The sequence below is a fragment of the Hyaloscypha bicolor genome (genome assembly GCF_002865645.1).
Source record: "Hyaloscypha bicolor E unplaced genomic scaffold K444scaffold_206, whole genome shotgun sequence".
NCBI classification, from domain to species: Eukaryota; Fungi; Ascomycota; class Leotiomycetes; order Helotiales; family Hyaloscyphaceae; genus Hyaloscypha; species Hyaloscypha bicolor.
This window is the reverse complement of record NW_020194708.1, coordinates 129905-183041: the sequence shown is the minus strand read 5'-3', so window position 1 is coordinate 183041 and position 53137 is coordinate 129905. Positions and strand designations below refer to the sequence as shown.

Genomic DNA, 53137 nt, shown 5'->3' with positions numbered 1-53137 from the left:
TATAAAAGCTATATATATATATAAAATTTTCCTATATAGTATTTAATAAGTACTAGAATATTAATTAGACTAATATTTAATTTTAGTGCTTTATATAATTATATATGATATTATAATATATGAGATATAAATTATAATTTTAGTATAATTTTACGGCCTGTATTTAGAGTTATAAAAAACGGTTTTATAATTAGGGAAAGTTTTTTATATATTTTTCAGGTATAATAATTAATAATTAATATAAAATTATAAATTCCTGTAGCCTTTTTTATAAAAAGAATTAGAAATATAAAAGGAAATTAGCTTAATTTAATAAAGCCTTATTAGAGGTTTTCTTTAAAGAAATATTAAATTTTTTATAGCTTATAAATTAATTATTAATAAAGCAGGAATACTTTAAGCTTTCTGGGTTTTTGGAATTATTAATCTAAATCTTATAATTATAGAACTAATATAAAAGTAAAATATTTAATACTTTTTTTAAGAGAATATTTATAAAATCCTTAAATTCTTTTAATAAAACTTTTACTAGCTGTTATAACTCTATTTCTCTTAGTTATTATTTATCCGAAAAAAATTTATTCTTTTATTATAATTCTAGCTCTTTATTAATTTCGAAAAATAATATTATAAAAAAAAATCTTCTTTTTCTATAAGTTTATTTAGAAAATAGCTAATAAAATGCTTATAATATTAATTATAAGCCTTAAATAACTCTTATAGCTTTTCTTTAGATAATATAGCTTTAATATTTCTGTTTTTAGTTTAGAAAAACCTTTATATTTTCTAAAGCTATTTATATTTCTTTATAGAATTAAGCTTAATTCTCTTATTATATAAGGCTTTTTAAGCCGGACTTATATAACCAAAGGTTTTTTTTTATAATTTAAAGTCTTTTAGATTTATTTAGATTTTTTTAGTATTAGTTATTTTTTTTAGAGTTTAAATTCTTATAAATAATAATTAGAACCTTATTTTAATTCTTTTTTCTAGGCTAATTATTTAGCTAAATTAATCTTCTATTTTTATATTTAATTAAGATACTAGTATTTATAAACTATTATTATTTCAAAATTATATTATATTTACTTAGTTTTATAACTAATATAAGTATTAGAACTTTTTATTTATTAATTAAAAATATAAGCTTAATATAATAAATAATAAATATAGCCTATTTATTATTAAATTCTCTTATATTATAAAGTAATATTTATTAAATAAATTTAAATTTAGGAAATATTTAATTATTCTCATAAATTTAGAATTAATAAAAATATATCTATTTACTTTAGTATTAATAAAAGAAAGAGTCTTAATATCTAATTTATTATTATTAATTATATAAAAAAATATAACTATATTATTTTTAAATAATTAACTCAAATTGATTTCTATTATATTAATATAATATAACCCTAAAAAAAAGACTTTTTTTAAAGGTTATTATTTTCTTACTTTATATTTTTAGACGAATTACTTATAATAAATACTATTAGCTTAGTTACTAAATTTTATTTTATATATTCTATTTTAGGCTTTAGATAATTTCTAGATATATAATTAAATCTATTATAATTATAATCTTTGAAATTAGAGAAACCGGGCTTTAAAATAATAGATTTATTTATTATTAAAGTTTTTAAAATAGGCTTTATATAAAAAACACTTTCTGAGTTTGGTTTATTTATATTTTTATTAGCTTTTTTAAATATTTAATTTTTCTTTTTATAATAAGCTCGAATTTACTAGTTATTTATAATATAATATTATATAAACTTTATAATATAAATAGCCGGGTTATTATAATATATAGCTATAGTCTTTTAGAGCTTCTAGATAAGCTTATTATTTAGATTATTTTTAAGGTTTTATAGATTAATATTTCCGTTTATTATATATTTCAGAAATATAATATAAAACTCTTAAAAAATTTAGTTCTTTTTTATAAATAGTTTCTTAAATACTTATTAAATATTATATTTCTTATTTAGATTACTATATAGCTTTTTTTTTAAATAAATATATAATTCTCTAATAGTCTTATATATATATTAACTATTCTAGTTTAAATAAAAGAAAATTAATATAAAAATATAATTATTTATATAGCCAGATATATAAATAATCTTAAGGTTCTTTATTTAATAAATATTAAAATTACTATAAAGCTTATTCTTAATCTAAACTAACTAATTATTAAAAGTAATATTATTTTTAGTTATATTTTTAAAGATAAAAGAATTAGGAAATTTAATTAAATATTTATTTTTTAGAATAAAACAGCTAATTATTCTAGTAGGCTATATAATAAGTTTCTTAATAATAGCTTTATTCTTTTATAAGGCTTATTTAATTTCTTTTAGCTAATTATAATAATTCTTATTATAAGTAAGAATATTATATATTTTTAGAATTAGTTTAATAATTTCTTTATATAAAGCTTCTAGATTCCGAAATAATTCTTGAAAGTTTACTTTTAATAAAATAAATTTCTTTTTTTCTTCTATTTTTTAAAAGAAAGTATTTTTCTTATTATAAGTATTAATAGAATATTCGGATTTCTTAGAAAACTTAATAAGAGGCTCTAGTTTACGTTTTAGTAATATACTAGTAATATTTTATATTATAGCTTCTTTTATTTTATCTAATTATTCCGGGACTTGCTTTCTTATATTTTCTTTTAATAATAAGATTACTAGCCTATTTACTTATCTAGCTAATCTAGGGCTTTCTTATCTAGTTATTTTAGGGCTTTCTTTTATTCTAATATTAATTAACTAGTATATAAATAGCTATAATATATTATATTTATATTTATTAAAAACTAATTAGATAAGTATTATTTAAATTCTTTATAAGATTAAGAAATAAATAAGCTTTAAATTATATTATAAGTATAAGATCTGGAACCTAAAAAATATAATTAAATTATCTTTATTTTAATAATTTAAAGCTAAAAGAAAAAAGAATCTCAAAGAAGCCTCGGATCTAAATAATTATAAGCTATATATGGGCCTATATACTAGCTAAATAGAATTATAATATATAACCTTAACTTATATTTCCCGACTTTAAATACTTAACTAGTTCTAATCTAATTTTTATTAATAATATATATTATAATAATTATAATACTTTTTTAGATTTTAATATATATATTCTTATTATAAAATTATAATTAATCTATTATATAACTAATATATAATATATAATATGAGAAAGAAACTATAATAAAATAAAAACCTATATAAAATACACTAAAATATAAAATATAACTTAATAATAAAATAACAAAATTAAAAGTATAAATAGTAAAATATAAATAGTATATAATATATAAATACTTAATTAATTAAATATTAAAAAGGAATTATTTTCTAGAATTATAAAAAAACTAGCTTTTTTATCTAATTCTCTCAAATTATATATAAAAGGCTATGGCCTTTATTATATAACTAAAACCTTAAAACTACTAAAATAATATAATTTTTGAAAAGTATAGCTTATTATATTATATCTAATCCCTTATTATTTATACTTGTTTCCTATATACTAAAACTAATAGAAAAATCCTATTTAGAATTCGAAATAATAAAATAATTAGAATTCTTTTTTATTAGCTAATCTAATTTCTTCTTAATATACCTAAAATAAAATCTATTACCCTTAAATAATCTTATTCCGGATTCCCGAACTTATTTAAAAATAATTCGAATTTGTTTAGTTATATTCTTATATTAAATCCGATATAGTTTTTTATATTAATTAGTATCTGCCTTTAATTATTATTTCATTTCTGCTTTTATTACTAGATATTAAAAAAGCTTATTATAATAAATTATATTAATATATTCTAAATAAATAGTTTCTTTAAATTTCGTATTATTTATAATATTCTTAAATTAATCTTTAATAAAAGAGAAAAGCTCTAGATAAAAGGCTCTAATAACTTTATAAAAGATTTCATTTTTATATATTTTATTCTTAATAATAACTAGATTTATTAGAATTATAGTAAAAGACTTATTAAATAGCAAATTATTATTAAGCTATTCTTTAATTTTAATATTATTCGAGAATTATTACTTATTTATAATTCTAGACTTATAAATTATCTAGCTAAAAGCATTTATTTATTTAGTTAAATAAACTATATTCGAAGTTTTTTTATTTTTATTTTTAGTAAATATTCGCCTATTTCTTTAGTTATTTCTGGTTTAAATTCATTAGAAATAGAAAAGTAATTAATATTCTTAAAAAACGTTTTATTAAAGATAATAGCTCTTTTATAATTTATAAAAAAGATATAGCTAATATTCTAATACTTTTTATTAAAATAGAATTCGCTATTTAAAGCTTTAGTAATAGCCAGATTTTTATTATTACCTTTATATTAATTATAATTAATATTTCCAGAAATATAGTATTTAGCTAGCTAAAAATAAATAATTAGATAAATAGAATACTTATTTAATACCTTATAAAATCCGAGCCATATTAATAAATCTATTATTAAGAATTAAGAAACTGGAATAAAATAGCTATTATCTAGATTTCTATATTTTATTATATTATTTTTTTAGAAATAAAATTATAATATCTTTATTTCTTATATTAAAAGCTCTTAAATACTAATCTTTTTAATTTATTTTAGATAATCTTTCTTATAAATATAATTATTTATATTCAGATTAGTAATATTAGATTTAGGAATAAAAACTATAATATTAAATTAAAGCTATAGATTTAGGCAAAATTAATTAGAAATATAATATTTATATTTATATTTTTTAATTTTCTAGTTTTCTAAAAAGAAATCCCCGTATTTTCTTATTTATTTAAATAATAGAAATATATTTCTCGCTTTTAATAATTTTATAGATCTTAATAACTAGCTTGAGAATATCCTTAATAATATAAATGCCTCTTATATTAGTAGAAAAAATATTAGTAAACTACTAAATATATATTTTATAAAAAGCTTTAAGGAATTTATTAATAACTTTATAGTATTTTTATTTATAAATAGATCCCAAAATACTATTATATATTTCTTTAAAAATATACTTATTTTACTAAATAAGTATTAATTTCTATTTAGCTAATATTTTATAAATATATTTATTATTTTTAATTTCTCCGAATTTAATATTCTTGGTTTTCTGCTTTTTAATTCTAAATATAAATACAGGAATCTTTCTAAATAATATCTTTTTCTTTAGAATAGAGAATTCCTTTTTATTTTTATTTTTTTTATTTTCTTTTATTTTATTAGTTTTATATTTAGACTAGTATTCGGATTTTTATTATTTATTAGAAGTTTTAGGTTTAGCTTATTTTCTTTTCTTATTAGGTTCTTCTTAACTAATTATACTAGTTCTACTAGTTTTATTAATAGAATTATTATTAGGCTATATTAAATTAGTTCTATTCTTATTAGCTAGATCTAATTAAATTAAAACTAAAATTATAATAAAAGCCTATTCTTTAGGCTTATTTCAAAAAGTAAAAAAAGGCTTATTACTATAAAATTCTTTAATTAGGATTCCGGAAATATTAAAGATATATTATTTAGCTTTGAGATTATTAGCTAATAATAGCTTAAAAACCAATTCTCTAGATTTCGAAATAGCTTTAATATACTTAAATATTTTAATAATATCTAATTTAGTAAATATACTAGTATTTTAATATTTCTTATTTTTAATATATTTCAAAATAGCTTTATTAATTAACTAAATAGCTTTATATACTAAAGCTTTTATTTTAAAAAAGAAATATAATTTCTTATAAATATTTTTATTAAGATTATTATAAATATTATTAATATATTAGCTAAAGGCTTTACTATATTATATAATTTTATTTTAATTCTTGGTTTTAAAACTATTTACTATAGTTTTAATCTTATTAAGCTTTTTTTATTTGCTTTTAATAATACTTTTAATAATATTCTCGAATTTTCTATTATTAGCTTAGTAATTCTTTAGCTTTTTCTTAATTAATCCTAGTTTAGTTTTATTTCTAATAAAGGTTTTCTACTTTAAAAGCTTATTATATATATTATTTAGTTTATCTAGAATATTCGTATTAGATTTAGTAATTATAGCTATCTTTTCTAGTATTAATAGGCCTTTTATAATTACTCAAGTTCTTCTAATACTTTAAACTTTAATACTATTAATTTATATGCTTTTAATAATATTATAGCTTATAAGAACTAGCTATTATACTTTATTAGTTTAAGAAATCTATATTTAGTTATTTTATTATTCTTAAAAAAATTATATAAGTATTATTAGTATAATAGTTATAGGTTATAGAATCAAAAGTTCTCGAAATTATAAGAATTTCTTTTAAATACTTTCTAAAATAAAAAGTAAATTAGAATAGACTTGAATTATATAAAAATATTATATATATTCAAGTTTTTTTCTTCTTTTTAATACGAAAATAAAGCTAAAATAGTAATATATATAATAGGAAAAATAGATATAATAATTAGATATATTTATAGTAATATAATTATAAATTAAGAATAATTATAGAATTAAGCTTTTATTATAGAAAAAAATACAAATATATATATTTAAGAAAATATAATTTAGGAAATAATTAAGGCAAATTAAATTAAATAGTAATAATAGAAAAATAAGAAAGTAATATAATAGAAATATAAATATAATAATAATATCTGAAATATTAGAATATAAAAGAAAATAATAAAAATTTCATAATATAAGTATATTCCGATTCTTTATTTATTTAGAAATATTTCTATTAATTCAAAGAATAATATAAAAGAAAGAAACTAATATAAGAAATATATAAAAAATAAAATATATAAATATATAAAATAAATATTAATAAAGAAGAAGTCAGAATAATAGAATTAAGAAATAATTTAGAATAAGGTATTACTTTTTTTAAAACTAATTCGAATCTTTTCTAAAAGCTAATTATAACTATTTAATATTTATTAAAATTAATTTTACTTAATAAAAAACTATTTAGTTAATTAAAACTTTAAAATAATATCTATATTTATAAAAATAAAATTAAAGACTTTAAAAATTATAGAAAAAAGAATTATAAGATAATATAAATAAAGTTTATAATACTATTATTAAATTTAGAATAATTAATATAAAATATAAAAAAAATCAAATATTCTAAATTAGTATTAAGAATATAGAATTAAAGGTATGTTTTTAATTATTTAAATAATATTTAATAATAAGAAATAAATTAATAATAAAGATTAATAAATTATACTAGCTTTTTTAAAAAAGTAATTAGTTTCTAATAATAAAATAGTATTATAATTAGGGAATAAGTTCTATATAAAAGAAATTTTTTTAATATAAATATAGGAATATATAATATATTAACTAAATTTTAATATAGGTTTTAAATATAGCTATAATTATATAGAAAAAAAGATAAGTTTCCTAATATAAAATAGGCTTTAAATAAGTAAATCTAGTTTATTTAATATCTAAGAGATTTCTAGAATTATATATTATTAAATATCTTTAGAAATAACTATTAGATTTAATAAGATTTCTCTTTTCTCTTATAGGGTTTCTAGTTTAATTATTTTATTTATATATAATTTCTAATTAGGAAGTTTATTTAGATATTATAAATAAATTTATAATAGTAATTTAAATTAAAATCGAGATCTATAAGTATTATAATTAAGCTTTAGACTAATATAAGCTATAAGAATAACTAGTTAAAAAGGCAAATAAAGTTTTTAAAAGATTTCTAGTTTAATAAAAAGATATATAAAAAGCTTCTTTTTTTCTTTTCTTTTCTTTTCTATATATAGTAACTATTTATATTATAAGAACTTTTAAAAAAGTATTATACTTTAAAATTAAGAGTTTATAAAATAATCTCTTAATTCCCTATTTATTTTTGTATTAAAAGAAATACTTTATATTTAATTCCTAAAATCTAGTAATAGAATCTTATATTAAAAATACTATTTAATAATAATAATTAGATAATAGTAAGAACTAAATAATAGTAAAGCTTATCTAATTTCTAGAATAGTAATCTAATAATAATATTTTCTAAAGGCTATAAATAATAATTAGAAGAAAAAAATAAAAAGTATATAAAGAATTAAAAATAATAAGTTTTATTTCAGGTTAAAAAAAGCTTCTATTATTAGATATTTCTTTCTAGTTTTTTATAAAAAAGATATATTTTACTTTTTTTAATTCTAGTAATTCTAGAATATATATAATAATATTAATAGCTTTCTCAATTTCCTAAATACTATTTTACTTATAGTATTCTATAACTATTTCTATTTTTAATTTTATATTTATCTTAAAATATTTATTTATAGATATATACTTATTATTATTTTTATTTTTAGAAGAATACTAGAATCTATTTCTTTTAATAAACTACTTGAATTAATTCCTAATATATATTTTTCGGAATATAGTACTATTAAATTCTTTTAATATATAATATTCTTTTAGTTAATTTATATATCTTATTTTATACGGGCTAAGCTAGTAATATAATAGCTTTATATTTCTTAACTTATTTTAATTTATTAATTTAATATTATATATAAAAACCAGATTCTTTTTAGAAATAGGTTATAAATAAATCTAATAAATAATATTAAATTATTCTTTTTCCTTTTAATATCTTTTATTATTTTTTATTCTAGCTTCTTTAATATTTTTATTTCTTATTTACATTTGCTTTATATATATTTCTAAAAGCATTTCTTTATTATAAACTTTATTTTATTTAAGTATTCTCTAGATTAGAAAACGTATTTTTATAAATAATATAGCTTTTCTATTATAAACTATATAAAAGAAAATAAATCTAATTAGTTTATATATAATAATTTAATTAGTAAATAGTATATATAATAGTAAATCTATTTAAGATTTCTTTTTACTTATTATAAATATAATAAGTATTTAAATAATTAATTAATATTCTCTTTTAATTATATTATTTTCTTTAGAATTATAGACCAAAATAATAATTCTATTAATTCCTAGTTTATTAAATTTCTAAATTACTATTTCTTAAATTCCGATCTATTCTTTACTTTAAGCTATTTAAATAAACTATATTTATAAATAGTTTCTTTCTAAATAAATTTAGTAATCTTTTTATAAATTAGATTCTTTAAAAATCTGGCTTTAATTTATTTTAAGAAATTATTTCTAGTAATAACTAATAAGTTATATCCTTTATAATTAGGTAGTTTAATTATATTAATTCTAATATAATAAAAAAGAAATATAGCTTTTATTAGATATAGAATTTTTTTTAATTTTTTTTTATTCTTATATTAATAAACTTTATAAATACTAATATATTATTATATATAGTTATAGTAATTTTTCTAGTAATAATAGCTAGCTATTAAGTAAAAAGTATTCTTTTTTCTAGTATATCTAATTTTATTATATAGCTTTTTAATAATAATCTTTCTTTATTTTTAATTATTAATAATAAGCCAAAATAAATATATTTTAGATACAACTTTCTATAATAATTAATCTCTTATATTATAATTCAAAGCCTTTTTATTTAATTTTCGAAACTTAGTTCTTAATATTCTTTTTAGTCTAGAAAGTATTATAAGATATTATATAATATTCTAATATTATTTAAAATAGCTATTATTTAGGAAATCTAATAAAAATATTAGATTATTAAATAAAGTATAGGAATTAGTATTATTTATTTACTATTTTGCTAAAGATTATATATAAAAGGCTATAGCCTTTATTATATAACTTCCGGATATTATTATTTTTTAATACTACTAATTTGCTTCTAGATATAATAAGACTTTAATTATTAATCTCTAGTAACTAGATTGCATTATTTAAATATTTAGTAAAGGTTTTGGGAATCTGATTTCTTAAAATAATATTATATAACTAAACGGGAATAATTTCTTTTAATTAAACTTTCTATCTAATAAATACTATTCTAATAATATTAAGCTCTATTACTAGCTATTTATTAATATTCTTATTATTTTTAGTATTATCTTCTTATTATAGGTATTTCAATAATTTATTAATAATACTATAGTTAATTCCTTTAATATACTTGATTTTAAAATTAAATAGTTAAATTTATACTAGCTAGTAAATAACTAGAGTTTTAGAAAAATTTGTAGCCGCTTTATTTAGCTATATAATAAATATATTAGTATTTATTTCAAGGATAAAATAAATTCTATATAGCTAGAATTATACTTTTTATAAATATTTTATTAGTTTTCTATATTTTCTTTTAATAATATTATATTTTTATTTAATATTATTATATTTTTATTTAATATTATTATATTTTTATTTAATATTATTATATTTTTATTTAATATTATTATATTTTTCAGACTTATATTATATAACTCTCTTTTTTCTTCTATTATTATATTAGCTAAGAGTTCTGCCGTATTTATTTAGGCTAGTATTTATTACTAATATAATTATTTCCTAACTTTCTAATAAATTATAATATAACTTATAAAATATTAAAATAATAATAAGCTTTTTTTAAAGAATTTATATAGCTTATACTTATTTATTATTCTATTTCTATATTATATCTTTTCTTATTAAGTAGTAAATAAATTTAGTAATAATTATAAAGCTTTTAATCTAAATATAATAATAAATAATAATTCTAATAAATGCTTTATCTTTAATTATACTATTATAATATTTTTATTTTAAGATCTTAGTAATTCCTAAGCTCGAGGAACTTCTTTTGAATATTCTATAAATAAAGCTAATAATAATTATATTATTATAATAGAACTATAATTTTTCTCTAATATTAGTTCCGGCTTATTTAATTTTATTTTAAGTTATATTTAGGTTTTATAAATATTTAAATATAAAATACTAAATACTAGATAAAATAAGCTATTTATTATAATTTATATAAGGTCTCTTAATTCTAATATTATTAATAAATAATATAGTAATTTTAGGAAATAAATTCTCTAAAATAGTTATAATAATTTATATAAATTATATAATAGAATTAGTAATTTCCTGAAATAATATAGTTATTTCTAATAGTTTTAAAAGTATTATAAATATAATTAAATCTTTATTATAAATATCTAATATAAGTTAATTATATCCGGAAAAGAAATTAATTAGAGAAATATAAATATATCTATTAAATTTCTTTAAGATCTTATTAGTAAATAGAAATATATTAGTATTTTTTAAGATTACTAAATTCATTTTTATAATAGTATTAATTAGTCTATAAGTTCTAATAACCTTTTTTATAACCAAGAACTATAGATTCTAATAAGATCTATTATATTTTTTAAGAACTTTATAGTCTAGATATTCTAATAGTATTTTTACTATTACTAGTATTAGAGCTTTGAAATATAGGAAATTCTTTTCTTACTAGGCCTTATATTTAATAATATTAATTAGAATAAATATACTAATATTTTTATAAACTTTCTCTATTTCTTTCTAATTAAATATAATAGTACTTTTTTAGTTAATTATTAATTTTCGGAATATAACTAGTTTCTTTTCCTAAAGCTAGTTACTAATATCTAATTATTTAAAACATTCCGGAATAAGCTATAAATCTCTTAAAATAGCTAATATTTTTAATAAAAAATAGTTTTTATATTTTCTAATATACTTTTATAAATATTCTCTAGTCCTAAATCTTTTAAACTAGTCCGGATATTTACTAGTTAAATCTTTTTATTTTTTATTTTATATATTCCTATAACCAGAAATAGATTATAGTTATTATCTTTTTTTTTAAGAACTATAACTATTTTCTCTAGTACTTTTTTTATCTAATTTCCGGAGTTTATAATCTTTTTATTTAGCTCTTTTCTATTTAAATATAAAGAATATCTTTTTATCTAATATTTTAATATACTTTTCTTAAGCTTTTATATATTTTAAAATTCTTTTTAGTTTTAGATTCCAGATTTTATAGTTTTGAAAATATATTTCTTTATTATTAAAAAATACTATTTTTTTTTTTTAGAAATATTTTCGTTTAATATCCTTTTTATTTCTTTTTCTATTAAATCCGGAACTACTTTTAATAATACTTTAACTAGAGTCTTTTTTAGTTTAGTTTTTCTAAAAATATTATTAATTTCCTAAATTCCTAAACCTAAAATAAAAGAATTAGTAAGAAATTCCGGTATTTTCCTATTTCCCCTAATATTATTATTAGTTATAATATTAGACTCTATTTTTCCTTTTTATTTTTAGTTTCCTATTCTATATTACTTAATTTCTTAACTTTAAAAACTTGATATTCTTAAATTATTACTTTTTTTTATTTCTTAATATTTTTTAAAAATAGAATAATTATAATAATATAAATATTCTAGTTATTTTTAGAGTTAATAAACCTTTTATCTTATAAATTATTACTCTTATATATAATATTTATTTTTATTTTTATTAAAAATAATTAATTAAATAAGATTTTTAGAGTTTTTTTAACTAGAAAAAATGTATTTTTATATTCTATTCTATTTATAACTTTAGCTCTAAACTTTATTATTTCTGCAAATTCCAATTCAGTTCTAATAATAGTAAATATTTAATAATTTATAGTATTATATATTATTTTATTAATATTTCTAAAAATCTTTTTAGAAAAAATATTAATTTTAGCTCTAGTATTAACTATTTCTTTATATTTAATATTCTCTTAAGATCCTTGAAATATAAATCAGAGATATAAAGATTATATAATATATTTATAAGCTAGTAATATTCGAATATTAATTCTATTAGTATTAGATATCTAAACTAGTATTTCTAATTCCTTAAATATTTTATCTATTATATAAGCTATAGCTACTAGCTTTATAAATTTCCTAATATATCTAATTATATTTAATATAATAATATTTCCTATTTATAAGATAATAAACTAGGAAATATTATCTCTAATTTATTAATTCTAAAATATAATAACTAGATCTAGTATTTTTACAATATTAATAAGTATTCTTATTTCTTTCTAAATCTTTAGAAGTAAAATAGTTACTTTTTTTAATAATTTTATTAGAGTATTATTAATTTTAGGAATTTTATATTTATTATATTTAAGAGTATATTAGGTTCCTAATTCGTTTTATTTATTTCCGGAAATATTAATATCTATATTCTTAATTAGACTATTTCCTTATTTATTACTTTTTAGAATAGTATTCTTTTAGTTTCTTATATAAAATAGCTTTTCTTTTATTCTGGCTTGTTTTTAGAGAATCTCTTTAGCTATTTCTATTTCTTTTCTCTTTTTTCTTAATAAGGAACTTATTATAGTATTAATAGAAATACTATTTATAGCTAAATCTTAGTACTATTTATTAATTCCAGAACTTAAAATATTAGTAATTCTAATATAATTTCCTTTAAGGCAAAGCGGCTATTTAGATTCTTTAGATATAACTTACTTGCTTCTTATAATAACTAGTATTATATAATTAGTTTTAGCTAAAGGAGTTAGTTTTAGCTAAGGTTCTAAGCTATAATTCAAACCAAGCTCGCTTCTAAAGCTCGGCGTTTTAGTAGTCTTAGCTATACCTACTTATCTACTACTATACCTTACTCTTTTCTCCTTAGCTTTAAATTCTTAAAATATAGGAAATTATTAATCTTTAAGCCTTATTTCATTACTCTATTCCCGCTATTATATTATTTAAAGCTCCTATATTCTCAGTAGCAGATATTAGTATTATAAAGCTTATAACCTTCTATTTATCCGTTATTATTCTATCTGATTAATAGAGTACCGCTCCTAATACCCTCTATCTATCTGGCTTGGTAGAGTACTATACTGTTCCCAAGTACTCATTCTGTCTGTCCGGCCTACTAGAGGATATTCCTATTTTTATGATTTTTTAGTACTAACTTTACCGATATTCCCTTGAGAATGGACCCTATCCTCCAATCCCAGGTTTAATACGAGTTCGATAGCCTATACTCGGAAATCGCTATTCTGCAAGTAGCTCTTGCGAAAACCCAAGCTTCCCGGCCCTGTCCAAAGCTCCCTGATCCTGAGAAGTTTACTAGAAGCACCTATAAATTCGATACTTAGTTACCTTCTATTAAAGTAAAGCTAGCTATTAATAGTACGGTAATTAGAGATACTATAGCTCAATTCTACTATGTTTACCTAAATCTTGATTCGTCTGTCTAATCCATGGTTTTGCTATAGCTTTCTTATACGAAGTATACTTAATTATAGGACTACTAAACGATCCTGGATTAGGTTTTACGGGTATATAATAATCCAAACAAGTAATCGGAGGCTAAAGACAAGCTCTATGCCCTCCGCCATGGCAATGATTCTTTACTGGCCTATATTACCAAGTTTGAACGCATCCTATATAAAGCGAATAGTTAAAGCTAGCCAGATATTAATAAAATATCCAGCTTTCGCAATCGCCTTAACTCCGCAATTCGCTCTCGTTTGGCCTAATAGCTTGTTCTTCCTAGGGTTTATGCCGATTTCCTGTATACGGTTCAGTAGCTCTCGTTAAAAATAGCCGCTCTGCCGTACCAGACTACTCCCAGAATTGCTAGCGATCCCATGGATGTTAGTAAACTGACAATTAGTACTATTACGTTAATCCCAGTACCTATCCGCCAGGACTATCGAAAATCTGGCCAGTGCTTTAGATGCGGTTCCTACGGCCACTAGGTAAAGAACTGTATCTGGCTACCTAAAGGCACTTCCTCTGGTTCTGGTTCTGGCGAACGGGTTATAATTACTATAGTAAACGATAATTACTCTGGTATAGAGAGTAATAACGATTCTGGAGAGGGTTGCGAGCTTCTACTGGGGCTAGATTGGACAAAGCTAATTGCTAGGAAATAGGGTCCTTTTCCTTTATTCTATTATTTTTACTATACTCGCTTTAGCTTTCCCTTTGTTCTCCTATACTCTCATGGATTCTGATACTCGGGACGAGCTTTTTGGAAGGGGGGGTAATATAACGGCTAGTATTACATGATTGGTTTTAGCCAAAGGGGTTGGTTTTAGCTAAGGTTCCAAGCTATAGTTCAAACCAAGCTCGCTTCTAAAGCTCGGCGTTTCAGTGGTCTTGGCCATACCTACTTATCCACTGCCATACCTCACTCTTTCCTCCTTAGCTTTAAATTCTCAAGATATAGGAAATCATTAATCTTTGAACCTCGTTCTATTACTCTATTCCTGCTATTATACTTCTATATATAAATCCCGGTTAGCTAGTTCTCTTATTTCTTTTTTGCTTAGTAAACTAGATATTTCTTATTATTCTCTAGATATTCTTGGGTTATATTTTCAAGTTATAATTAAATTCTCTTCCTCGGACTTGAGAAATAATTTAGTTAAACTACTAGTATTTACTAGTAAGGAAAAAGAAAATACTTTCTTATTTAGGCTTAAATAGCTCTTTATACTACCTTCTATTAAATTAATAAATACATTTATAATTTATAAACTCTTTTATTAATAAATAATAGAATCAAGAAATATAGATATATTTTAGATTAATATTATTATTCTTATTTCTATTATAGTATTTATAGCAAATTTGTTTTCTCGGTTCTAGGTCTATATTATAAGCTATATTAACTTAAATAGTATTTTCTAATTATATTTAAAACTAACTTTTTCTAGAATATAATTACCTAAACCCTTAGCCTATTTTAGCTTAATTACTATAACTATTATAGTATTTTCTATAACTTTTACTATAATTTCCTATATATTTTTCCTAAAAACCCGAATTATATTTACTAAACTATTAATACTATTATTTCTATTATAATTAGCTATACTAAGTTATTTCTATAGGTTCTTTTAAGTTATAATAGTAATAGATAGTTTTTTTAAACTCTTTATTAGCTAGTTAATATTATTTCCCTTAGATTTACTACTTTTAATAGGATTTATATAATTAACTATAGGTTGGGTTCTTTTTTTATTTATATTTATAATAGCTTTAGAAAATATAATAAAAAGAACTAATAGAAAGTAATTATTTTCTGGTTTAGAAATTATATTATAAACTATTATATTCAAGTATTCTTATCTAAATCTAAATATATCTAGATTATTAGTAATATTAAAATAGTATTTCTTTTGTTTATACTAATAGAATATTATTATTTTCTTATATATCTTATTATATTTATAAATAAAAACATTTATAGGCTTAAAGTTTATATTTTTAAAAATATAATCTTTTATTAGAATAAATAATTCCCTTATAAATTCTCGATATTAAGTAATTTTATTTATTTTTTTCCTCTTTAGTAACTTCTTTAGTATTTTATTAAATATATTAATATAAGACTTGAATAAGATCTCTCTATCCTAGACTTATATAATAATCTAATTAAGAAAATCACAGCTAATTTTAAGTATTTCCCAGTTATACTTTCGGAATTCCTTTAATAAGGCCTTAAAGAACTTGGTTTCCTAGTAATTTCCTGGGTTATTAATATAGTATTCTAATATAGCTTTAATCTAGTTCTTATAAATAAGAGAAATATAATAGATAATTTTCTTTCTTTTAATATTATTAGAAATATAATAGTTTTTATATATATTTATATACTATTTCAAGAATATGGAAATATTACTTTCCTAAAACTATAATATTCTAAAAGCTCTTATAAATAGTAGGTTTAAACCCGGTATTAATATATATTTATTCTTAGTTATATTAATCTCAATAATTTCTTCTATAATTAATTATAATATTTCTATATTTGAGGCTTTTACTAACGAGATTTCTAAAAGACTAACTTCCCGTTTAAGTATATCTTTTGGTTTAAAAACCGGGATTTAGGAGAAACCGGTTAATAATAATAGATATAGTCTAGATTTAAGTTTTAGTATTAATAGTAATAAAGTAATAGCTTTTCTAATCTTATTTCTATTACTTATATTTTCTTTTCTATTCTATTAGCTTAATATCTATAATATTTTCTCTTACTTTTACTAAACTAGATATATCTAATAATACTATTAATAAATATAATAAAAATAATAATAATAAAAACAATTTTTCTAATTTCGCTCTTTTCTCTAATTTCTCTGAATTTTTCTTATTATCTCTATTTAGTAACCTCTCTTTTTTCTAGAGGCTTCTCTAATTTATCTATATGATTTTTTATTTCCGATTTTCTTTTAATTCTTTCCGATTTCTATTTATTATCTTATTTGAAATTAAGGGCATTTCCTAATTCGGGCACTTTCTTTAGACTTAGAAATAAGCTTTATTATTAAAATTAAAGCTACTTTAATTCCGGCTTTTACTATAACTAAAAATAATATATAAATTAATAGTATAACTTTATTTCTATATACTAAAGTCTGTTTCTAACTAAGGTCTAACTTATATTATTTTAATATAATATTTCTTATTCTATTTTCTCTATATCTTTTCTTTCTATAATTAGCCTTTATTCTTATTATTCCTATATATTATACCGGTAATTATATCTTGCGGCCAACCCGTATCCAAGTTACTAGGTATATCGGAAATTAATATAAGATACTGAAATTAATACTTATATATTCTTAATATTTCGGCCTTAGGCTCAAGGTATTATAATAGCTCTTTTCTCTCCAAACTTACTAAGCTAATAATTCGCCTTATAGAAACCCCTCAGAACTTTATAAGAGTATTACCTTAACTATAAAGTTTTGATTCTCCCTATAATACTTACTATAAAATATATGAAAGAGAAACTATAATAAGACAAAAACCCATATAAAGTATACTAGAGTATAAAACGTAACTTAATAGTAAAATAATAAGATTAAAAGTATAAATAGTAAAGTATAAATAGTATATAGTAAAGCTCAATTAATTGAATATTAAGGAGGGATTATTCTCTAGGACTACAGAAAAACCAGCTTTCTTATGTGATTCCCTCAAGTCACGTGCAAAAGTCCGCGGCCTTTGCCATGTAACCAAAACCTCAAAACCGCCAAAATAATATGATTTTTGGAGAGTACGGCTTGCCGTACCACAATAGCTATAAGCTTTTAAAAACCTAATAATATATAATTGTTTTAGTACCTAATTTATAGCTGTTTGCCCGTTATTTAATATCGAGTTATTAACTATACGATTTTGGTAAGGGAGCTTCTCGCTAACGTGTGTTTTTCAAAACCGCCTTGCTTACGTGCCCGCTTTTCAGGCATTTAACCTTTGCAGCCTTGGCGGGAGACAAACAGTATAGCACCTCCTCCGCCTCCCAAGCGAGACATCGCGTCCCTTCTCACTTCCGTCTCGATCTCCAAAGAGAATACAGACTGCTCTATCTGCACGAGGAAATACGGCACCATAAGCCAGGATGAAGATGACGACGAGAATAGTGAGATGCCCTGCAAGCTGCGTTGCTGCGGACACGTTGTTGGGAGGCAGTGTACGGAGATCGCGGCATAAAGTATCGGGAATGCAGGGCATTTGTGCTGAAAGTCCACTATAGAGCTCATTTCTGGCACACTCAACCGCTATAAGCCTCTATATTTCTAGGCTATTACCCTGAAAATACCCTATAAGCAGTCAACAAGGGGTGGTACACCTTTTAAAGCCTTCTCCCCTGTCGTTACAGGGGCTACCTCGCTAAAGAGCCCTATAATTGCTCTCCCTACAGCGTCCGAGCGCTATAGTTGCTCTGCCAGCAGCGCTAACACCCCTGAAGATCTTCCACAACCTTGCGAATGTCTCACAGGGTGCTTTCAGGGCGTATAGCCTAGAGTTACAGGGCCTTATAGCGGGCTCAGCCCCTACTATTACACGCTATAGTGGGTTTAGAGTCCCAACGCGCTGTATTCCCGATACTTTATGCCGCGATCTCCGTATCACGCGATGGCTTGCTGATAATGACACTTGTTCGTTTTGCCGGGGGGATCCTGCGAAAGAAAAGGGTCCTCAAGGGCGGATAGTTTTGAAACGGACATATCCCTCGAGTGCTAGCACACATTGACTCAAACTTGAAGTTTGAGAGGTTTGCGATGGCTCAACACCTCCTCGTGGTGCAGACTGGGTACCTTTACGTCTCCTTTTGAGACTAGAGAGCCAAGATTGAGTCCCTGGAGTAGTGAATGAAAGATTATTAACCCTTTGTAATCACTGATCCCCGGAATCTTTGCCCAGTGTATCGTATCGAATAGTGACCTCTGCTTAATCCATTACTGAACTTCTATGTATGGTTCGATAACTAATAAGCTTTTGTATATAACGTAGGTTGGTGGTGGGAAGGCAGTGCGTTGGAAAACACTATGGCTGCGGACATGTTAGAAGGATGACGTCTTTTTATGGGTTCACGATCAGCACTAGTAGACAGGAGGATCAGGCACAAATAAGTCTTTCATAGCTATTCTATGCATTTACTTTAGTAGACAACATTGCGAGGAGGGCATCCTCCGCTCCATTATCACCCGCGAAATCCAGTGGCGTTCTCCCATGGATGTCTTGAACGTCCATTTCAGCGCCACGCTCCCTTAGCAACCGGATAATATTGCCGTTTCTTGATGCCGCAGCCCAGTGCAATGCAGTTTGACCTTCCTCATTCCGCACATGAGGACTCACTCCCGCCTCAAGAAGCAAGGTCGCTACCTCCTCGTGTCCTTTGGATTCCCCACCGCTCATGGAAAGCCATTCCCGCGATGTGGGAAGGTTGTTCTCCGAGCTGTATTTGACCCCATGGATCACGACTGCTCGGTTCCCACTACAGGCGGCCCAGTGCAAAGCGGTCCACCCGTTTTGGGACTGACATCCGGCATCGACACGGTCGTCCGAGAACAGTATCTCGACGACGGACTGGTGCCCGCGACTGGCCGCCCAGTGAAGGGCGGACCGGCCATTGCGGGTTTGCTCAGCCGGGTTTGCTCCACTGCGTAGCAAATCCGCTATAACGTTAGAGTGGCCGTGCTTGGCAGCCCAATGAAGGGGTGTCCGCCCGTCGATCGTCTTCACGTTCGGATCCACCCCTTCTCGCAAGATGGCCCTCACCACGTCGCTGAAGCCGCCTCTTGCTGCCCAGTGCAGTGCCGTTCGGCCTGTGGCGTCTGTTGCGCCTGGGTTAAGTCCTTGCTCTAGCAGGAGCTGTACAATTTCTCGAGCTCCGAACCGAGCGGCCAGTTGAACAGGTAGGTTCGAGCAGGGATGCATGTCTGCAACTCGCTCACCGTTGTTTTCCTCACTATCTAGGATTTGCGCCACCAAGGCGACACGATGGTAATTCTGGAGAAATTTGAGTGCAAGTCCTTCCATGTCCCTGTCGTACCCGTCTTTGACATGGATGCCCCAATATTGCGCTGTGTATCTCAAAAGAGGGTATGAAGAGAGGAGTCCGGTGAGTTGGTCCCCAGACAGATTTACGCTGCACGCCATGTTTTCCAGCCCCAGGTAGGCAAGACACACCCTCGCTATCTCTCGCTTTGCAAGTGAAAACCACTGCTGGTAGGTGGCCTGGAAATACTCGTGCAGAGAGTAGTGTGCGAATCTGACAGCGCCGCTTTCAGTATCAAGGACAATAAGGCCGGCGCAGACGTCCACGACAAGGCTCCGAGACGGAATGTTCTCCTCACTTAAACTCAAAACGGATGATGAATCAACTGCGAGGACGTGTAGTAGCTCGTTGATAGATAGTGGTCGCCTCGTATGATAGATCCACGATAAGGCAGTCATTGCGATAGATTTTCTTTCGGGGGATTCAAGCTCGATCCTCCCCATGGATTCCTCATACGCTGTTTCGAGGCCACTCGGGAGTATTTTAAGAGCTCTTCTAACCTCAGATCGGCGGGTTAGGTGAGTTAGGCGGGTGCACTGCAACGTGGCGAGCAAGAACCTACATAGGTCAGCGGCCCGTATCAAGGGAGCCTCGGAGGTCGAATCACTTACATTCTGTCGGCTTGGTCCACTACCCGCTGCACAGCCTCCTCTCTCAAATCGTTCACTATGAACTCAGCAAGTTCATCGCTTGCACTAATTGTGTGCTCAACGTAGGACCTGATATCCGACGGATCACTCCTCACTTCAAGTTCAATGTATTCGCCGAATGTACGGCCTACATCAGCAACATGCGGGCGACTAATAATAAGTATTCTCGCGCCTGCTTCGGCAAGATTTTTAAGGAGGGACATGATCCCTCGTCTTTGTGACGCAGGACCATACTCGTCGAGAGCATCTAGCAGAATATAAACATGGCGCTTATCGAGACAGAGGTGGTGAAGCAGGCTCGTAATATCATCCAGCTTCAAATTGTCTCGACCATAACCGAGCGTTTTATACAGGTCTTCCAAAGCGAGTGGTATGGACGGCTCTGTCTCTACGAGTTGCCGAAGTAGCGAGGCTGCTACCGCGGTCCCGGCCTGCACGCAGGATGCTTGGTAGTCGCAGTAAAAATATGCGACGCAGGTGATCCGAGAGAGATAATCCGCTATGAGAGACCTGAAAGAGCGTTAGAATTCTGGGACTCTGTGGAGGTTAGCTGTAATACATTATTTGGGTTTTTCCAACACCTGCTGCATGTTGAAATCCAGGGGGTTAGCAAGCTAGTTGAAAGTGAATTTATACTCTTCTGCACTTACGATTTCCATAACACCAAAATACTCGTGTTTCGCTTCCAGTCCAACTTTGGAATTCAGGCGTGGCGAATATCCACTGTCCCGTGTTGGGATGATGCCCCGAAATCAGCTTCGTGTGTTTCCGCCTCGCAGCATCATCGGATATCCAGTCGAGAATTTTGAGCCTTTGTGCTTCTAAATCCAAGAAAGTGGGTCATCAGCATATCGATCGTTAATCTTCAACTAGGAACAGCTAACCTTTCTGCTCTGTGTCAATTTTGCATCTTATATTTCTGACTTCCTCTAAGGTCATCAACTGAAGTCTCCTAACACAATTTATAGTCAATGAAGCTGAGCAAGCACGGCACACTTATCGTCTTAGGATTTGGACTTACAGGCCACTGAGAACAACAGCAGCCTGAATGCATTGTCGGCACCGACCCAGGCTGCTAGCCCATTGAGCAGTCTCGTCATCCCGGAACGGCCATACGAGGCTCTTCAACGCCTCCGACGTTCTATTTCGCTGTGCGTCACGAAGCCTCTCGCAGAGTTGCTCCATCTCAGCGTGGAACTCGCCGAGTTCCCGGGGCAGGGGCATGCTGAGCGACTGTGATTGGAAGAGCAGCGCATCCTGGGCGTCAGCCAGCAGCTTTTTTAGGCACACTAGTTCTTCAAGATAAGATGTTGCTGCTGACGACAAACTGGTCACTCTTGAGATATATCCTTGCGTGGCCTGGGTGATCTGGACCGTCAGGCTAAGTAGCCCGGCGATCGCGGAGGCGGCATTCAAGGTGTTATCCATGGGTAAGATTGGGTAGGGACCAAGCCTTGGTCATTACAAACGAGTAAGGCACATCACCCAGGGGACAATTCGACAGTATCATCTTGTGGGGCAAGACTTGGGCAGGTAGACGAGGGGCGGGGACGGCAAGAGAAGAAAGATTTCCTGATGTATTGGGTTGCCTTCGCTCTCTCGCCCATCAATAAGGCAACTGACGCTAAGAGGAAAGGCAATACCCGTGGCCCGTGCTCAGTATGAAGCCTAATCTTAATAGGCCACAGATCTTAGTTTTCTGGCACTAATACTTTTCTAAGACATTCACCAAAAAAATTACTAAAATATACATTTAAAGCTATTTCTAATTATTAAAATAAAGGTTTCCTTATTACCTAAAAAAAAAAGGCTAGTATGGCGAGATTTGCAGGATGTCATCACGTGAAGCAAGTCATGTGACTCAAGCGTAGCAGGACAAAAGCGCGCCTTGCGGACAGCTTAGCCATCCTCCTCTTTAGCTAAAATGCATCGGCGTTTGCACTCTCCATTATTATGGTTGTGTTCTTCTCTAAATCAGTCAACTTGCAGCTTTACTTAGGCTCTGCTCTCTTGAAATTAACCCTGGCTCACTTGTTCGCTTACCTGCTTTTTCGACTTCGCAATAGCCATGGAAAAACGAGGTCTCATCGGCGGTATCGTAGGCGCATATAAGGGTCACCGGCTACTCAAATTAAGCAGCAGCAACTTATATCCATGCACGACAATAAACATTGCTGAGGGTAGCAAATTTTACTGTTTTAAGGATCTCTGCGTTTTGTAGCTTAACACCTATCAAGCAGGTATGGTATTCGATAACAAAAGTCTAAATATTCTCTCATAAACAACACTACAAGTGTACTTAGTGCTATGTATAAGAGGACCCTGCATAATCAAGGAGGGGGACAATCATTAAAGCGGCGCGACACTATGTCTGCTGAGTTCTCCAGCAGCAGCCGAATACAAGCAAGAACCCGCTCATAATCATCACTGTATCGCTCGAATTTGACCAAGTCGGAATGATTGCGGTCGATGGCTATGACGAAGCGTGAATCCATCTCCCATGGACGGCCATGAGTTGCGGAATCTTTATCAACCAGAACCATTAGATCTCCGTTCATTGCCAGTTTTCCATTTACCTGGCAAACGGAGTTAGCGAGTGAAAGAACACCAGATTTAAACGAGATGTACTAACCATCGTCGCTGTGGGTGTCACACGAGTCTCATAAAACGAAAATATTATGGAGTCGCGGAAATCAAACAGGGGCGGGAAAGACTCGGACTGTTGCTTGATAAACGGAGAACCGATACTGAGTGAGTTAATAAAGTCGCGGTTGGCCTGCGCCTCCATCATTGTGACCAATGATGTATTCTCCATTCCACAATTTGGGACGCCAAAGAACAAGGCGCCACGAGTTGACTTAAAGTTGCATTGATCTATTTCGTCACCTTTGCTCAGCAAGATTAAGAGCTAACTTAGTTTAGCAGTCAATGTTCTAGGGGAGTACACACATAAAAACTTGCCTGTTTGATCAAAATCCCACCCAAGCTGTGGCCGACGAAAATTATCGGCCGCATACACAACGTTGCCTTAAAAGGGTAAGTAGGTTTCGTTGACTTCTAATTCTCCTTTTCGAGCTACTTACTTGCCGTATGGCTCGCAGAGACATTCTTAGTTGACCCGCCAAATCCTGAATCGTCTGGAAAGACTGGCTATTTTCAAGGTGGGTATCATATCCGTAGATGAGGATCCTGGCTGGACCCAATTTTAGGGCTTCTTGAACGGACTTCTGCAAATCTGACGGAAGCGAGTCTTCTAGCCACATATGCATTCCACCCCGCTCTTTGAATGAGCCGTAAGCATGTCCACCCAAGCCAGGTATCGCAATAATACTGCAACCATCACATTCAGCGAACTGTGCTTTGTCTAAAGGCGGAGGTGTACGTAACTTACTCGGCAATACGTGCTGAGGTATATGTGGAGAGTAGTCCTAATTCCGAAAATCCATAGAAATGAGAGTCGAAAATAAGCTGAATGGGTTTTTCATGCAACTTTTTGGGCGTCGCTTCCTGGTTTGGCAGCTTAACTTGTATGAGCCATTCCATTTTTGTGTTGGGAGTCAGCACCTCGCCGTGAGAGTCGAGTGATACTATGGCCATTCTTTCGGGCCTGTAGGGATTTTGTGTATAGGAATGAACCCTTGCAGAATCTTCCCTTACTGCAATGGAAGCAGACACTATCCCAATGAAGAAAGGCCTACTCCAGAAAAGAGGAAGTCCGCGAACTCTATACACCTTTCTCGACGCAGAGCCGGCCTTGACCGCCGCAGTTGATTGCTTCAACGTCTTGCTCTGGTTATCGAGTGATTTGCTGAGAGCTAGTGAGGCGCCCGGAGAGGATATATCTGGGTCAGAGATGTACCTCAAGATCTCTTCATCGTTCATGGCGTGAAAATCTGACGCCGGCGGAGATTTTCCCTTGGCAGTCTGGCCGTCGAAAAGAAGTGGATCGTCGCGAGACCAGGGGAGGTTTCTCATTTTCAGGCCAAATCCTGTTGTTGCCTTAACGTCAACGACGGCGAGAAAGGGTCCTGGATACGTCACAATAACGGCTAGTCTGATCGGTTCAGAAATGCCAGTGACGCTGCCCTCAGCCTCGGTCACACTCCACAAAACTTCGTGTGCATCATGACTAGTCTTGCGAGACCACGTCCTCCCTCGAATCCAAAACTCTTGTATTGGCCAAGGCGATTGCCTTGCCGATTGGCTTGGATTTAAGGCGGAAGTAGAGGCGGATGGAGGGGCATGACTTCGATTGCCTTTGAGGGGATCTGTGAGTGAAGGTGTTTTTCGATTGTTCGTTGGGTGCCACGATTGCACGATAGGGGGCCCTACACTCGGCAGCCTGGTAGAAGAATGGCTTCGGGATTCAAAGCGTATCGAAATCTCGGAGCTCTGATATCTGCGAGACCTCTCCTTTGCGCGAAAGCTGAATTGCATCACCAGAAGGGCTGCCGGCTGGCTACCCCAAGATCCGTATGCCACTGAAAGGACACCTCCGATGAAGCCGAAGCCAAAAGCCTCGACATGCGTAATCTTGGTTCGCGTGCTGCTCTCGTCGAGATTATGCTGTGCCAGAGTGCTTGATTCGTCTTTCTCGAACTCTCGATCCCGGGTTTCCCAGCTCTTCAAAACTTCCTCGGCGGAAGTCTCGACATCCAGGGGCTGCTGGTCCATCTCCATCAAACAGGGCGTCTCTGCTAGGCACTATTTGAGAGAGGAATTGTCACTGAGATCCTCAAACGATGAGGTGGGATACGACAATCGATTTATTGAGCTTAGGTTGGAAGAGCTCTTTGGTGGCATGGACCCGTTGACGTCTACCCTTCAGCGGCTGCTGCTTTGTTGCCTTAGGAGAGTCCACTAGTCAACTGCTCACACTTCTCAACCACACAAACTCCAATTTACTCTCAACAATGACCAAAATCGGCCAAAACAAGCTTATATTCGTAACCAGTAATCCATTATATTCATTTCTTTTTTTTGGGGGAATTTCCTGAGCTCTTTCAAAACCTCCCTTTGTTTGGTGTTCCTATCCCTGTAAAATTGCGTGGTTGGCTATCAGAATTCTTCTACTAGTTAGGCTGCAGCATTAAAATAACTTCTTCAGACGATTCGCAACTACCTACCTTCAATTTCGAAGGCACTTTCTGAACATTCTTTCTGCGTTGTTTGTTCGAATTCTCCACTTTGCGCGATGGATGTCCATGATGTCGACGACGTTTTCCAATCCATGCACCCGGCTGATACGTGGGAGATGCTGTGCGACGTGGCCGGCGGCACCGAAGGCTTGGGCACCAACTTTAAATCGAGCCTTGTTAACAACCTGCTCATGATTACGGGGAATGATTCGGTCGAGCAGGACAGTCCAATTATTTGCGATAGATGCAAGAAGGTTAGTCTCCACGTCGTGTGATTGACCACTGTGGTAAACTTGAAGCGCGATATGACAACCACTTACTGACGATAATAGAAATTGTGTGGACTGCAATTTCATTGCTCACGGTGCCCTGATTTCGACGTGTGTGCTAGTTGTCTTGACAACGAGCTCAAGGGTCATCCTCGGGGGCATAACTTCCAACTTAGGCACCAACCCCCTTCCGCCATCCCGACGGATGGGAGTGACTTAGATGACCTTCAGCAGCTTGCGGAGAATGGTAACCAACGTCATAAGCCTCAAGCTCTCTACGTTGCTTGCCTCATTGATCAGATGAAATTTCTCAGCGAAGCTTCTAGAGACCGTTATATCAAGGCAGAGGTCGAACGTGCAACAAACTGGAAAAGGCTGTACTCGCTGTATAGTCGGTTTGAGAATTGTGTTTCGAAACTCGCTGCGAAAACCAGCGCTGATGGGATCCCTGTACCACCCGCAATGACTTCCTTCCAGGAGATGCTTGAAAAGAACTGGAATACGGGAAACGCGCAGGAGACGGCATTCATTACACATCAGGCTGATTTTGATCTGGCAGATTATTCCCATTATATTGACAAAAGGAGACTTGGCAACGTATTACAGAAATTCGTTGGAGAGTTCATGCTTGGTGGAGGGCCAGGCGAATCGGACCATTTTCTCTACTCTGGGTTTCCCTCAAACCACGAGCTGCCGTCCACTCCAATTGAAACAAAGGTTGGATAGCAGGATGAAAGCTTACTTTACTCAGATGGCTAACAGGATCCCAGGATGAAGTGGACGGATCCTTGGCGTTTAGTGCAATAACCGTAGAAGGCACCGCGCAATACCAGTGGGAATATCTTAGACCCAGAGACGAGGTTGTACCAAGCTCCATAAGTTTCTAACTCCCAAATGCTTGCTTAGCTGATCCGTGTTACTCTAGCTTGACCTGGGCAGAGATATGCGGAGCTTCCACCATCGGGTGGTCGACATGGTGTCCCTATTTGCGAAAAGGCCCGATCTCTGGAACCCCGTGAGTCGTGTTCTGCCTGCACTGGTTTTTTATTTAGACTTACGAGCATTAGGACAGACGATTCTCAATCAACATGTCAGAACATACTTGGCTTGCGGCCTCGGATGACCCACTGCAACGCGCACAACTGTGTCGTCGTGTCGGTCGGTTCAAGGAAGCGCTTACAGTTCTGTCTAACGATGATGCTATGCGTGCAGACACAATATTTGAGAGATTCCGTACCTTCGAGGAAATGGGTGACCTGCGTAACTGCATAGAATGTGTTGAAGTCTTCCACCAAATCTTACAGAATTCCGGCCAAGACACCAGCGGTCCTGAATACTTCCTCCTTCAACTCGCTGTTGCATATGTGGCGTGTTTTGTCAAAGGAGAGTGGGGAAACGCAATGGATCTAGCTCTTCTAGCCTACAACAAGTACCTCGCCAACAGGACTTCATACAATGTCATCATGGTAAGTTGTCTTAAATGAGGCACTCTAGAGCCAGCAAACTGACGTCCGGTAGGTCAGGATTGAAATATATTACCACAAGATTTGGATTGCTGTCAGTCGGGATCTCGGGAACACGACGGTTTATTGTGAGTCCTCAACAAGGTTAATGAAATTGCGAGAAGCGCTGCAGGACGCGATGCTTTTCCAAGAAGCATACGAGGTCCTACTCGTCGAGCTCGACCTTGTCAAGGAGCCTGAAAGACGTCCAAGAGTACCTTCGTATTGGCTAACTCGAAATTTTAACGATTACTTGGATGTTCCAGTGATCGTGTGCGAGCGAGTATGGTCTTATCTTGAGAAGATGTCCTCATCAGAGTTGGGTCGAGACTCACCCGTGATAGAGGAAGCCCACTGTCACCTCCGACTTGCGGAAGCATTCCGGAGTGCTGCATTTGCCACCAAAGATGTTGAAACTGAAATGTTTCTCTATCGGCAATCTGGGTTTCATCGAAAAGAGGCGCTCTTAGTATATGAAGCTTGCGGCAGCCAAATGGGGATATCGAACGTTTTATTGTTTGATGCAAAACGCAATGGCCAATTCGACTTAAAGGACGACATTTTAACTGAGTGTGATAGGATATGCTCATTGTTCAGAGATCTTAATTCTCTGAAAGGTTCGCAAGAAACACTGTTGTGGAAGGCTGAGTTTCTGCATACCCACTTTAGAGATCCGGTGACAGAGTCATACACCCACCTCGAGCAGGTTGCTCACAAAGCGGGCGACCTATATCAATGGCATTTCTGCCGTCTAAAGAAACTACAGTGGTGGATAACCTCCAGTACTCTCGTGGACAACTGTTTGTTGGTTTTTCGACCGCCTCGAGCCTTCGTCAGCGCCAAACTAGGTTCAATAGCATCGCTCAACTTGAGCAAGGCGTACACTGCTTTCGGGGACTACTTCCAGGCCGAAATTGCGGGCTTTTTCCACTTACTTCTAGTGTCCTGCTGTGATGATAATGATCACATATATGCATCACTCATGAACTTGTTGCAGATTCAGAACGACCTGGTCATCGAACTTCCACATCACGTTCGTCAGATGGCCTTTTCATCTTGGACTCAAGGCTGGCTTCAGATATTGGTGAATATAAATTCGCGAGCTGTTGAGCTAATAGCGATGGGTTGGAGATCTCGAACATATGATATCATGAAGATGCTAGAGTTGGCTCTTTTAATTCCACGCACCGGAGCCAGCTTCAATTCCGATCTGCAACCGCAGGAAATGGGACTCCCGCCAGCTTTACACGTTTATATTCCTGTACTTGATCTCGGGATGGGCCTGCTTGAGCTGCTGCCACTGTTCTTCTGGCCAATATTTCTTGACCAGTTTGGGTTGACGTTGGGCATGGTATTGGAAAGCAGCGGAAATTATTCGCTTGCACTGGACACATATCGGCAGAGTCTCATTGCAAATCACCCAGGAAGTAAAAATTGCGCGAACAAACTCAAATTACGAGTTGGTGGCCTACTGATGAAACTTGGCAATCTGGCACCAAATCGCTACAGATATGCAGAGGCGGTTGCCGTGAAGGCGTTTGCGCAAGCCGAGTCGTTTTCTTGGGCTAATCTCTCCACCGATGACGGCTTTAAGGACGCAGTCTGGGCAAGCATTTCTCTGGCTTCATGTGCCCTTTCCGCGCTGAGGAAAGCTTCCTCTGAAACTACCGATGACGAGGACAAGATGGCTGTAACACAGGCACGCACCAGCAGAATAATGGAGGTATGCACCTCAGCGGTGAGGCGAGCTATCGGCCAGTGGTAAGTGAAGACGTCTCCAAATCTTCAAGTTTAGGCATTATAGAATCAGTTCAGCTGTTTACGATCGAACCTAGGCAAGGAGTACGACGCGAGCTTGTAGCGAGGTTAAAGTCTGACACATTGCGTCATCAACGGAGTTACTTAACTGGGAGGCTGTCGAGCAAACTCTTTTCCACTCAGCTTGATGTAGGAATTACATTAGCAGAGATGGAAAATACCGCAGGCAAGGATTTATGGCTGGCCGTACAGCAGTGGAAAGCCATCTCTCTTTCAGATCTCCTAAGGGACTCACAAATCTACATGCCTGATCCTTCAGCACTTAATGAGCAGGGGAGAAGTTTAATTGAGGAGGAGAGAAATCTTGTTGACAAAATCCAGGCCGCTGAGCCATATGAACGTCCAGGACTGCGGCGGAAATTGCGTTCGCATTGGCTTCACATGTCTTCGCATACTGGACTCACCATGTTTTCAACAATGAGACTTGGCATGGGCGCCAATTTCAATCATTTGAAAGAAATTCAGCAAGTCTCTGATCAACTGTCACGGCGAAGTGACTCCGTAATCTTCATCGATTGGGTCCGCCACCGTGATAACATCATTCTCTTTGCTGTTAAATCAGCACAAACGTCACAAACGATGCATTATTGGGGTTTGCCACTGAGCTATTCCAATGTGGAAGACTGGGCCTGTCGAAAATTGCGAGAGTTACAAGACCGCGGCTGTATTTCAATCCAGAAAAAACTTGAAAGCGCCGAAGACCTCAAAGAATTGAGCCCTCTGATAGATCCTTTGTGGCAAATTATCAAAGACGACGAACTCCTGGTTCTATGTCCAACTGGAGTTCTAAATGAGATACCAATACACGCCATTCCATTCAGTGGAAGTGACGATCCTCTTCTTACAACCAATCCGATTGTTTACTCGTCCAGTCACGCAATCATGAAATCTTGCGTTGATGCTGCCTTCCAAAAGATGAATTCGGCCAGGGTGAGCACAAAATTTACTGCCTTTGGAAGATTCGGAGACGTCGATCAGGCGGAGGCTGATCTCATAAACGAGATGGTAATGGATCTGGCCGGACAGTTCCATGGCTTTCATGCGACGGGAAGCGGTTTGAAAAGGGAGACGTTTATGGAACACACATCCAGTGCCGACTTTATTCACTATCACGGCCACGCAAGTTGCGAGTCAGATACCTCGATACGCTCTCTCATTCTTGAACCGAACGCCGGGAATGGAGATAACGGAAGGCTCAAGGTGGATGATATCTTCCAGCTCCAGCTCCAGTCAGCACATGTCACTCTCCTTGCGTGTGCGTCTGGGGAGCAGCAGTTCTCCTTCAACGACGATCCATTCGGAATAGTAACTGCCTTTCTCTGTGCTGGGGCTACCTCCGTCGTTGGAACACTGTGGCCTACTGATTGCCGCGATGCTAGGGACTTCTCCGACATATTTTATGAGCAGATTAAGGGGGAGGAGAACTCCATCATAAACTTGGCGAAGGTGATGCAGAAAACTGTATTGACTCTACGTGAGGATTGGAGTTATGATGACCCGTATCACTGGGCGCAATTTATGCTCTGTAAGTAATTTTTATTTTTATTTTTATTTTTATTTTATCCTTTGGATAAAAAGCTGCATGGCCCCGTTATTGCGAAATACTATGACTAAGATGTTTTAGATGGATCCTGGTTTTGTCCAAACGTCTCAAAGTAGCTTTGATAGGAGACTAGTATCTGAGGCCACAGAAGCCTTGAAGGACTAAGGGATAGGGATCAGGGTCTGGAATCTGGGACCTCGAATCCGCTGTTCTGCCTGTCGATGTCTTCCGTCGGGCGGCGGCAGAAGTAGTCTGCCTGGTGCTCTTCAGAGATGATGTTTCGACGCCGGCTCTTGGCACTACCAATGGCGGTGGTGAGTCGCCGAACTTCTGCCTCCACGTCCATCCACTGAATGTCAAACAGCAACCGCACATTGATCCAGAAGCCATTATACACGGCCAAGTTCGGATCGTGTCGCATAACCTGGTCCCGAACGATTACCCTCCGGATCCTTAAACAACATGTAAAAGCAGCCATCTCCACCAAGCTCTTTCGGACTCCGGGCCTCGCCGCCACGATGCTCAACTCTCTGCTTAATCTATAAAAGCAGCAATTAGCAAAGCCGCGGAGTACTAGAAAGCGAGGTTAAAAACTTAATATTATATAATAATAGAATTAATATAATAATTAAAGGGTTAAATTTTAAAGAATTTTATATGTCCCGCTAGTATCGAAATGCGAAGAAATGCTATGTGTATCTCGTAGATGTATTGGCCCCTAATTACGACAGAGATGTTTAGCCAAGCCAAAGCAATGGGAAGCGGCTTTCCGGGATAGTAGGTGGTTTACTTGAGGCTGGACGCTTTAAGAACTTATTGCTCCAGTAATGGTCGAGTTTTTCTCTAAAGAAGGCAAATGATTAGATAATAAGCAGTTACTCGAAAAGTTAACCCAAGAGATTATTGGAATTCCAATTCAAGCTCTGCGAGGAAATTATAATATAATAGCATCCTTTACCTGAGTAATGTGGGAGGGAAACTGCGACAAGACAAAAACCCACATAAAGTACACCAGAGCGCAAAACGTGACTTGACAGCAAAACAACAAATCAAAAGCGTAAACAGTAAAGCATAAACAGTATGTAGTGTGCAAAAGCTCAATTAATTGAATACTCATGAAGGATTCTTCTCTAAGTCTACAGAAAAACCAGCTTTCTTATGTGATTTCCGCAAGTCACGTGCAAAAGGCCGCGGCCTTTGCCATGTGACCTAAACCTCAAAACCGCCAAAACAACATGATTTTCGACGAGTACGGCCTGCCGTACCACAGTAATTAATAAACGACTTAAATATACCCCGAGAGAATCTAAGGCTAGAGATAGCTTATTAAGCTATAAATGCAATAATAGTACTATTCGTATAATTAATCGGCTATAGGGGAGCTGCTTATATCTAATTATAACTAGAGATATATTATTTGAAGTTAATATATAACCTGTAGTATTTTTAGTAAATACGGCCTCGTCTAGAGCTATCTTTGTCTCTATAAGTAGCTCTAGAAGTAAAGTATATTCTTGCTAATCTTTATAGGAATAGTATTGAGTTCTATAAGATAGAAAGAGTATATTTATTTAATCTTGTCTTTATATTACTAAAGAATGCCTTTTCCGATCTTTGGCTTTACTATAGTATTATTACTTATAAGAGTATAAGAGAAGGAAGCATTCCGTCTTTATACTAATAAATTATACTCTTATTAATCTTTATAGTAATAATATGGAATCCTATAAGATAAAGAGAATATATTTACTTAATCTTGTTTTTATATTATTAAAGTATACTCTTACTAGCTATTAGTTATCCTATAGTATCCTTAATAACCTTAAAAGTATCTTCTTATACCTTTATAGTTATATTATTTAATTAATACTAGAAATAAGATTAAAGAAGCAGTTTTAAAAAAACAGGAGAACCAGAAAGTAATCTAGTAAATAAAAAGAAAATTAAGTAATATAGGAATTACTTTTATTAAATTAGTACTATTATTATTAGATATTATATATAAGCTTATTTAGGATCTTAATAACTTAATTTCTTAGCTTATATAAGGTAAGTACTTTATATATATATCTAGTATATAAACTATAATATACTAGTATATACTTAGTTCTAATATTTAATAATAGCCAGGTATTAATATAGGTATTTAGTATAAGGCTTAATTTAAATTAATAGAATAGCCTAGAAAACATTAAATACGAGTTTGGCTATAATATATATTATTAGGGCTTACTAATTAAGTTATATCTAGTTATATATAAATATAAAAGCCTAGATAATTATAATTTCTATTAGTAATATTTCTTTCTAATTTTTAATACTATAAAAATAGTATTCTCTAATAAGCCTAAACTATTTATTTCTTATTACTTTTAGAATAAATATAATCTTAGCCCCTTTAAATATAGCTATATAATTCTTTATCTTAGTAGCTTATAAAACTTATTTAAAGAACCCGTTTTTTATTAGATAGAATCTTTAATTCATTTTTATAGCTTTTTCAGATTTGGCTATATTTACTAAATATTCTATAATACTTGGGATTCCGAAAAGTTAATATTTATTAAGAATATGTATTTTATTATTATATATTATTATAATAGCTTTCTTAATATAGTAATACTAGTCTATATAGTTATATATTAAGGCTCTAAGAAATGCCTTAATTTAAGGCTTCCTATTCGGATATAAATCTGGTCTAATATAAGATATTTCATATATTTGCCTAATAAATATAGATTTTAAGTTATATATCCGCTTTCCAAAATTATTACTTCTTGAAATCTAATATATCTTACTAATTAATAACGGGTTTTATAAAAATTACTTCCTGAACTTATAGTATTTTTTTATTACTAGAAATTCGAATTTCTAGTTCTCTATAGTTTAAGCCTCTTATATATACTAAATCCTAATTTATCTTTAATTCCGAAATAATTAGTTAATTTTCTAAAGAAATATATATCTAGTTAGGTACTTATAATAGAAGTAAAAGATTAGAGATAATTATAGCTAATAATAGTATTTATAAGTTCTTTTAATAGAATAGCTTGTATTTTATAAAATTAATATAGATCTGTTTTATACTAAAAGAGTAATTTATAAGGCTTTGGAACTCTAGGCTATATATCTCTTTTACTAGATCTTAAAGTACGAAAATATAGTCTTATGGATTTATTACTTTAAGATAACGGGAATAATTAAGGATATAGATAAAAGAAGTATTATTACTTTAAAAAGTATACTTTTTAGTATTCTTAACCCTTATATCTAATAGTTTTATATTCTCTATATCTATAAGTTAAGTATTACTAGTTATATCTAATAGATTATTAGAGACCAGATTACTAAAGAAGCTAATAAAGTAAATAATAAATATAATCTTTCTTTATAAAATAACCTAATCCCTAATAATAAAGTATAGCTTTCTTATAATAATAGCCTCTTAAAATACCCAGACTCATATAAATTACGGAAAATAAAAGAATTCCTTATAGAGCCCTCAGATATTATTATTAAGATCTGGGTAATTTCTAGAATTAATATAGTTAAGCTAGTTAGAATTATAAAGATTATAATATAAAATATTAGAAATATAGAGTATTATTTTATAAAGGCTACTAAATGCCCTATAAGGTCTTACTTTAATCTCTTTATAGCTAGTTCTAGTTTCCTATAAGCCCTTATAAATTTACTAAAAGTATCCTAAAAGCTTAATATAAGCTTATATAACTTAATAGATACTAAATGCCCCCAAATACCTATAAATATAGGCAAGTTTACTAATTAGTAACGAGTAAAGAGAGATAATTAACCCTAATATATATCTTTTTATATATACTTTATTCTAAATTCTAATAAAGATTATAAAGATACTTTAGCTAGGAAACTTACCTAATCTCAATATAATTAAGAAAGCCTGGTTTTGAATAAAAAAGGAAACTACTAAGCAGGAACTTACTAGTAATAGAAAGAAGCTAAAAGTAAGATAAGAGAAATATTAGGAAAACCTTTCCTAGAGTAAGATTTAAGAGTAAATTATAGTAATTCCTAATTATATAAAGGAGATAAGGAGAGAATAAGTATAAAGAAAGTAAGAATAAGAGCCAAAAGAAAGTAATTATATATTAGATAATTATTTTTATAAAATAGAATTAAACTAATTAAAAAATAATCGAAATTAGAGGTTTAATAATATAAGCTATATTTTAGGGAACTCTTATAGGGCTTATAGGGAACTAGAACTAGCTATAGGGAAATTAAAGTAAGATCTTATAGGGTATTTAGTAGCCTTTATAAAATAATATTCTATATTCCTAATATTTTATATTATAATCTTTATATTATAGAATTCTTCTAAGCTATTAATAATTTCGCATATATATCTCATATACTCTATATATAGCCCAAGTCAGATAAGTACTTCTAATACCTCAGAAAATATCTAGTATATTATTTAAACCTATTATAATTATTTTACTATATTTTCCTAGTTAATATATATTATATTTACCTATAGATATTAACTAAGTATATGTTTAAACCGCAAATGCTTTAGTATATAATAGAGATTAGATAGAATTCTTAGATAACTCTTCTTAGAATAGCTATAGTTATATCTAATAATTTAAGTATTATTAGAAAAGCCCTATATCTAAATCCAGGTTAGCTTAGAAATAAAGAGTTATAAATTAGAAGTTTTCTTATTTATATACGAAATCGTGATATAGTCTAAAACTAGGCAAAGAAACCTTTTCTTAAGCCTTATATATTTTAATATATAATAAGACTCCTTAATATTATTCCCAGAAAGCAAAATTAATATATGAATATCTTAAGTATACTTTAATAAATAGTATTTATAATAAGGAAATAAAGCTTCCTTTATTATAAGTGAATTCCTACTAATTCTAGTAAATATAATAGGCTTCTTAATATTACTATTACTAGAACTAAAGAGTATTATAGAGAATCGGAAGATTAATAAGTTCTTATTTTTGACTTTTAGTAATTCTAAAACTACCTACTACTAAGCTATTTATTAATTTATATAGCTATAACTATAATATAATTCAAGTAATTACTTATTAAAAATAAGTAGCTGGCTATAAAAAGTAGTATACTAATATTAGTAATATTTTAGCCCTAATACTATAGTAATAAAAGTAAAAAGATTTAAGAATATTAAATTTACTTTCTATTTTTCTTTAACTTTTGAATTATACTCTTATTCTTTATATATAGGTTTATTTCTAAATATAGTTATAGAGATTAATATTCTTAGGGCTATTACTAATTAGATTATATACTCGAATCCGCTTAATCCTATAACCTGGGATATTGATTTTTCTCTATACTTGCCTATTATAAAGGCTTATCTATATACCTAAAATATAGATATAAATAACTTTTCCTTTCTTTATTAGATTAATTATTAAACTAACTTATAAATAGTCTCAAAACCGTATTAATTAATATTTGAGGAGAAAATATAAAATTAAGGTTTGGAATAGTAATAGCTATAAAAAGAAAGCCCCCGTTTTTATAATAGACTTAAAATTAGAGATAATAGCAATTTATAAAATAAGAATTAAGACTTATATTCTTAATAAATTAAATAATATACTTATAAATATATGAAGTAATATTTTTCTTTCCTATATATTAGTACTATACTATTATAGAAAACGTAATACTTACTCTTTTATTTCAGAGAATAAGTAATAAATATTATTAAGTATTAAGGATATCTACATATACTTATATAAGAGTAATAGTAATTTAAACTATTTAATTAGTAATAATTAATTAGTATTTAAGTACTATTATTCTATACCCGTTTATATTAAGCTCTTTACTAAATCCATTCTTATAAATTATACTCAAGCTAAATTCGTTATTAAAAACGCGTATTCTTATAGTATTCTTGTTCTAGTATTCTAGTAAGGAAACCCTAGTATAATTACAGGTTTAGGCTCTTTATTATACGAGATAAAGCCCCCGGAAAACAAGTTATATATTATAACTATAGTATACTAAGAAATATTTTAGGGTTTACTAACTTGGTACTGTTTTAATATAATATTAATTCAAGGAAGTTAGCTATAGCTATAATAATACTTATGAGTATATACTCGAGTTATCTATATAGCTATAGTACTAATCTTTACTATAATTAAGAGCTATATAATCGGAGATCTAGTAGTAATAAAGATAAGGCTATTAGTATTAGCTAGGAAACTTATAAGTAGTATTAATAGGGGCCTAAATAATTGAAAAGTATATAAAAGTCCTTATTTTAAAGGGCTAAAGTTAACTATCCTATTAAGAATTAAAGGACCTATAAGTATAAGTAATTCTTTTCTTTTCTATTAGAAAACATATTTATAAAATATAGGGTCCTTAAGTTCAAATTATAGGAAATATAGTAGTAATAAACAAAGTTACTAAAAATATAGCCAGAGCAGTTCTTTAAACTAATTATTATAAGCCTCTTATTCTAGTAATTTAATATCTGCCAATATATATAGTAATAGGTTCGGAATATATATATAATAAAGAAGAGCCATTTAATTAAAGAATAAAGAAGGTATATTTATTAGCTAATCTTAAGAGAAAGACTATAGATAGAGATAATTTAATACTCGTAATAATATAGGGCTCTAAATTATTAATTCGTAAGGTTCATATATAGCTTACTAAGAAATTAATAATAGTAGTATAATAGGCAAAAGGCTAGTATCTTACTTATACTATAAAATTCGGCTACTATATTACGGCCTTAGTTATAATTTATTAAATAAAGTTAAAAGACATATAGTTTTAATATTCTTTCTTTACTTAATATAAAGACCCCGAATAATTTTAAAGCTTAAAACCCGAGTCTAAATTAGACTCATATTATATTATTAATATAATAATATGTATTTACTAAGTTTACTTATTATATAAGAGCGGTTTTTTAATAAGAAACTAAAAATATAAGACTATAATTATTATATATACTATTAACTAAAGCATATTCTAATAAGGAATTATTTCAATAAAGAATTAGTTTTCTTTTAACTTTAAGATTATTTTAAAGTAAATAACTCAGTTCTCTAAATTCTATAAGATATTAAATATTTCTCTTTTATAACTTAATTATATTTCTTTTACCTAGTATATTAAAAAATAATTAAAACTAATTAAAACTAATTAATTAAAATTAATTATTATTAAGTATAATTTAATTAGTTTAATTTTCATTTTAATTAATTATAATTATTATATAATAATATAAAAGTATACTTTTTTAGGCATTTTTAAAGATTATTAAATAACTAATTACTATATTAATAAAATATAAATAAAATCTATAAAATATATATAAGAATATAAAATTAATTTAAATCTAAAATAGTAAACTAGTTTTTATTACTTACTACTAGTTATATAATATTATTATATATAACTTAGTATATAACTAGTATTTCCTTAGCCTAGTAAATAGCTTTAAGCTTAATTTAAGCTTTTTATTATTATTATAATATTACCTTATCTTAATTAGTATATTAAAGAAATACTTAAATTACTTAAATTATTTAAATATATACTTATTAAGTATTAAGTAAAGTATAAGTAGCCCCTCTATAATTAAGCTTAAATAGAGTAAAGTAGATTACTTAAGTAGTTTAACTACTTATTACGTGATTTATTTTATTAAATATCTCTTTTTATATTATAAATACTATTTAATTCTTTTCTTTATTATCTTTCTCTACCTTTATTATCTTTTTTATTACTTAAAATTCCTTTAATACTACTTATTATACTAGTAAAAATTAATATAGTAATTATGTATTATTTAATATATATAACTTCTAAATAATAAATTAAAGATAAAAGAAATATATAAGATTTATTTTAACTTCTATTTAACTCTTGGATATAATATAACCTTTTAAAGTAAGTTTATAGCTAATAAATAAGTCGGGGAACTCCTTTATAAGAATATATACTTATATATAACTCACTACTTAAGTTACTTAAGTATATACTTAATATATATTAAGTAGAATATAAATAGGACATATTTTGGCTAAGTATAATATAAATAGGACCCATTACTTTACTTTACTCTACTTATTTAATATACTAATCTTAATAGTTTTCTTTTTTAGAAATCTCTTTCTTTTTTCTTTTCTTATTTTCTTATTTTCTTAGGATTAGGAATTCGATTTTACTATTTATATTACTAATAACTAGCTATAATATTAAAGATTATTACATTTATATTACTAGTAGAACTCTGCTTTTCTTTCTAGGTAATAAGAAATACCTTATATAAGCTTATTATTTCTATTAATACTTTCTGAAATTTACTTATAGCTTATTATTATCTAATATAAGTATATTATTACTAAGCCTATAATTATTTAAATCTATATTCTAATAATAATAACTATTACTTTTTAATATATAGCTTATATTTATAGAAGTACTATTTAGTACTACTTATAGATCTATCTATAATTATACCCGAAAGTTAGTTAGGAGAAATAATATCCCCGATTAGCTAATAAAAAAAGAAGTATTAATTATCTAATACTAGTATTTACTATTACTATATTTAGTATTTCATTTATTAATCTATTTCTTTTAAATATAGAATTATATATTCCTATATATACTAGAATTAACTAGAATTTATTAACCGGATTCCCTAGTATATTTATTTAAAGTTTTATATTATAGGAATTCTGCTTTTTCTATAATAATATATCTTTTATAAACTTACTAGAATAACTATTTCTTTAGTAAGCTAGAATTTACTTATTTCTACCCAGGTTTTTTCTTTTTTTATAACTACTTGCTTTCTTAGGAAAACTTTCTTACTTTCTCTATAAGCCTTTTATATTTTATTTCTTGGCTAGGAATTCTGACTATAGAGCTATAGCTATTCTTATTTCATATAACTATTAATTTAGAGATATTTACTTCTTTTAATAAATAGAATTTACTAAATATATTAAAATTTATAACTATTAGCCTTTAATTCGGATTATCTTATTTATTATAACTATAATAATAAAATAAAAAGTCCGGAGATTATTAAGAATAGTTCCTATTTCTCTTATTATTCTCTATTAACTATTTAGTACTTTTAATAATTTTCCAGATTTATTTTCTATTATTTATAAAATTCTTTAATAATATATTTTATATTCTTATTCCCGAGTTTAATAACTTTAGTAATTATAATAGCCGAGTTTTATAATTTCCCGGATTAAGATTAGAGTTAATATTAAATAAGGCTAAGAGTTAGTTTATAACTTAAGATAATAGCTAGTAAATATATTTTTATAACTAATAGCATTCCGGTTATTTATATAAGAATTTTTAGACTATTTATTAAAGAATTAAAATATTAAAGAACATCTTAGCTAGATAAAGTTTATTATATTTAGTAAAAAAGTATAAAAGAAAAGAAAAGATCTTTATTATAAGATAGAACTATAAAAAAAAAGATTTTTATTATAAAGTTTAATAATAAAAGAAAAGAAAGAATTAAAGCTAGTCTTATATATATTTGAAAGAAAAATACTAAATATCTTTATTTCCTAGATTTCCTTTTTAATTTATTAAAAAATACAAGAATTTTTCTTTAATTATTTCAAAATTCTATTTTTTTTTCTTTTTAAATTTTTAGATTATAAGTTATATAAAGAAATTACTTTTATATTTTAAAGCTTTAGAAAGAATCTAATCCTAAAGAAATTATTATAAATATATTTATAGTTTAATATATTATATATATTTTCTAATTATATAAGTTTAGAAATATATCTAATATATTAGATACTATTTTTATTTATATAACTTTTTTTTTTTTTAAAAAAAAACTCTTATTTCTAGAATTCTAGAATTTATTTACTTTCTATTAATTATTTCTATAGTTTACTTCTATTTTATATCTCTAGTAATTAAAAAAAGCTATACTAGTCTTATAGCTATTTATAGAAAGAATTATATATTAGTATTATTATATAATAATATTATTTTCTATTTAATTTTTTATAAAAACTATTTATATTTTAAAAATTCTAGCTAATTCTAATAATACTAATAATTTATTTAAAGCTAATTCTAGTAAAGAAAGTAATAGTATTTCTTTATTAATATATGACTAATAATAATTATATATAAACCTAAATATTATAATATTTCTTTTAAATAATTTCTTTTATAAATTCTATTTATATTTCGGGATTTTAGATTAGTTTTAATAATCTCGAATTTAATTCCTAAAGCTAATTCTAATAAAAGTAATAATTATATTAAAGAAGTTTATTTCGGCCAAATTTACTAAAACTTTTATTTCTAGTAATTAAGCTATTTTTCTATTTTTCTATTTATTTCCTTTTTTATTACTTTATCTAAGACTATTATAAGTTATTTAAAGAAATATAAAATAGTAAAGGCCTTTAATAAGAAATCTAAAGCTTTTTTTATAGCTAATTCTTTACTAAAATATAATAGAACTAGATCTCGAAAAAATTCTAATATTATAGTATAATAAACTATATTTTCTAAAAATTATATTATTTTAATAGTTTTTAAGGTTTAGATTATATAATAAAGGCCGCGGCCTTTTATATATAACTTATAGAAATTATATAAGAAAGCTAGTTTTTCTATAATTCTAGAAAATAATTCCTTATAAGTATTTAATTAATTAAGCTTTTATATATTATGTATTATTTATACTTTTAATTTATTATTTTACTATTAAGTTACGTTTTATATTCTAATATACTTTATATAGGTTTTTGTCTTATTATAGTTTCTTTCTTATATATTTTATAATAAGTAATAAAGAAAGAATAGAAACTTTATAGTTAAAGTAATACTTTTATAAAGGTCTAAGAAATATTTATAAGGCGAATTATTAGCTTAGTAAATTAAGAGAGAAAAGAGCTATTATAATATCTTAAGCCTAATACTAAAATAATAAGAATATATAAGTATTAATTTTAGTATCTTATATTAATTTCCGATATGTCTAATAACTTAAATACAAGTTAGCTATAAGATATAATTACTAGTATAATATATAGAAGTAATAGAAATAAAAGCTAATTATAGAAAAAAAAGAAATAAAGAAAATAAAATAAGAAATATTATACTAAAATAATATAAGTTAGACTTTAGTTAGAAATAGACTTTAGTATTTAGAAATAAAATTATATTATTAATTTATATATTATTTTTAATTAGAATAAAGATTAGAATAAAAATAATACTAGTTTTAGTAAAAAAGCTTATTTCTAAATTCGGGGAAAATATTTAAAAAAGGAAATATTCTTAAATTCAAGTAAAATAATAAACTAGAATTAGAAATAAGAATTAAAAAGTAATTAGAAATAAGAAATTATATAAATAATTTCGAGAAGCTTCTAGAAAAAGAAAAAAAATACTAAATAAAGAAAAGAAAAAGAATTTAGAAAAATCAGAAAAATTAGTAAAATTATATTTATTATATTTATTATTACTTTTAATAATATTATTAAATATATCTAGTTTAGTAAAATTAAAAGAAAATACTATAATTATTAAGCTAAAGAAATAAGAAAAAGAATATAAATAATAGAAATAAAACTAGAAAAACTATTACCTTATTACTACTAATACTAAAACTCGAATTTCGATTATATTTATTATTACTAACTAGTTTCTTTCTAATTTCGGTTTCTAAATCAAAAGATATATTTAAATAAGAAGTTAGTTCTTTAGAAATCTTATTAATAAAAGTCTTAGGCTTAAAATTTTTATAATTAATTATAAAAGAAATTATTAAGATTAATATAGCTAAAAACAAGTATATACTAGTACCGGATTTAAATCTATTACTTATAAAAGCTCCTAAAATACTATAATTTTAGGGAAATAATATTTCTATATTCTTGAAATAGTATATAAATATATATAAGAACTATTATATTTTCGAAAATACTAAAAAAAAGAAAATTATTTATTATATTTCTTTTATTTATAAAGATTAGATTAAAGCTATACTAGAATACTATATTAATAATATAGGAAATTACTAGAAAACCAAGTTTTTTAAGGCCTTATTAAAGAAATTTCAAGAATATAACTAGGAAATACTTAAAATTAGCTATAATTTTTTTAATTAAATTATTATATAAGCCCAGAATAAAGAAATCTCTTTTAAGTTTTATATTAATATATTTAATAAAATATTAAAGAAATTATTAAAGAGAAAAGAAATAAATAAAATTATTTAATATTAAGAATTTATAAGAAAATTATTTATTTTAGTAAGAAATTATATTCTTAAAAATATAAACTTTAAATCTATAAATATTTCTATTTATAAATATAATAAAATATATAAAAAGGTAATAGTATTCTATTAGTATAAAGAAAAGAAATATTATTTTAATATTACTAATAATTCAGATATATCTAGATTTAAATAAGAATACTTAAATATAGTAATCTATAATATAATTCCTAAACCAGAAAATAATTATTCTTTATTAGTTTCTTTTATTATACTTTTTAAAGCTATTATAAATATAAGTAAAAAAAGAACCCAGCCTATAGCTAATTATATAAAACTTATTAAAAATAATAAATCTAAGAGAAATAATATTAATTAGCTAGTAAGAAATTTAGAAAAACTATTTATTATTACTATAACTTAAGAGAACTTATAAAAATAACTTAATATAGCTATTATTATAATTCGGGAAAATATTTATAGCTTATTTATATAATCTAGCTAATTATAATAAATATAATAGTATTAATAGCCTAGTAAATATAATTCAGGTTTTCGGAAAAAATATACTAGAAGTTATAATAAAAAATAAAGAATATAAAGAATACTATAATAGTTATAATAATTAAGCTAGAATAAATAAAGAATCTAAATAATTATATTCTAGAAAAAGTTAGTCTCAAATATAATTAGAAAATATTACTTAAATTAATATAGTATATAATATAGATCTAGAACTAAGAAAATAAATTTATTATAAGTATTATAATAAGAATAAGAATAATAATATTAATCTAGAATATATTTATATTTCTTAGTTCTATTACTTACTAATAAAAGAGCTTATAAATTATAAATATACTTGCTAATTTAATAAAAGATAATATAAAAAGCTATTTAAGCCTAAATAAGAAAATATTTTCTTTTTCCTTACTAGTAAGTACTAGTAGTTTAATTAAATTATTTCCTAAGTTCAAAAAGGCAAATTTAATTATAACTTAAATACTTTTTTTAAAAATATCTAGAAATTAATAGAAAATACCTAGTTTATTAAATAAGAAAGAGAAAAAGAAACTAGCTAACCGGGATTTATATATAGAAATAAATAAGTTATATCTAGGGAAGCTAAATAACTACTTTGCCTTAAAGGAAATTATATTAGAATTACTAATATTTTAGGTTCTAGAATTAATAAATAATACTAAGATTTAGCTATAAATAATATTTTTATTAATATTATAACGGGTTTCTTATTAAGAAAAAAGAAAAAGAAATAGAAATAGCTAAAAAGGCTTTCTAAAAACGAGCTAGAATAAAAGAAAAGCTATTTTATATAAGAGACCAGAAAAATACTATTTTAAGAAATAATAAATAAGAAAATAGCCTAGCTAAGAATATAGATATTAATACTTCCGGAAATAAATAAAATAAATTAGGAATCTAGTATACTTTTAATTATAATAAGTATAGAACTTCTAAAATTAATAATATTCTAATAAGATTACTAAAAAAAAGAATTATTCTATTTCTAAAAACTTAGAAGAAAATAAGAATATTTATTAATATCTTAAAAATACTAGATCTAGCTATTATATTTTAGAATTAATAAATTAAGAATAATACTTTTTATCTTATTATTTTATAAATAGAAAATATTATTATATTAAATATAATTAGATATACTAGAATATTTATAAAGCTAGTAGTTATGGCTTATATAATAAATAAAATATTTAAGGAATTAGAAATACTAGTTTAGATACTTAATACTAATAAAATTATTTAATTTAAAAATAATAGTATTAATATTCGAATATTACTAGTTTATAAATATATTATATAATTTCTATATTTCTAATTCATATTTTAAATATTTTAAAGAAATAATAAATATAAAGAAATAATTGATACTAAAACTAAAATTAATATTTTTCTTAAAAGAATTTCTAGAAATATTAGTAAAGTAATATATAATATTATAGATTATTAAATATTTACTATTATTAGAATTAAATTTAAATTTATAGAAATAGTAAAACTTAGAGCTAAGGTTATAAATAAAATAAGATATAAAAATATATTTCTCCTAGTTAAAAAAGCTTTAAAGATTCTATTTAATTAATTATTCTTAGTAAAAATAAAAATAAGAATTATATATAAAAGTAATAGTTTATAAAATAAAAGATTTACTAATTCTAAAAATAACTAGAATATTTATATTATTATAATTATTCTATTTTTATAAAATATCGGGAAATAGAAAAAAGTAATAGTTTAAGAGTATTAAGCTTCTAGAATTAAAGAATTAAGTAATATAAAATAAGAAACTAAAAGTAAAGAAGAAAAATAGAACCTAATATTATAACTAGTAATAATATTAATAGAAATAGGAAAATACCGGGATTTCTTATAAATTCTTTTATTTTAGAATTAGAAGTTTAGGAAATTAATAATATTTTTAGGGAAACTAAAATAGAAAAGGCTCTAATTAGAGTATTATTAAGAATAGTTCCGGATTTGATAAAAAAAGAAATAAAAAAAGTATTAAGTAAAAATAACTATAATACTTAAAGAAAAAAATAATAATTATAATTTATTTCTAGTTATAGAAATATATAAAATAAAAAATAAGAAGATTTAACTAGTAAATACTAATAATAGAACTAGAAAAGGCCCTAATAAATATCCGGACTAGTTTAAGAAATCTAAAGCTAAAGAATATTTATAAAAATATACTAGAAAATATAAGAATTACTTTTTATTAAAAATATTAGCTATTCTAAAAGATTTATAACTTATTCCGAAATATCTTAAATAATTAGATATTAGTAACTAGCTCTAGAAAAAGAAACTAGCTATATTTCAAGAATTAATAATTAATTAAGAAAATATAATTATATTTAATTAAAAAGAAATAGGAAAAGTTTATAAAAATATTAGCTTATTTATTTTAATTAAGATTATTAAATATAAGGCCTAGTAAAAAAAGAATTCCTTATATTCTAAAGCTCTAATACTAGTAATAGTAAAAATATTATTAAAATATTTAGATTATAAAGTTTTTAAGAAATATAATAAATCTTACTAAAATCTATAATTCTTGGTTATAAAGAAAGTTACTAGAACTTATAGACTAATTAATACTATTATAAAAATGAATTTAGTAACTCTATAAGATATTAACTTACTTTTATTTATTAATAAGATCTTAAAGGAATTTACTAGATATATTTATATTTCTTTAATTAATTTTTTTTCCGGATATAATTAACTTATACTAGATACTTATAATAAAGATTTAATTATATTTATAATATTTCTAGGGCTATTAAAAATAACTATATTATTTTAGAGAGCTACTAATTCCGTTATATAATTTATATAAATTATTATAACTATTCTAGAAAATCTATTTCCTAAAATTACTATATTATTTATAAATAATATTAGAGTTAAGAAACCTTATATAAACTATAATAAATAGCTTATTTTATCTGAAATTCGGTATTTTATATTTAAATATCTTTAAAACCTAAATATAATCTTAGATAAAATTAAATAAACTAGAATTAGTATTAGAGAAAAATTATAGTTCTATTATAATAATATAATTATTATTAGCTTTATTTATAAAGTACTTAAAAGAAGCTCTTTAAGCTCAGGAATTACTAAGATCTTTAAGATAGGAATATTATAATAATATAACTAAAAGTAAAATATTTATTAGAATTATTATTTATTATTATATTTGAATTAAAGGCTTTATAATTATTACTAAACTTATTTATTACTTAATAAGAAAAGATATAATATAGGACTAAAGTAATAAATAAATACTAGCTATATAAATTCTTTAAGAAAAGCTTATTATTATTCTAATACTTTATAAGTTATATTATAATCTATTAGAAAATTAGGGAATAATTATATTAGTAGTAAATACTAGCCTAAATAAATAGAACGGAACTTTTAGTTAATATAATAATAAAAGAAAAAAGAAAATTATATAATATAAATCTAAAATCTAAAATAATACTAAATAAAAATATAATATTACTAAAAGAAAATACTAAGAGCTAATAAAGTATTTATAGAAAATATAATTCTAGCTATATAAAGTTTATTTCATCTTTAAACTAAATACTAATATACTTGTTATATAGCTAAGTAAAGCGGCTGTGGATTTTCTTAAAGCTCTAGTTATTTACTAGCTAATATGAATTTAATTATTTAATTTTAAAATTAAGTATATTAAAGAAACTAAATATATTATTACTAATAGAATATTAAAATACTTATAGTAAGAAGGTAATACTAAAGATAATAAAAACACTAATAAATAGTTAGTAATAAAGCTTAATACTATTAGAATAATACTTATTAGATAGAAAGTTTAATTAAAGAAAATAGTTCTAGTTTAGTTATATAATATTATTTTAAGAAATTAGATTACTAAAACTTTTACTAGATATTTAAATAATAGTATTTAATTACTAGAAATTAATAATTAAACTTTATTATATCTAAAAGCAAATTAGTAATATTAAAAAATAATAATATCCGGAAGTTATATAATAAAGGCTATAGTCTTTTATATATAACTTCTAATAAAATAGTAAATAATAATATTAACTCTTATACTTTACTTAATAATCTAATTATTTTATTAAATTTCTTAAATAATAACTATTCTAAATAATACTAGAATATTATATAATATCTTATAATACTTTCTAGACTAAAAGAAATATCTAGAGCCAAGTTTCGAAAGTTAAATAAAAAAGCTTTAAATTATAATATAAGAAATTAATTATTATAGAGAATTATATCTAAAGTATATTTATTTTAATTTATTATTAATAATTAAGAATAAAGAAAGATTATTATTAAAGAACTATATAATAAAATTAGATATACTAGAAAAGAAAACACTTTTTATTTAATAACTAGCTATTATTATTAGAAAAGTTACTATAACTATATATAAAAATATATTAGTACTTATAAAATCTATTAGTATAAGAATAAAAGAAAATAAGAAAAAGCTTTATATTTAATAAAAGCTATATTTCTTTTCTATTATCTTAAAATTAATATAATTAAATTACTAGACTATAAAAAATATAACTTATTAATTATTACTAGAAATAACTTCTTAGACTAGATTAAAGCTAGATCTTTAAAGAATCTAACAAGTAAGAAAATTACTAAGTTTATTTAAGAAGAAATTATTTATAAATATAGTTTATTTAAATAGCTTAAGATAAATAATAAATTAGAATTTAAAGAAGTAGTAATTCAGGAATTTAATAAGTTAGGAATTAATAAAATTATTATTTTAACCTATAATTCTAAAAGAAATAATATAATTAAAAAAAGATATTAACTAATTATTTAAATACTTATTATACTTATAATAAAAAAAAAAGCTTTAAGTAAATTTATTATTATATATTCTATTTACTAACTAAATTACTATATATAAACTAATTGAATTTACTTTCTTTTATATAGTCTATAATAAAAAAGCTATATTACCTATAAAAATATACTTTCTAACCTAGAGAATACTTAAATAAAATAAAGTTTATAATAGAGAAATACTTCTAGAAATATATATAAAATAAATATAAATAAAAAATAAATTATTAAAAAAACTAGAATAAAAAAGAATAAAAGATACTAAAAAGAAAAGAAGTAATTTAATACTATTTACTAGATTTATTTAAAGCCTATTTCTAGAAAAGACCTAGTTCTTATATATAATATTAAATTAATAAATTAAGATAAGTCAAGAAATATAAAGCTACTATATTACTAATTTAGTCTATATAGAATAAGATATATGAATTAATTAAAAGAATATTATATACTAGAAAAGCTTAATAATATTATATTCTAAAGAATATATACCGGGAATTATCTTAAATAGTTTATTAAAAGAAACAAATTCTGGAATTTCCCTAAAAACAAAATTAATAATAAATATATATTTATAAATAAGTATTTTAAAACAGATATAGAACTAGAAAAAAAAGTAATTATAAAGTACCATAAGCAAAATAGTATTTAGGAAATTAAGAAAACTACTAGTATTATTATATATATTCTAAAATTACTAGAATTAGAAAAAGTAAAATATATTTTCTTTATAAAGAATTAGAAAGAAGTATCTAATAATAGAAGCTTTTCTTACTCTAGAATAAGGCTTATTACTTTTAGTTTTTTATATATCTTTTATTTTTTTCTTTTAATTATTATTTATAACTTTTAAAAAATATTATTATTAAATTATTATTCTGGAAATTAGATAAGTTTTATTATTATTTATTTCTTATTATTATCTAATTATTATTACTAGATAGTATTTTTAATATAAGATTATATTACTAGATCTTAAAAATCGAGTATAAAGTATTTCTTTTAATATAAAAATAAGTAGGAAATTAAGAAATTATTTTATAAACTCTTAATTCCGAATTATAGTAATAAATAATAACTATATATAAAATTAGGAAAAAAAAAAAAAAAGAAGCCTTTTATATATTTCTTACTAAGCTAAAAACCTTTTAGAAGCTCTATTTATCTTTTTAACTAGCTATTCTTGCGGCTTATACTTATCTAAAGTTTAATTATAATATCTATAAATTTTGACTTTAATTTAAACTACTATTATAAGTTTTTTATAATATCTAAATAAAGTTCCTAATTAGAAGTTATATATAAACGAAATAGCTAAACTAGAAGTCTTATAAGAGAAAAGAAAACCTTATTAAATCTAATAATTATTTCTAAAGATATTTAATAATATGTTATGATTATTATAATATATAATACTAGTAAGGGTTAGACTAGAGCTAGCGAGGCATCTGGTATCTGAGAGAAGCATCTGGCATCTGAGCGAGGCATCTGTAGTCACCTGATTATTGCACGTGACCCCGAGCTTAAGCTAGCACGTGGGCCCGTATACAGCTTGTAATTATTTAGATCCGAGGCTCCTTCGAGATCCTCTTCTCTCTTTAGCTTTGAACCACCGAAATAGAGACAGTCTAATTATGCCTTCCAGGCCCTAGATCTTGTACTTGTAATATAATATATAATTCTGGAAATCTCTTAAATATTAGATAAACTAGATCTACTTATTTAAAGCCTATCTTATATTAGAAAACCTACTTTTTCTTTAATATAATTATAGCTATATTTAAGATATATATTAAAGTTTAGCTAGTATATTATATATTTCTATTTTTATATAAAGAAAACTTCTTTGATATAAAATCTATTCCTTAGTTAAAATATTATTTTATTACCGGAAACTAATTACTTTTTTAAAAAGCTAGTATAATTTACTAATTCTTACTATTAATTTATTTCTTATTATTAAATATTATCTAAATAATTAAAAAGATATTTTTAATATTATATTCTTAATACTAATTTAGAATACTTAATTTTTTTATATTCTATATTAATTTTAATATTAACTCTTTTAAACTTAATAATAGTATTATAAATCTTATTTATATTATCTTATAATTCTTTTTTCTATAAACCCTAATATTTTTAATATTATATTTATAGATATAAATATTATTTTAAAGTCCTAACTAATTAAATATTTTATATTATATAAAGTTAATTTTAATAAATACTAAATAAATATAATTAGCTTTTAGAAAAGATATAAATTAGTTTTTAAAAAAGTAATATTTTATTCTAAGTTATTTCTTAATTCTATTATTCTAACTTTTTCTCTATTAATACTTATTTTATATTTTCTTAATATTTTTAGTATATTTATATATTTTATTTTTTTATATATTTCTTATATTATTTTCTTTCTTTTATATTATTCTTTAAATTAATAAAAATATTTCTAAATAAATAAAAGATTGAAATATATTCATATTATAAAATTTATATTATTTCCTTTTATATTCTAATACTTTAGATATTATTATTATATTTATATTTCTATTATATTACTTTTTTATTTTCTTATATTATTATTTAGTTTAATTTGCCTTAATTATTTCTTAAATTATATTTATATTCTTTTCTATAATAAAAACCTAATTCTATATTTTATTTTTTATAATTATTTCTAATTTATAACTATATTACCTTAAATATATTTAATTATTATATTTATTTTCCCTATTATATATATTATTATTTTAGTTTTATTTTCTTACTAAAAAGAAAGAAAAACTTAAATATATATAATATCTTTATATAATTCAGGGTTATTCTAATTTACTTTTTACTTTAGAAAGTATTTAAAAGAAAATCTTATAATCTTAAGAACTTTTAATTTTATAACTTTTAATTATTATATTAATAATATTTTTATAATTCTTTAAAAATAATAAAATAGTTAAAGAATAGATTCTTTAAGCTAGTAAAATATAGTAACTAGTTCTTATAAACTATAATATTATTAAAAGCCTATAGATTAATAATATTAAAGTTTAGAATATTAAAGGAACTTAAGTAATTATAAAAAGTTTACTAATACTAGAAAAGATAGCTACAATTACTAAATTTAATATAAATATTCTAGATAAGCTAAATAATATATATAATAAGCTCTTAAAATAGAAAACCTTTATTAGAAATAAAACTAGACTAGAATTAATTAAGGAAAAACTAAAGAATTACTAAGCTAATAATAGAGAGTTCGAGAATATTATTAAAGGTATTCTAAAAAGCAAATAAGAAAAGCTTAATAAAATTAAGACTATAATAAATAGTCTTAATACTAAAAGTTAGAATAGAATTATATTATATAATAAAGCCTTTAGCTAATATATTAATAATATCTATAATAACCTTAGTAAAAATATTTATAAAAAGTTATATTTTTTTTAAAAATAAAAGCTTTAGTATATAAAGCTATTTTAGAATATATTAAAAATAAGAAATATTAGAATACTAGTATATTTACTAAATTAGATATTACTAAAGTACTTAAGTATACTAAAGCTATTTCGGAACCTAGAGAATTAGTTTTTAAGCTACTATTAGCTAATAATTTCAAGATTAGATAATATATCTTTAATATTTTTAAAATTCTAATTAAAGAAATTTATAATAATAAGTCTTTTCCTACTTTTCGAAATAAGCCTAAAAAATAAGCCTTTATTATAACTTTAGCTTTAACTTAATTAGATCTAGCTAATAAGAATAAAGCTAATTTAATATAATCTAGTAATAAATCTACTAGTAAAACTAGTAGAACTAGTATAATTAGATAAAAAAAACCTAGTAAGAATAGAGAATAAGCTAAGTCTAAAACTTTTAATAAATAATAAAAATCCGAGTACTAGTCTAAATATAAGCCTAGTAAAATTAAGAAAAATAAAGAAATAAGTAAGAAGAAATTCTTTATTCTAAAAAGAAAAATATTATCTAGAAAAATTCCCGTATTTATATCTAGGACTAAAAAGTAAAAAACTAAGAATATTAAATTCGAGGAACTTAAAAAAAGTATCTAATATATTTATAAAATATTAGCTAAATAGAAATTAATACTTATTTAGTAAAATAAATATATTTTTAGAGAAATATATAATAGTATTTTGGAATCTAT

At 26.2% G+C, this 53137-nt stretch overlaps 5 protein-coding genes across 5 annotated transcripts; 2 read left to right on the top strand and 3 right to left on the bottom strand.

Moving 5' to 3' along the window:
- Window positions 1–14340: 14340 nt before the first annotated feature.
- On the top strand, window positions 14341–14514 carry K444DRAFT_549839 (uncharacterized protein; the record flags this gene model as incomplete). Its single annotated transcript, XM_024876485.1, is given in 2 exon segments — window positions 14341–14434; window positions 14450–14514. Coding segments are annotated over 2 exon segments (159 nt in total), but the record flags the coding sequence as incomplete, so codon positions are not given.
- Window positions 14515–19753: 5239 nt separating this feature from the next.
- Window positions 19754–20005, bottom strand: K444DRAFT_472357 (ankyrin; the record flags this gene model as incomplete). Its single annotated transcript, XM_024872892.1, has 1 exon — window positions 19754–20005. A coding segment is annotated over one exon (252 nt), but the record flags the coding sequence as incomplete, so codon positions are not given.
- Window positions 20006–20473: 468 nt separating this feature from the next.
- On the bottom strand, window positions 20474–21808 carry K444DRAFT_474131 (uncharacterized protein; the record flags this gene model as incomplete). The annotated part of the gene is made up of 4 exons (XM_024872917.1): window positions 20474–20894; window positions 20948–21496; window positions 21546–21570; window positions 21637–21808. Coding segments are annotated over 4 exons (1167 nt in total), but the record flags the coding sequence as incomplete, so codon positions are not given.
- Window positions 21809–23196: 1388 nt separating this feature from the next.
- K444DRAFT_605753 (uncharacterized protein) lies at window positions 23197–25782 on the bottom strand. The gene is made up of 5 exons (XM_024878873.1): window positions 24378–25782; window positions 24070–24316; window positions 23936–24013; window positions 23619–23894; window positions 23197–23562 (listed from the first exon to the last, which is right to left on the bottom strand). The coding sequence occupies exons 1-5, from the start codon at window positions 25664–25666 to the stop codon at window positions 23317–23319; spliced, it is 2136 nt and encodes a 711-aa protein (XP_024726029.1). The 5' UTR covers window positions 25667–25782; the 3' UTR covers window positions 23197–23316.
- A 309-nt stretch (window positions 25783–26091) lies between these two features.
- On the top strand, window positions 26092–27555 carry K444DRAFT_301296 (uncharacterized protein). The gene is made up of 5 exons (XM_024871722.1): window positions 26092–26378; window positions 26457–27110; window positions 27164–27253; window positions 27319–27408; window positions 27466–27555. The coding sequence occupies exons 1-5, from the start codon at window positions 26181–26183 to the stop codon at window positions 27514–27516; spliced, it is 1083 nt and encodes a 360-aa protein (XP_024726028.1). The 5' UTR covers window positions 26092–26180; the 3' UTR covers window positions 27517–27555.
- Window positions 27556–53137: the final 25582 nt, after the last annotated feature.

What these genes read in the sequence shown, in the direction of transcription:
- K444DRAFT_605753 (XM_024878873.1), bottom strand. Translation starts at nt 25,666, where the DNA reads ATGGAGATGGACCAGCAGCCCCTGGATGTCGAGACTTCCGCCGAGGAA. An exon ending in CTCTGCGAGCCATACGGCAA is followed by an intron (nt 24,014 to 24,069) that starts GTAAGTAGCTCG and finishes TACCCTTTTAAG; the next exon opens with GCAACGTTGTGTATGCGGCC. An exon ending in TGACACCCACAGCGACGATG is followed by an intron (nt 23,563 to 23,618) that starts GTTAGTACATCT and finishes TCCGTTTGCCAG; the next exon opens with GTAAATGGAAAACTGGCAAT.
- K444DRAFT_301296 (XM_024871722.1), top strand. Translation starts at nt 26,181, where the DNA reads ATGGATGTCCATGATGTCGACGACGTTTTCCAATCCATGCACCCGGCT. An exon ending in TTTGCGATAGATGCAAGAAG is followed by an intron (nt 26,379 to 26,456) that starts GTTAGTCTCCAC and finishes TGACGATAATAG; the next exon opens with AAATTGTGTGGACTGCAATT. An exon ending in CCACTCCAATTGAAACAAAG is followed by an intron (nt 27,111 to 27,163) that starts GTTGGATAGCAG and finishes ACAGGATCCCAG; the next exon opens with GATGAAGTGGACGGATCCTT.